The following is a 68,895-nucleotide window of genomic DNA, read 5'->3' on the forward strand; positions in this document are numbered from 1 at the left end:
GTTAGAAGTACTTACCCCAATTGTGTCAGTCAAAACAAGGAAAGGATGGAGTGTACATAGTCCTTACAGGAAGAAACTAAGGTGTCTAGTCTTGTCTTCACAAATGAAGGCTAGTGATAAATCAATCTTTTTGTTTTTGTTTTTCTTTTTTTTTTTTTTTGGCTAGGCAATGGGGTTAAGTGACTTGCCCAGGGTCACACAGCTAGTGTTATATGTCTGAGGTCAGATTTGAACTCAGGTCCTCCTGAATCCAGGGCTGGTATTCTAGCTGCCCCCTGTGATAAATCAATCTTAAGGAAGAATTTCAAAGGATAACCGAATACCCGCTCTGGTCTTCAGCCCCTGTGCTCCCTAGTGGATCTGCATTTGCTATTGCTGCTTCTGAATGACCTATTAAAATTTAAGCTTGCTCTGACCTCCTTCCCCTCACTTGTATGACCTTTTCTTTCTCTAACCTTTCACTATTAAATATCTCCTTGCAGCCCTCATCACCTCTCCCCTGGATTATTTGATCTCTCTGCCTCAAGTCTTTCCCTATACTAATTCATCATCCATACTGTCTCCAAAGTGATTTTCCTGCAGCACACAGCTGATTATGTCACCACACCTTTATAAACTCCAGTGACTTCCTGTTACCTTTAGGATCAAATATAAACTCCTGTTTGGCGTTTAACATCCTGCACAAGCTGGCCCCCTTCTCCCTCTCCAATTTCATTATACATCACTCCCCTCCAAAGTCTTGAAGATCCACTAGTGATTTCTTATTCTGCATTCTCCCACCTCTGTGCCTTTGCCCTGGCCAGCCATCATGCCTGCTCTCCCTCTTGGTCTCACGTTTTCTTCAGGACTCAGCGCCAAGCCCCACCTTCTGCAGAAGGCATTTTTCTTGTTGTTAGCCACCTGTGCTTTCCCATTGTCTGCCTCCTATGCATTGTGTATATATGTACATCTCTTCCCCATTCCACAGGAGCACTTTTGTCTTTGTGACCCCAGTGCTTGTCACAATGCCTTGGCATACAGTAAAATGTCACTTAGTAAAAACTTGTTGCTTGAAACTCACCTGTGCCGTTTGCTTCACTTACTTCTAATTCATGCATTTTCTACAGTTTTGGGGGGCACTGACTTCTTTTTCTAGGACAAATGCTTTGGGTGATATTTGTGTATCTCAATACTGAATAGTTTTGACCTTAGGATACAATATGGCAGCTGGGTGGTACAGTGGCTAGAGCACTGGACTTGGAATTAGGAAGACTCATCTTCCTGAGTTTAAATCCGGCCTCAGACACGTATTAAATGATTTTACTATCTTCTAGTTCTAAAGCCTGTGGTGAGTGGATAGAGGTTGAAAATGGGCAAATTTAGGTTTGATGTCAGGAAAAACTTTCTAACAATTTTGGACAGCTGGAATGGAATGGGCTACCTCAGGAGGTGGTGTGGGTTCTGAATTCTTGAAGGTCTTCAAGCAGAGATTAGATGAACCTGTACAACAAGGAAGGGGAAGCTCTCACTATCACCAGCTTAGAAGTACTTACTCTTTTTGTGTCAGTCCAATCAAGGAAAGCATGGAGTGCACTCAGTCCCTATGGGAGAAACTAAGATTTCCAGTTTTGTCTTCACAAGTATGCAAGTACAAGGGAGGCTAGTGATAAATCAATCTTTTTTTTTTTTAGGCAATTCGGGTTAAGTGACTTGCCCAGGGTCACACAGCTAGTAAGTGTCAAGTACTTGGTCTGAGGCCAGATTTGAACTGAGGTCCTCCTGACTTCAGGGTAGGTGCTCTATCCACTGTACCACCTAGCTGCACCAGTGATAAATCAATCTTAAGGAAGAATTTGAAAGATGTGTGATCCTGGGCAAGTCACTACATTGTATTTGCCTCAATTCCTTATCTGTAAATGGGGTGGAGAAGGAAGTAGCAAACCATCCCAGTATCTCTACCAAGAAAACCCCATATGGGGTTACTAAGAGTTAGACATGACTGAAAACGACTCAACAACAGGACACGATGGGTACCTACTAGCTCCTGAATACCTGTAATTAGAATATCCCCTGCCCCAGTCTAGCCATGAGAGAAAATAGGCTTTTTTTTTTTGGTCTATGAGAGACCATTAGAAAGAACCTCAGCGGTCAGCTAGTCCAACCCATATCTAAAAGGAATTCTCATTATAAGGAATTCTCATTAATCTTAGGAATTTTTCTTGACATCAAACCTAAATTTGCCCATTTTCAACCTCTGACCATTGACCATAGGTTCTAGAACTAGAGGATACTTAGATCATTTAGTCCAAACTCCCCCTTATTTTATAGATGATGAAACTGAGGCCCATAGAGGTTAATGGACTTGCCCAAGGTCACACAGACAGGAATTAGCAGAGCCATCATTTGAATCAAGTCTTCTGATACCCAAATCCAATGCTTTTCCCACTATATCATACTGCCTCCCCTCTCCCCCCACCTCCACACTTTTTTAAAAATGCACCACACAATTTATTCCAAAGGCTGAGAGGCAGGGGAGGGGGAAAGGCAGGAAGGGCAGAGGCCAGGGAGATGGAGGAAGAGGGTCTAGAATCCTCTTGTGCTCCCTTCAGATCTTCCCAAGATCTGCATACTTTTGCACAGGGAGCATAATACTGCAGTGATTGTTTCAGGGGCCTATGTCCTCGTGCCTTTTCCCGGTGCAAGACTTGTGAAAAAAAAAAGTCCTGGAATTTCTGTAAACAGTTATGGGTCTTGTTCTGGTTGATGAAGCACAAGGTCTAAGGGTTCTTTCTCACATCATTTTCTTCTCTTCACCAGGCCCCCATCTGTCTCACCTTGACAGCCAGCATGCCCAAGGGCAGAATCTCTTCCCTTTTCTTTCCCCAACCAGCATTAGAATATATCAGAAATGATGATTTCCAAGACAGGTTCTGCCTTCCCTCCTTGCTGTTGCCTACAGCAGTGTGTTTGTGTGTCTGTGTGTGTGAATGAATTCCCATCACCTGCATGTGAATTATTTAGAGCCTATATGCTGAGTCACTCTCCAGAGGACAAATATTGTCCAAATAAATAATTAATTTAGCTAGCTGCAGTCCATTCCCAAGGTTGGTGCTGAATCTGGAATACTAATCACATTTCCTGTCAACTGTTCCAGAATAATATTCTCCAAAGATAAAATAACATAGCCCTTTGTCCATGGTAGGTACACATATTTCATTTGTGTTTCAGGCAGTTTCATTCCTCTAAGCAAAGAGAAACAGAAATAGAAACATTTATCTAAGGGATTACTTGCTCCTAAAACCGGGAGATGGAGGTGAAAGGGAAAATGCACGGAATAAGCCAAACCTCCAACTGAAAACAGCAGGATTCTGCGGTTGTCTAATAGTTTTTCTTGATCCTTCTTCCCTCTGCTTCTCCTCTCCACCCACCCAGCTTTGTGTACTGCACAGAAGCCTGAAGGTACCAAGGTAACAGGAACCAGGCCAACAGGCTGCATAGTATACACACACATGAGAAAAGAAAGGCTTTCTGGCCACCATGAACAGCCCAGATAGGAATCCCAAAGACAGTAGTTCCAAGTCTAGACTGGAACTTTGGTGTGATTTGCAAGTAAGCTTCTCCATTTCCCTTCCTGCAAAACAGGCAAAATAATCCCCTCAAGCCTCACAGAGTACAGGGTTTTCCTCAGTCGGGGAGCAATGGAAATGATGAGTGTATTGATAAAGCAAAGACTGGAGCAATAATCCATCAGTAATGTAGACTCCTGGCTTCATCAGGCCAAGTTACAAATCCATTGCTATAAAGGATCAAGGGAGGGACAGCCTAATTTCTCTGTGACTCTGTGATTTGAATTTCCATCGTGTTGTTGTACTTCCCTTTGGTACTCATTCTATTTTGTGTAATGGTTGCTCATCTTCCCTACTACATACAAACTCCTCGAGGGTCTGTCTACCTTATTTAACTTTGAATTTCTCAGCCTCTAGCTGAGGGTCGTGCAGTTGAATTTTAAGGTTGCATCAGCGACTTTGGTTGCTCAAAAGGTGCTGAGGTCTGAACAAGAAAAGTTTCTTAAACTCAGTGACATTGGCGGGGTAGGGGGGAGTTGCAATTTGTAACTCTTATAGAGAGATAGTTAAAAATAGCTTTCTGCAGAGGCTAGGCAAGCATAGCATAGTCGGTTACAGCAGAGCATATTCCAAAGACCTGCATCATATGTGTGTTGGGGGTAGGGGGCGGGGTGGGGGGGTTTGGAGGAGCCATGCTCCCTGATCCACCCCTTCAGGAATTTTCTCCCCTAGCTAACTTTACCCTTTTCAAAAGATACTTCTGCTGCTGTCACCTCTATTTATCTCGTGTTGTAAAGGTATAAGGCGGGGGGGGGGGGTGTTAAGGGCGGGTTGGAGGGTGCAAGTCTGGAGTCTCCCTGCACCCAATCCTTTTGCCTCTGTGTCCGGGTGAAGGGGGACGTGTGTGTGTGTGTGTGTGTGTGTCCTATTTTATACCCTCTGTGTGTGTGTGAGTGTGTCCTATTTTATACCCTATGCTTGAGTCCCCCAACATTAGGTGTATCAGGGATGCTTAGGGCCCACCATCCCCACTGCCACCTGGACAGTGTCCCTGAGGAAGTTTTACGCCTCTTTCGGGGGGACAGAAAAGCTAAGGAGCCCTTCGGTCCTTGCCGGGCCTTCGTTGAACAGCCAGAGCTCGGCCGCTCCTCGGACCCCCTGAAATACCCCTAACACCTAAGACTAAGTCCAGGCGGAGAACACCCCGCCCCCCTCCAGGGCCCGGCCAGCCAACTCCTCAGAGGCAGTCTCCCCGCCCCCCCCCCCCCCCCGGTTGCCCAGAGCCACGCGACTCTACACAAACAGTCTCCAAGAGGGGCGCGGCCTCGGCCACTCTCCCTGGAGGACCCTCTGGTACCCTGAAGCAGAGCCCCCGCCCCCACATGAGCCCGCACCCGCCCACTCCACCCTCTGCGCGCCTCCTGCTGCACTGCGGCGGTTACTAAGACGCTAGCCTCTATCAACCAATCGCGTGAGTCCCTTGGCGCCCTCGACTTAGTCGGCCAATGAAAAGACAAATCAATCATTTGAACCAGCCAGTGGAGAATGCACTGCAGCGCGAGAGCGGGCGTTCTGATAGGTAGACGTAGGACCATCGTCTACCAATAAAGAAAGGAAATTGCCAGGAAGGCGGGAGTTGAGGCTTTAGATTGACAAGGTTGAAGCCAATAGTATACTAAAACATGTGGCCTCGTTCTGGTCATCCAATAAATGGTGAGAGGAGGCGGGTGCTCGTGGCTATATAAGAGTTCGGCAAACGTCTGTTGCAGCAGTCTGCGCGCCCGATCTTTTTCCGCTTCTGTGTGTGTTCGACTCCGTCGCCGCAGCCGTTACCATGAGGGAGATCGTGCACCTCCAAGCCGGGCAGTGCGGCAACCAGATCGGCGCAAAGGTGAGCGGTCGTGGCCCAGGTGGGAGGGTTCTCGGGACAGTGAAGCTGGCCCTGGGGATCTCTGAGGGCGGCGGCACCGGGAAAGATGGCGCCGGGAGTGTCTGGGCCACCTCCGCATTGCGGAGAAGGGAAGCTGCAGCGCTTCGGGTCCGCTTGAAGTGAATGCGAAGAGGAAAGGGCTGGGTGTGATGTGGGAGGCGGGGAGTGGGTCGCGATATTAGGGCCTCTCTGGCTTCTTGAGCTTCCGGGCCCAGCCCTGGGTGAGGCCCCTTGGGGAAAGCGGGGCGGGGGCGGAGGAGGGGAAGGAGGGAGGGTAGGGAAGAGCAGGACGAGGACTTGGCCTCGGCCTCCTAGCCCGCTCGGGGCGTGGCCGGCTCCGCCCTCCGCTGTGCCGCACCGGCTGCACCGCCAGCCCGCCCTCGGTGACTCAGGTTTAGCTCTTCTTGATCGACCCGCCAATGTCTTCCAGTTCTGGGAGGTGATCAGTGACGAACATGGTATCGACCCCACCGGAACCTACCATGGGGACAGCGACCTGCAGCTGGAGAGGATCAACGTCTACTACAATGAAGCCACCGGTATGTGGTTTAAACTCTAGTCCCTCTTCCTCTTCCTCTGCCTGATTGCTAAGGCCCGGGCCTTTCCCTTTTCCTTGGGCTGCCTTGCTCATCAGACCTGTCTGACTAATGCTTTCTCTATTTCCAGGTGGGAAATATGTGCCCAGAGCAGTCCTAGTCGATCTTGAGCCTGGAACAATGGACTCTGTCCGGTCTGGACCTTTCGGACAGATTTTCAGGCCAGACAACTTTGTCTTCGGTAAGCAGTTTTGATTACACTTTCTTAACAGACATTCTTTCTTCCCTATCTCCCTTAGTTAATTGAGCTATCAAAGCCCCTTTGGGGAGGAGCTGGGTGTAGCCCCTATCTTTTGATCTTGAGTTTAGGTTATATGGGGAGAAAGGAGGGAGAGGAGTTGGCACTGGTTTCCCTGGTACCTGGCAACAAGCAGCATGAGTCAAGTCTCTTCCTCTCCTCTCCCTCACACTCCCCCTCTTCTTTGCATTTGAAGAATTCATAGAATATTAAAACTAGAAGAGAACTTTAAAGAGAATCTGTACATTTTATATAGGAGAGAAATTTAAGAGTCAGTGAAATGACTTATTAGTTTGACCACTGGGTCTGTCACTTGTTTCTCTAACACTTTGAGTTGGGCACTTCTGGTTGGAAGAAGCACAGGGTCAAAGGGCTCTTTCTCCCATCAGTAGGCATCTTATTAAAATGCTTATTAAAGTACTGGTGAAGCTGTTTTCTTTGTGCCATAATGAACTTTGGGGAGGGGTCAGATTTAATATTTGACATCCTAATTTAATATCAGTGGTTGTTTCATCACCAAATTATGTGTGATATTTTATTTTGCTTTTGCTTTTATTCTTTAAAGTGAAGTTTGACCGTGACAAATGTAAAGTGGGGTTTTGCTTTGTTTTTTTAAGTTTTAAATTCTTAAGAATTGAGATCCTGATTTACTTGTGATATTTCTTGAGGTGGGGTGGGGGTGGGTGGGAATTAAGAGATAGAGATTCTAAAATGGTTTTAATAGTCATTGATCAGAAAAGGAATGATTACCATTGCTTTCTTTCAGGCCAGAGTGGTGCTGGAAACAACTGGGCCAAAGGCCATTACACAGAAGGTGCGGAACTGGTTGACTCAGTATTAGATGTTGTAAGAAAAGAAGCGGAAAGTTGTGACTGTCTTCAGGGCTTCCAGCTGACGCACTCTCTGGGTGGTGGGACTGGGTCTGGGATGGGTACTCTCTTAATCAGCAAGATCCGGGAAGAGTACCCAGACAGAATCATGAACACTTTCAGCGTTGTACCCTCCCCCAAGGTATCGGACACTGTAGTAGAGCCCTACAATGCAACCCTCTCAGTACACCAGCTTGTAGAAAACACAGATGAAACCTATTGTATTGATAATGAAGCCCTCTATGATATCTGTTTCAGAACCCTGAAACTGACCACTCCCACATATGGTGACCTGAACCACCTGGTGTCAGCAACCATGAGTGGTGTCACCACCTGCTTACGTTTCCCAGGGCAGCTTAATGCTGATTTGCGTAAGCTGGCAGTGAATATGGTCCCCTTTCCCCGTCTGCACTTCTTTATGCCTGGCTTTGCTCCACTGACTAGCCGTGGTAGCCAGCAGTACCGTGCTTTAACTGTGCCAGAGCTCACCCAGCAGATGTTTGATGCAAAGAACATGATGGCTGCTTGTGACCCGAGGCACGGGCGCTATCTTACAGTGGCAGCCGTGTTCAGAGGCCGTATGTCCATGAAGGAGGTAGATGAGCAAATGCTCAATGTTCAAAACAAGAACAGCAGTTACTTTGTTGAATGGATTCCCAACAATGTGAAAACGGCCGTTTGTGACATCCCACCCCGGGGCCTGAAAATGTCTGCCACCTTCATTGGTAACAGTACTGCTATCCAAGAGCTCTTTAAGCGCATTTCTGAGCAGTTTACAGCCATGTTTCGCAGAAAGGCTTTCTTACACTGGTATACTGGAGAGGGCATGGATGAAATGGAATTCACTGAAGCAGAAAGCAACATGAATGATTTGGTTTCTGAGTATCAGCAGTATCAGGATGCCACAGCTGAGGAGGAGGGAGAATTTGAGGAGGAGGCTGAAGAAGAGGTGGCGTAAAGCTGTGCATCACTTACTCTGTAAATTATGTTGAAAGCTGTATGAACTCTTTTTATTCACTCACAAACTTGTTTTTCTGATGTTCATGTCTCGCTGCATTCTGCACTTGCTGTTTTCCTGTTCTTTGACATCAAATGCTGTACAGATAACACCATTAAAGCATTTTTCATAGTGCATTGTGTCGTCTCTTCTGTTCGTTTTGGTAAGCTTTGCGAGTACTGCTGCCAAATGTTAAGCCGTAAGTCTCTCTCAAAGCTGTAAAAAAAGCAGAATATGGACTGAAGAGAGAATTGGTTGGTGAAATGTCAGGCTTCCTAGAACAAAATGAGTTTCTATGGCCCTGTGTTTTAACCGCCTGGAGTTGGCCTAATAAAATAGCTGCTTTCCCTTAAGGGGAGATACTGAAATGGTCATTAGTGGTGAGTAAATAAGCTTTTAGCTAATAGCACCTAAAAGACTTACCTAAGTTTCTTTGAAGATTTTAAAAGCCTTGTTTTAAAATTTACACAAGCTATATGGCTTTAAGGCTGCCATGGGCCTTAATTAGCTTACCAAGTTTTTCTCTTGGGCTTTCCCATACTTCAGCCAATGCCATAGTTTACCATCTAGAGTATAGATTTTTTTTGTGAGTGTGACCTACGTTTGTTAGCCACATGTAGATTTGTAGCCACCGATTATTTGGTGCAAAGTCCAGAGGTATTTTTGCCTGAAGGTTGTACCTACCTCTTAGCTCTGTTGCTGACAGTAAGAAACTTTCTTAGTGGTTCCCAAACTTGAGTTATAAGTAAGGATTACTTTCTAATAAGCCCAAATCTCTATGATAATTACATTAGTTGTGAGTGACAAAGCTACTTAAGTAATGCTAAATTTTTGGTAGTATCTATATTTTAAAAATAGTGATGTGTATGTATGCCAGTCTAATATTGTATACAGATTAGCAAAACTGCTTGTCCCTGCTAGGGAGCCTAGACCATGCTAGGTTTTTATGAGGATCAGTGTAAACTCCACACCAGTGTGTGTTAAGTTTTGTTCCCCTAAGAAAAGGGCTAGGGGCTGGACTGATACTGAGATAAAGAACTGAATGGTTTTAAAAGGAGGTAATGCCAGGAAGTTGCTGGATCAAGTTTTCCCTTTACCCTTGTAGGGTAACCTTTAATGTTTCAGAACTACTAATAGGCACAAGTCAGTTTCTTATTCCTATATTGCTTATTTTTCTCAAAACTTATTTTAGGTACAACTTACATACTTGGTATGAATCCTGTGTAGAAAGGTATCAGTCCTTGTCTGTGGTAAACTTTGGCGTCTGGCCAGTGTTGTTTTGGTAGTCTCTCTCCCAGAGCGTAAACAGGATTTCTTATTAAAAACTGGGAAAATATTCTTTGTTACTTGCGAATGCAGAGGTTTTTTCTGCGCATTAATAACTATTAAAGAAAGCCAACATTTAATTAAGCTTAACTTGCCTGCCTTTTGGTAAATTGTGTTTCCTGCCTTTGTGTAAATGATAACTTGACATTAACATTTCTTTTTACTCCAAGGCCCTGTTGGTGCCAGATTCCTATCAGTCTGAGGAAATTCAACTAAAGGCAGACTGTGGAATGCTCTCACCCATTCTGGCTGCAGTTCATTGATGTTTTATCAGGTTGGAATCTCACTGTCCTGCCAAATGGGAGGCCAATCAAGAGTGGTGCTTAGGCCCCATTGTTAGTGGGCACCAGGTGCCTGATGGTGTCATGCTGCGAGGCCTGTAAGAATTGAGTTTCTGTTCAGGTGCCATCTAGGAAGCACAATAATCCTTTAGCATCTAGAAAAGGATGGTGGGAATAGTACAGAAGACAATAGGGGCTGTCAGTCCTCCCCAGTCAGGTGAATGAATTGGCTGGGAAGGGAAAGGAAGGAAGATAGTGGGAGGCAGGGGGTGTCAGAATAGAACGCCATAGGGATTGAAATCTTGGGGAAAAGGAGCAATGATGTGAACTGTATGCAATCTTCTACCACTGTTATCCTGTACAGTTTCTGGGTGCCCTAGCCACCTATCCTGTCTACCTGGTATAGGCCATGCTCAACCAGTCAGCCTTGAAAGGGAAACAGTAAAGTTAGTGTATTTTTGCTAGGTTCTCCTAGAAATGCTCTCTTTCCTCAATTCCACTCCCTTTACTTCTCTGCTACACCTTAACAATTTCCTCCCCACCAGAATGGAGTCCTGGCTGGACTCTCACAATTAGAAAGTTTTTCCTCTCCCTGTTGTCTTTATGGGAACATGTAGAGGCCAAGCAACAACTTGGTGACTCCCTGACTGATGTTTTTGCAGCCTCTGCAGTACTAACACTTCAGAAGATGCTTTAACTTTAGATAAACCTATATTGCTCAAACTCACTGGGGAAAGGGAGGAGCTCGCAGCTTTTCTGTCTCAGAGAATTCTGAGAAATTAAGGCCTTTTAAATTTATTCCTTGCTTTTAGGGCCTTCCAAGGCAGCTTAAACCTGTTATGTTAGCTCCTGTCTTATCCATGAGTTAGCTTCACATTGACAGCGGGGAATATTAAGATGAATGGCAGAATTTTTAGTGTCATTCCATTTAAAAAGAGCTCCTAACTTTCTCAGAAAACCAGAGATTCCATGTGCTTCTTGAAGCCATTGCTTTAGAAAGTCTCTAAGGCACCCCACAATTGTGTCATTGAGTAGAACTGAAGAAAGGGGGAAGATTTTACTGAATTGATATGTTCTTCTCATGGGGAGGCCTACAGGGAGTTCAAGGGCCAGAGGGAAATGCACTTGCAGTCCCTTGTCACCCTTCAAGGCTGTTTGCTTTTGGCTTGAACACTTTTTCCCTTCCTTTGTTTTTTGGTTACCTTCAGTTCTCAGCTGAAGTCCTGCCTGGCTGCTCCCAGGACCCTAGCAGCCCCAGTAGGACACAGTGCAATGAGACTTATTACCTCATTTAACAGAGTAGCTCTACCTGAAGGAACTCAGTGACTCTCAAATTGATCTAATTTACCTGGCTTTTATCAAATTCATCCATGGCCTGCTGGACACCATCTCGATAATTCATTCCCATTACCCAAGTGAAGCGTGGTACAAATCCAGCATAGCCTATGCAGGGCAGATGAGAGAATGTCACTAATCCAGGAAATATTGAGCAAGAAACCCCAACTTCACTTTTGCAACTTACTGGGATGCCTTTTAACCTGCTTGCAGGATTTAAATTCTGTGTGTCATTTGCTTCCTGCTAGCTGTACTCTACCCTGTAGTTCTTGACCCATTGATCCTTCCCCTGTGTGGCAGGACAAAAGGACTTTTTTTTTTTTTAGCCCTTTGTATCTGTAAGCACTTAGCCCAGTGCCTGGCACATAGAAAATCCTTATTGCTTGTCAACTAAGAGTCAGTAGACTTGGGTTTGAGTGCTGGCTTTGCCATTTGCTAGCTGTGTGACCTTGGGCAAGTCATTTAGATTCTCTGAGCCTCCGTTTCCTCAACTATAAGATCAGAGTACTCCCACCTTGCTGTGAGGAGGAAATGTATGTGAAGATGTGTAAACTGCAAAGTACTACGGAGGTAGAGTATTATTGTTGATAAGCCTCAGTGCTACCTGATAGAATGCTAGGGACGTGTACAAGGGAAACCTGAGTGGAAGGTTTTGTTCAGATGTTGTTTTCCTTGTAGAACACAGTTGCCTCTTGGTGCAAGAAGACAAAGGTACATTTTGTTAGGGGTCTGAGCATCTCTCAACATAGCTATCAAAGTCTGATGAATAAACCGGGTTCAATGTTGTGACTCTCAGGAACCAGTCAGGCAGGCAGGTGTGAAAGGATGTCCACCACATCACCATCAGTCAGGATTTGACCTCCTGCAGCATCACTTTCATCTTCCTTTTTGAGTCATCTCTCCCCTTCATCTTCTGGCATAGTTTTGAACTCTGGATTTCCATGGAGCCAAGGTAATGTGTCACCAGCCTGACAGACTGGACTTTGTATCCTGCCTGTCTCTATAGTGGGAGAGGGAGGCTGGGACCTATGCATCTGGTCTGTTCCAGGGCCTCTGGTGTCCCTTGGATGCCTTCCTCTGATGGCAGAGGCTCGGAGGGCACGGGAGCACAGGGCTAAGTGTGGAGGCAAGGCTGAAGCCCTGAAGGAATGAATGCTAAGGGAAAGAAAAAAACCTAGCTTAGAATCAGTGTATCAGACTCTGAAAGGACCTTAAAGATCAGATAAATGAATACCTCATTTTACAGGTAAGACACTTGAGGCCCAGAGAGGTGAAGGGACTTGCCCAAAAAGTCTCAGCAAGGTCTTGGGAGAACCAGGACTGGAACCCAGTCATGACTTCTGGGCTCCGGCCACCCACCCGAGATGGCTTTGTGCTGGATCAGGTTGGGCTTGTCTAGCTTGGGAAGCCTCTCAAACCTGCCGACATCTAGTGTCTCCGTCTGGGGTGGCAGAGGGGAACACACATCTCCTCGGAAGTGGTACAACTAGAAGAAGGAGGGTGAAGCTAGAGTCACTTCCTTAGTCTGGCTGGAAAGCCATATTCTCCACCTCCTCCCCATTCCCCTCTTAGAGTTCCCTTGGGTATTGTTCCCATCCTCCTCCCCCCAACCTCCTGCATTTTGGATGTCTTGGGGGAGGATTCAACTGAGTACTGACAGGGAACCCTCTGTGTACCTGGGGATATACAGGAGTCTTGTCAAGAGAGGGTGAGGCTTTCCACCCTTCCTTTCCATATGCCAGTCGGAAACCTGGATGTCCAAATTCAGGTTCACTGACCTTCTTGCCCGGTGGACATGGTGGGTAAGGTGGGTTGGGCATAGTTTCAGTGCCTATGCCTGGTGAAAACATGTACCAATTGCTGTCTGGCGCAGGAGTGCCGTGTTGCTCCATCCTGAGGGGTGGGTAGCGTCCTCGGATCTCAAAGTCCTTAAAGGGCTGGAATCCTGGGTTAGACATAGAGGTGAAAAATGTGAATGGGTAAGAGTTCCAGAGTAGGACACAGAGAAGTGAAGGAGGTACATATCTTTGTTTCTCACCTGTGTAATGGGGGATGTAGGGCTGGTTCGCGTCCATATATTGTGCATGGGGTATTTTATTTTGGCTAAAATCCTTGATGAACTTGGGTTTGCTGAGCGGTGCCAACACAGAACATGGGCTCTTATTCACTGTGGGGTCTGTCAGCACCTGTGCAGTGCTCTGGCCATAAGTGCATCCCACCTGGTATCGTAGTTGGGGATAGAAGCCAGCATAGCTAGGGATAAAGGGATGTAGTCAAAGAAAAGAGGATAGGTACCTGTTGGATTAGGCAGTGGGAGATACTGTCACAGTGGCTAGCCAAGACAAGAAGATGATGATGGTAGATAGCCAACGTTTTCTTGAGTGAAACAAATTCAGATTTAAAAGCCCTTGGACATAAATGATTCCCCTCAATGGGGACAGGAAATGAGTTCCAGATTTGGGAGAACAGAATAGTAGTCAATACAAGAATCTCACTCATCCTTTCTAAGACATTGCAGAGGATTATGATTCAGAGAGAAGAAATGGAGGTGGACTAGAGAAGACAAGGTGAAGTCCACTGTGTGTGGTGTTCCTCACCAGAACCTTCCCCAGTACCTCTCAGCCAAACCATGATAGTGTAGTTTCCCTACCTATTAATTTGCTCATTACCCAGTCCCTGATCTGCCCCCACCCAACCATATCCCTTCCTCAGTCTTATGAACTTCCTAGAATTCCCCACCAGCCATTTCCCTGGCCCAGGGTGCCCCAATCCCCCAACCTCCAAATCCTGAGCCTCTGGCCCCTAACTCCAGTCCTTAAACATGAGCCATGATAGAGTTCTTACCCAGGTATATAGTGTGGCTCTGGTGTGAAAAGGCTGTGATTCTTAGTTGCTGTCATTGTAACCCCAGTAGATCCTGAACTGGGTGCTGTCTGGCCAGGACGTCAGACCCTTTGGCTCACAGGAGATTGTTACCTGGGTGACCATTGTGCAGAGATGGCACCAAGGCCAGAAATAACCTCTGAGCTGCTATCAATATTTCTATACATGTGGGGTCCTTTTCCCATTTGTGTGATCTCTTTGGGATACAGCCCTAGAAGTGCTATTACTGGGTCAAAGGGTATGTACATTTTTATAGCCCTTTGGGCACAGTTCCAAATTGCTCTCCAAAATGGTTGGATCATTTTTCAACTGCACCAACAATGTATTAGTGTTCCAATTTTCCCACATCTTCTCCAACATTTATCATTTTCCTGTTTTGTCATGTTGGCCAGTCTGATAGGCATGATGTGGTACCTCAGTTGTTTTGATTTGCATTTCTCTAATCAATAGTGATTTAGAGCATTTTCTCTCTCTCTCTCTCTCTCTCTCTCTCTCTCTCTCTCTCTCTCTCTTTTGGCTAGCAATGGGGTTAAGGGTCACACAGCTAGTAAGTACTATGTGTCTGAGGCCAGATTTGAACTCAGGTCCTCCTGACTCCAGGGCCAGTGCTCTATCCACTGCACCACCTAGCTTCCTCTAGAGCATTTTTTCATATGACTATAGATGGCTTTAATTTCTTCATCTGAAAACTGCCTTCTCATATCCTTTGACCATTTATCAATTGGTGAATGACTTGTATTCTTATAAATTTGACTTAATTCTCTGTATATTTTAGAAATGAGGCCATTATCAGAGACACTGGTTGTAAAAATTCTTTCCAATTTTCTACTTTCCTTCTAATCTTAGTTGCATTGGCTTTGTGCAAAAACTTTAAACTTTTCAATTTAATGTAATCAAAATTATCCATTTTGTATTTTGTAATGTTCTCTATCTCCTGTTTGCTCATGAATTCTTCTGTTCTCCATAAATCTGATAGGTAAACTGTTCCTTGCTCTCCTAGTTTGCTTATAGTATCAGACTTTATATCTAAATCATGAACTCATTCTGACTTTATTTTGGTATATGATGTGAGATTTTGGTCTATGCCTAGTTTCTGCCATACTCTTTTCTTATAGCAGCTCTTTTTGTGGTAGCAAAGAATTGGAAATTGAGAGGATGAACAGGTTGTGGTATGTGAATGTAATGGAATACTGTTGTGCTATAAGAAGTGATGAGCGGATGACTTCAGAAAAACCTGGAAAGACTTTCAAGGACTGATGCTGAGTGAAGTGAGCAAAACCAGGAGAATGTTGTACACAGTAACAGCCACGTTGTGCAATGACTAACTTTGATAGACTCAGCCCTTCTCAACAATGCAAGGATCTAAGACATCTCCAAAGGTCTCATGATGGAAAATGCTATCCACATCCAAAGAAAGAACTACGGAGTTTGAATGTAGATTGAAGCATACTATTTGCTTTTTTTTCCTTCTGTTTTGTTTTGTTTTCTCTTTCTTGTGGTTCCTCCTATTGGTTCTAATTCTTCCTTTACAACATCACTAATGTGAAAATATGTTTAATAGGAGTGTATATGTATAGACTATGTCAGATTGCAAGCCATCTAGGGAAGGGAGGGAGGGAGGGAGGGGGAGAAAAATTCAAAACTCAAAAGCTTATGGAAGTGATTGTTGATAAATCAAAATAAATTAATACAAAAATAAAAAAAATAAAGAGGCAAATAGAAGTTAAAAAAAAAAGAAGAAGAAATAACCTCTGAAAGCCTGATGTTCCCTTTCTCCTCCCCTAGATACTCAGGACCTGGACCTCCTGTGTGCTGGTTTAGCCTTCATGCCTCCTGAGGCCCCTCTGCCTTAATCTTAGTCCCTGGTTTTCCATGGCCACCTGAAAACTCAAAACTTGATTTTTTTCCCCCTCCATACCTTATTTTTCCTTGCACCAGAGCTAATCACAAATTTCATTGTAGCTTTGGTGGGGGGTGAATGGTAGAAGAACCCCTACCCCAACCTGATGTACCCCATCTTGCTTCGTCAGTTACCGCAGTTCCTATCTCAAACTCAAGGCCGTTAGACAAGTGGGAAATTTATATTACCTTGTTAGATGACATCTACTTCTATCCAGAAATCAATGATTTAGGTTGTGTGGTCAGGGATCTGCCATAACACAAGTCATTCATTCCTCTTCCAAAAAGCCTTCCTCTGACTGGTCTACTTCATTCTTAAACTCTCCCTTTTCGGAATTTCTGTGGAATTTCTCTACACCGCCACTTACTATGTATACCATAGTATCTTATATTGTTTTGCATTTCACATTGTGGTCTTGGTAAAAATTTTGCTATAATTGCAAGAGCACTAGATTTAAAGATATGGGCACAAACTCTGATACTTATATGACTTTGGGCAAGTCACTTCTCTAAACTTCAGTTTCCTCATCTGTTAAACAATGGAACTGGCTAACGTATCTGTAAATTCTATGATGCTGTACTTACACTTTGAGCCCCCAACAGGCAGAAGACCGTTTCTTAATTTCCTATTTTCCCCCATAGTATAACCATGTACATACAGCAGTAGATATTCAGTTCCTCAGTCTCTTTAAGCCACCTAAGTTCCCTGAGTTTCCCCTGCCCCTCCCCCACTTTATAGAACACTGAGTGAATTATTGCCTGTAGGAGATTCTTCAGGGCCTTGCTTGGTGAGGCCAATGAGGTATGCCTGGTGTGTATAGGCTAGGAAGAAGGGCAAAAGAGCAAGAGGAGTCATTCATTCAGGGAGTCTCTGAACCAGTGAAATAATATTGGTTGAGACAGTCTTCAGCTGATGAAAGTTCTATATGTCATAAAGGACAAAAGAGAATTAGAAACATATAATAGACCTTTAGACTGGACTAGATTGGGTTGTCACCAAGGGCACTAAAGGTGCTGCTTGGTGGGCTCCCCACCACGGACCTCTCTTCCTTTTTGCTTTTCTCTCTTCTCTTTTCCAATTACCTAGTCTACTGAGTCCTCAAGTCTTCCAGGGACCTTCTTGGACACACATTACTCTAGAGAGAGAGAGGGTGTTGACCCTGACCTAGAATTTTTTTTTTTTTGGTTAGGCAATGGGGTTAAGTGACTTGCCCAGGGTCACACAGCTAGTAAGTGTTATGTGTCTAAGGTCAGATTTGAACTCAGGTCCTCCTGAATCCAGGGCCAGTGCTCTATCCACTGTGCCACCTAGCTGCCTCTCCTGACCTGGAATTTCTACTGTGAGCCACGGAGTTTGGGGAGTTAGGAATCCAGGGTTGCAGAAAAAGGGAAGTGAATGAGCAAGGAAGAAACATAAAAGGAGAGAAAAAAAATTGATGAAGAATACTGGCACCAGGAAGAGGTGAGAACTCATTATAAGGACCTTCTTCACCCCCATCCATAGGATCGTGAGCCCAGGAAGTAGGCCATAGCCCTTTGGGCAGTTTTGGGATCCTATGAAGTATTGTACTACCGAGTTGGAAAAACCTTAGTGAGAAGGCTAGGTTGTGATTTGGATTGTTCAGCTCTGTCCCCATATCCAAACCCAAGTCCCTGAATATCAACCTTCCTCTCCATCTCATTCTTTCTAGAACCAGGAGAACACCCTTCCCCCCTTCTTCACCATGGTAACAAGAGGAGAGTCCTTGTGACGTGACCATGATGTCTGGCCTGGGGAAAATCTAGACTAGCCAACACAGAGGACAAAACATTTAGATTGGAAAAAGATGAATTTTGACCAGAAGGCTGTGAAATTTTTGGCAAATTTTTATATGAATGGAGGCCAACACTGGACCCATGGTGGCATACAGACAAGGCAGCCAGCACCTCCCAGCAGCCGGTAATTGGCCCCAGATTTGGGAGAAGACTGAGGGCCATTAGGAAGGGGGTGAGGAATCAACGACCAAAGGGGGATTGAGAAAAAGTGGTTTAAGAAAAGAAATGTGATGGAAATAAAATTGGGGGATTATATGGGATTCAGATGAGGATGGGGGGAAATGGGGATGAAATAAGGGACAATGGAGTATAGAAACTAGAATAAAATATGGTTGGAGTTGGAAAGAGGATAGAGGTAAAGATAGGATTAATATTAATACTGTACATTTATAGGCCATTTCAAGGGATGTATGGTTAAGGGTGGAATAGGGTCAGGAGTGATGGTCCCCAGGTGAGGGGTGGGCTAGGGGACTGCGACTCAGAAGGAAAGAGATTGGCATAGTTATGGATATTGAAGTTCTGTGCTGTGCGTTATCTATTCTGTCCCTTGGACAGGAAGAAGTTATCTGGGAACTCTCCAGTCCTACCCATGCACCCCCAATCTATAGAAAGGTGGGAATCTATGAAGCATTCAGCACCCCAGGATCTTCAAAAACTCCCTCTGGGGGGAACCAACCTGATGCAGGAACCACAACTTTTCCGGGTCAAGAATATAAAAGAATTCAGTACATCCAGAGCCATGTGGAATGGAGGTGAGATAGGAGGAATGAATGGTAGCCCTACCTCCAGGTCTGAAACTAGTTCAATTCTGACCATTTAGGAGGCCTAGGGTGTCTATTCTAAACAGTCCATCCATTAACTCAGAAGTGAAATTGGGAGGAAGGTAACCACAAGGAGAAAAATACAAACACACACACATATGCACATACACACACACTCTACACACATGTACCCGCCACATATTGGAAGGAGAGTGGGGAAGTGCTCCTGAGAAACTCCGTTCCATCTCCTGTGCCTAGGTTTAGAAAGACGACCCCCGATCCTGATAGACATGGATATTCCAGGGCCGACCCAGTACCCTGCACCTGATGTGAGCATCCGGGAGTCTTCACCACATCCCCACTACAGCATTAGCTGCAAGACACCCACTCGGGGTACGGCGCCCCCCTCACCCATTCCCAGAGAACATTGTCCTGAGCAATTCACCCATCTCAAGATTTGCTCTCACCCCTGAACCTTTTACACCTGTAGGAAAGAGGCAAAGAAGCTGTGCCTTCAGTTGGAGAAGAGTAGGGTAGACAAGTGACAGTGGGTATAGGAGGAGGAAAGGAACTCATCCCCTGTGCACATCTGGTAACTTCCAATCCAACCCAATAAGTAGCTCTTGAGTTCCTGTTTGTACAAGGGCGCTTTACGGGCCACTGTAAAGATAAAATGAACAAGTCCCTGACCTCAAGAAAGGTGTGCCATAGGGTGATACATAAGTGAGCCTCTAAGGCAGCGAGGGGTCCTTAGAAGAGGTGGTGAGAAGCAACTGCATCCCAGGCCCAGGGAATAACCTGGGCATGGGCCCAGAGGTGGGAGATGGAAACCACATAGAGGAGGCAGTGCGGTATGGCTGGGACAGTGAGATTATAACATGCAATAAACTTAGCAAAATAAGCTGGAGCCACATTGTGTGAAGGGCTTTAAAATGACAAACTCGTAATGAGTTTGTATTTTAGAGGCTCCTATTGGAACCACCGAAGGTTGGTTGTTCAGCTGTAGAATGACACAGCAAGATGGGTGCTTCGGGAAGGTTATTTGGCAGCCGGTAGGAGAGGGGAAAGACTAGAAGCCAGGAGTTCAATGAAGAAACTGCTACAATCCAAAGAAGAGTGGATGAGAACCTACACTAGTCTAGTGACCATGGGAGCAGAGACAAGGGGAATGATTCAGGGGATGTTACCAATGTAGAATCAACAGGACTTGGCAACTGATTGGATTGGTAATGTGAAAGAGATTGAGGAATAGAAGGAAGATGGCACCAAGGTTATGAAAGTAGGTAACCAGAAGCATGGTATGCTTAACTTGTATGGAGGAGTAGGTTCAAGTGGTAGATGCTAAGTTCTACTTTTGAATACGTGGAATTTGTTACACCTATGGAACACTGTGGAATTATGGGACTAGAATAGCTCAGGAGAGAGATTAGGATCAAATATATTCATCTGAGAATAATCTGCAAAGATTGATAATTGAACTACGGGAGCAGATACGTAAGGAGAAGGGCAGAACCTTGGGCTTATATCCATGCTTAGGAAGTAGATGAGACTGTGAAAGAGTGGTCAGCTAGGTTAGAGGAGAAGCAGGAAAGAGCAGTGGGGAACATCTGGAGGTGAGTTGGAGTGAGAATGGTGGTCAACACCATCAAAAATTGCAGAGACGTCAAGAAGGATGAGGACTGAGAAAAATGCTAACTCTTGTTCATTGGTAGCCTTGGAAAGAATAGTTTCATTTGGAGTGGTGGGTGAGGTTGGAGACCAGATTGCAAGGAGTGAGTAGGAGGAAAAAAGATGGAAGCAACAAGGGGAGATAACTTTTTTTAGATATTTGACTGTGAACTCCAGGAAAGAAACTACAGAAATTTCCCATTTCAACCAATTTTGCTTGAACTAGATACTAGCTAATATTTGCTCTATCCAAGGGCCCCAGAACAGTGGGAGTAGGAAGAGGAGGTGTTCTTATCCCCTCCATCACCACCATCTCTGCCCATGACAGAATCCTGGGCACATCCTGATGGTGAGTGAGGTCTCTAGCCCTGTGCAGGAAGGTGGTAAAAGAACAGAATCTTCTGAGATGTGAAAGTTGGTGGGAAGTGGGAGTGGGAAGAAGCAGGAACTTACCCCAACACAACTCAGACCAAGGAGATGTGAGGGGGAGTCGTGCCAATCCCCACACTTACATATGTTTCCCTTCAAACCCATGTTATATGTATGTATGTGTGTATTTGTGTGTGTGTATGAAGGGAAATGTGAGGGGGGTGGTGATAGAAAAGCATTGTTCTAGCCCATTTGTGGTTCTCTCCCTCTCCCAACCTATAGGTACAGCCCTCCCCTCTTGCTCTTTGGGGAAACCTACTGGGTAGGAGATTATGGTGATCACCCACTAATACCAATAGGATGCCACCTCACCTCCTCCCCCTCTCAAAGGTCTCCAGTCCTGGCTTCTCCCCTGAGTTGGACCTCCCTTGAGGAGGTCATGGGCCAACTGGGCCAAGGCCCCACAGTTAAGGTCCCATGGAGTCCTCAGCTTGGTGGGGGCAACTCCCCACACCCTCTCCCATCCCTATCTGTTCACAGGTATCCATATCTTTCCCTTTTCAGAGGTTTAGATTGTCCCTTTTCCTGCCCCTGTGACCTTTCCTGGTCTCAGCTTGGTTGAGCACCCAGGGTAGTAGCCCTAAGAGAAAGGGAGATAAATCTCAAATACTACAGGACCAGCATTCACATCTGCCAGAGGAGCCAGGAATGTTGGAAGTCTTACCCTAGGCCCTCCAGCTTTTACCTTTCACAACTTTCCAGCCCTCAGAGGGCCTCCATTTGGTACACTCTAAATTCAGGCTTGCCCCCCCACACTGGTTACCAGCCTCCTCCCTGCACCCCCCCCAGCTCTTCTGCCCACACTCTCATCCTCTTTTCCTTCATTGAGATCTTCTTGACTCCCAACATGCCCTGCAGATGGTGATGGTCACAGGGCATGGCAAACCACCTGGTTCCAGAGTGAAAGCCCTTTCACACAGAAGGCAGATTTCCTCAGGGAGAAGCAGGTACACATTGCTTTTTTGCCTCCTCACGCCTGGCCCCCAAGACCCCTGGCTGTACCTACTCTGACCCTGTCTCCAGACCTTTGCTTTGTCCCATGGCTCTGTACTAAGATTGGACTTACTCCCCCAGGTCTTGGCCTAGTTCTCAAACAGGAGACTAGAGGGATTCTTGGCAGTATGTGTGGGCCCAACAGTGTAGGATGTTCCCTGGGGCCTCAGGGTTCCCTTGAGCAGGTATAAGGCAAGTAGACGGAAGAGTGGCAGTGCAGGGGCTCAGACTTGTATGTGCACAGCTCCAGCACCAGCACCCATTCTGCTGACCCTTTGTATGCTGTCTGATCACCCCTGCAGTGGCCATCTCCATTCCACTACACACAGCCCTGCAATCTGGGACCCCAGCAGCCCTGTCGGCCCAGCTTTCCTGCATTCACCTTCGGCCATAGGAGGGTGGTTAACAAGACCAGTAAGTGTAGCCTCATGCTGTCCCTGGGCCCCATACAATACCCATAGTCATTTTGGTCTGGGGTGGTGGTGGTATGGGGAAATGGGATCTACATGTAACTTAATGCTGTTGCCTCCAGGCCACTCATTAGACTTCCAATACCGCAGGGGAGCCTGGGCCCAGCCCAAACACCTACAATGTTATCCCAGGCTTTCAGCTTAAGGGACCTCGATCTCCTGCCTTCTCGATTAGCCGGGCCCAGACTCTCAACAGTTGGATCAGTCCTGGTAAGGAGAAGGGCATGTAATATATAGTCCCCAGGGTGAGAAGGCGGGTCTTCAAGGAACCAGTGGTCTGGGGAGGGTCTTAAGGGTCAAGTGAGTGATGAAGTATTTGGGAATGAGAAGGGGAGGAGAGCTTTAGAAGCTAAGAAAAGAAACTGAGAATTGGAATCTCTGGGGGCCAATGGAGAGGGATGGGAAGATCTCTGAAGACCAAATGGAAGAGGGTTTCTGGGGCAGAAACAGGAGATTGGGAATGGGACTTTAGGGTTCTAGTGGGAAGACTGGGGTCTCTGAGCCAAGAAAAGAGTCTCTGAGACTCACAAGGAAGATGGAGACTTGGAAAGAATTAGGATTTCTGGAGACCAAAGGAGAGGAATGGAGATCTCTGGGACCTGAGAATGTGGAAGGAAGGTCTCCAGGACTAATCAGAGGGTGGCCAGATTCCAGTTGGGAAGTTGGGATTCTGGCATCATCTCTCCTCCACCTTATATATAGCTCATACCCCAGGGCCAGCTGCATATTATGTCGAAGATTCCTACAACTCCCGATTCCTGTCAGCCCCCGGAGTCCTCATCCAGGGCGAGCGCAGGCCTAAGCGGCATGAGACCGGGCCCTTCTGCACCCTCTAGAGCCTGGAACCCTAGGGCAGTCAAGTCACTCTTTTGAACCTGGATCCCCCAGTGGCCTGTGCTATATACATTAGAACCTGGGACTCCCAAGGCCCTGGGCCACTTGATGGAACCCAGAGGTCACAAATCTCCCCTGGGTTCCTTCCTGTCCTCTGGCACCAGAGGCCTCTGTCTCCAAGCCCCAGTTTTTCTTGCCTCTCTTGTTATATAGTTATAGTTTGTTTTTTCCTAGACTCTCTCTATTCCATTCATGGCTCCCACTCCACACACAGACTGACACATAATATTCAGAATAAGGAAAGAGTACACAATAACACACTGAGTATTATGAGCAAGACCCACACATTTACAAATGCAGGATAACACACGACAGCACAAAGTACTGAGTGCTGCTTTGGCCTTCTCGCTCTTCCTCTCTCTTTTTGCTCTCTTGCTATTATCATTCTGTGTCTGTTTCTCTGTCTGTCTTACTCTAGCCATGATCTGTTTCTAAAGTTGAGGTCAGCAGGCTTTCAGGGCACCAGACCCTCACTGAAAAGCAAAGCTGGGCAAGCTTGGGGCAAAGCTGCCCCAAGACATCCTCCTTCGAGCCAAGGGGAGATGACATGAAAGGGGAGTAGGCAGGCTGCAGCTGAAGCTGGCAGTCACGCTCCGCACTGGAAGCTGCTTTCTTCATGTGAGCTCAATGTAGCCCGAGGCTAAGGCCTGCACATTCCCCAGTTGGAGATACTAGATCATGTGTCCTTAAGAAACCATTCCTTCTCCCCCCTCATGTGATAGAAGGCCCTTCCAGTTCCAGAGACAGGTGTCAGGGGGGAGGTCAGTCAGTTTGGTCCCTGCTTCTGGGCATCCTTGGGTATTGCATTTGGGTTGGATTGGCTTAGAGTAATCTCAAAATCCGTGGGGATGCTGGGGTGGATGACTGGGGCTTGGGTTTGCTCAAAGTAAGGGGGGGCCTCAGGATGAGGAAGTTTGTTGGTAGAAGTTCTGAACTGTGTGTATATGCATGTGTAAAGTTAATGTGTATAAATTGTTGGCATACTGTTTGTGTTTGGCACTGAGTAAAGCACACACCCATCACTCCCAAACTCCCCCTCAGGAATTATGAGATCCTGCTCTATCTATAGTCCCATTTAACACTGGCCTAGCCCAGAAAGGCTCTGAAATAGACCCAAAAGGCAGCAGGCCTGCCTGGCATAGGACAGCGCCAGGGCTTTGCTCTTTGCCAATACAGTCCAGATTTCTTATAGGGACTTGTTGGGGTTGGTCCGAGCCCATAGGGCTCTTTAGGGGCTTGTTCTGTGTGTCCAAGGGGATCCATAGTCCCTACAAATCCTGGTTCTGCTGTCTTGTTGGGTTCCCTTGTCCCTGGCATCCTGTCTGACCCTGCCTGCCCTTGGCTGGGTGTGCTTCTGTGTGCTGGGGAGCAGGAGTGCTCTGACTTCTGCTCATGTTGGGTAAGTGAGAGAAGCATAGTTGGCCAGTTATGAAAAGGTTCAGGAGAACCAGACAGCAGTCCTGTGACAGCTTGCCTCATCTATGGATATGTTCCATCCCAGAGTGGGCTGCATCAGCCCCTTCTCAATTCCCAGGATAATAAGGAATATGCTCTGGAACCACTTTGATTCCCTGCATGGTGCCCGCAGGGACTGTGACCATCACCTTCGTGTTCCAAGGAAAAAAAAGTCAAAGTGGAAATCTTTGGAAGAAATTACATCAAATGAAAGTTTATGGAGGAAGCTGATAAACTTTAAACATAAAATAATCTTTTCCATTTTGTTTTGAACAAGTCATCCTCAGTGAAATTGTGACAATGTATTCATTCTATACGTATTAGCTGAAAGGGTGAATGGGAACCAGTTGCATCATCCATAGAAAAGACAAGGAACCTGTCAGGGGTTCTAAGTTCTGGATTTGGGGTAATGTGCATCCCCTGTTATATCAGTGGCAATCATAGTGACAGTTGCATCATAGATTTTGAGCTGGAAGGAACCACAGAGAGACCATGTAGTCCAATCATTTTACCAAAGAGGAAGCTGAAGCTCAGAGAGGTTGTGATTTCAGTTACATAAAAGTGAAAGAATTGGGATTTGAACTCAGGTCATCAGACTCTAAATCCAATATTCTTTCCATCAGGCATATGCCTGGGGCTCAAGGGGTCCTCCTAGAGTTATTATAAAAGAGTGGTCCCATCTCCCTACAACACTGTTTTAAGAGGAGCTCTTTTAAGATCATCCAATCTTACTGTGGGAAAGGTCATCTAGTCCATCAAAGGTCACCTAGTTAAATCCCCATGCATGAAGTAGGACTCCCCTCTACAGTATCCCAAATGAGTGGTCATCCAACGTTTCCCTGAAGACCTTTAGTAATGGGAAATCTGGAAGTAGTCCATTCCACTTTTGCCAACTAAGTTGTTTTTCTTCGTATTGAGCTGAAATCTGCTTTGATTTTCTCGTTTAAGTTCTGCCCTCTGAAGACTAAGCAGATCCAAGTGAATCCCAATTCTACATGACAATCTTTCAGAGACTTGAATGCATGAACTCCCTAACTATCCCCAGTCTTTATGGCTTCAGGTTTCCTCCCATTAGGGTTCCCTTCCTCTGGATTTACCTAGTTTGTGACTTTCCTTTTGGCCTGGGCAGATTCTGGATTCCATCGCTCCATGTCCAGGCTCTGTGTCTGCCCTTATTTCTCTCAGAGGGCTGCCTTAAGGCATCATTCCAGGGCATCTTTGAGGAGTTCACCAAAACCTTCTTCTCCAAGGCCAAGCCAGAATACCCTATGCCTTACCTCAGCCTGAGATGCTTAACTGTTTCCAGATGTCATAGCTCTACTGTCCTATTTCAACTCTCCCAGGGCCTCAAGATGGGTCCTGAGGTCCCAAGGGTAACTCTAATCCTTTAAGGGACCAACAACCTAGCTTGACTCAGAAGTAGCCTCGATTTCCACAGCTCTTTGGTATGGCTGGGCCAACTGGCAGAAAGTGAGTCCTCCGGAGGCAGTGTGTGGTTCCTAGATTGGGTATCTTGCAGGGCTGTGCTCCCAGACTAACTGTAGGCTGTGGTATGACACAGGTCCTCATATGTGGAGTCCTTTGCCAAGATCTGCGGAGCCACTTGTGGGCAATAGCAGTTGAGGGGTAGCATGAGTTGGGGCCAGATGAGATCCCAGGTGGATACAGAACTCTCTGGACTTTCCCGACTCTGGAAGCTGGGAGCCTGGCTAGAGCCTGGCCAGATCTGCGCCCAGGAAATCTTCTAGGGCCCCTTTCCAGGCCTAAGCCTCCTGGACAGTGGCTTTCCTAGTTTTAAGGGCTAGATTCCCATTCTTTTCCTAGTTCCAACCTTGTTCCTCCTTTGTGTTCTGAGGTCAGCTCAAACTTAGCATGAATCCATGTGATCCACTTGGAGAAGTGCTTTTATCTGATTCTCCTTGGGCTATAAATACCTTAGTGTAGGAATGAAGTCATCTTGGGAGTGGCTGGCATGGCAGTGGGAGGGGCATTGCCTTGGCTGTCCTTCCTATCCAAGGGCCCCAAGTGAAGAAGCTGGAAAAGGACTGGTGGGTAGAGGAGAGACAGAGGCTGGACCTAAGCAGTTGAGAACTCCATGTACACAAGTACACTTAGAGCCCATCTCTCAGCACAGATGTGCAGATAATGCCACCCTGTGCCTGCCCATTCTGTTCCACAGTCAGTCCTTTCAGCCTAACTTCCAACCAGTCTGCCCCTGTTCGGGGGAGGAGGGGATGCCTGGAACAGGTACCTGGAAACAGAAGGGTTCTGGTAGCAGGTGGGTGGGAGGAGCATGGTTGGTGAATCTTGAAAAGGTTTAAGGAAGCAAGACAGAAATCCTGTATAATCTCATCTGATCTCAGTACAGGCCTCATCAGTGGGCATGTTCCACCCCCTCTCAATTTCCCCACTACCAGGTCTGAACATCCAATTGCTCTGGCTGCCTCGGATCTGGGCTGGCTCTCCCTTTGATGACTTCTGCCTTGGCCAGAGCTGGCCACGTGGAAAACAGTGTGTGTATGTCCCACATATACATGCTTATATAGTGTGTGTACCTCATGCACCTGTACAAACACACATCTTTATTTAAGGTGCGCTGGTGCTCCGATGGCTGGCCAAGGACAAGTTCCCTCCTTACTTGTCTGTGGAAAAAGAGGATATTGAACTCCCTCCAGCCTGGCCCTGCAGCTCTAGCATAAATAGAAGAGAAGGAGAGACACAGAGACAGAGACAAAGAGAAAGATGGGGGAGGGGGGAGAGAGAGGAAGAGAGAGATGGGGAGAGAGAACAAGGGAGAGAGAAGAGAGACTATCAAGGACGGGGCAGTAAGGGAAGCTGTGTGAATCCTCTCAGTGAAGGAGCCAGTAACTAGTCCCAGTAGATTAGTGGAGATAATTGCCTGCCAGTTTGGATGTAGGTAGAGAAGGAGAAAGTCTCCTTAGTGTCTCTTGAGATAATAGATTCCTTAGAGAGAACTTGGGAAAAGCTGCCGGGGGGTGGATTGGAGTTAGACATCTCTGTAGTTTCCCTCTCATTCTCCAGGATCTTTCCCTTCCTGAGGCAGAAGGAACTCATCTCCTATGGGGAGCCATGGTCTGGGCCAGGGGTGGAGAACCTGTATACCCTCAAGGCCACATGTGGCCCTCTAGGTCCTCAAGTGTAGCCCTTTCAAATTTGGATTTAGTCAAAGGACCACACTTGAGGACCTAGAGAGCCACATATGGCCTCGAGGCTGCAGGTTCCCCCACCTCGGGCAGTTCAGATTTGCCTTGTGGGGCCAGGTCAGTGCTTGTGGTTGCCTCCTGAACTGTCAGCAGGTGGAAGACACTAATAATAATAATATGATAACACCTAACATTTACATAGCTTCTACTATGTGCCAGGCACTACAGTAAGCACTTTATGTTATTGCATTTAATTCTCACAACAATCCTGGGAGGTAAGTGCTATTACCTCCATTTTAAGTGAGCACCCCAGCCCTCAAGAGGCACAAGGACAAGGGGGGAAATTGCACTGACATTTGTGAGGCCCTTGGGAAATGTGAGAACCTTGCTTATACTAGCAGCCCTCATGGTTCAAGACATTTTAACTTGGGAACACTGGCAAGGCCTTGTGGTCCCAGTGGTGGGGAGATGAAGATGAACAAGCCATGTCTGTGCCCTTAGGTAGCTTATAGTCTAGTGGAAGAGAAAAGAATATAAAAATCAAGTTTAATTACAATGCAAAGGTATCCTATGTTATGTTAAATACCAAGTGAATAAGGTGATAAATCTATAGGAGTTCAGAGGTGAGATTTTGGCAGGTCGAGTGGTATTGTGGAAGTAGGTCTAGAATGGGAACCATTACAGATTCCCCAGGCCTGCTTGCATCACCCAAGCTTGGAATATGCCTGGTACTTGAATATAGGGTGGAGAAAATACTCTGCTGAGTAAACACCACCTGGATCAGGCTGAGCTCTCCCCAAGTCCCTTTGCATATGAACCTTGGTCTAGGTTATCTATTTAGCCATTCTCTACCCCACCCTCCCCCTACAAAAAAAAAGAAGAAAAAAGAAAGAGAAATAAATTGAAAAAGAAGAAAGAAAAATTTTAAGTTTCCTCAGCTCTTTGAGAGATCCAAATCTAGGTGGAACAAACTTCCAGCACTGGCCATCACACACACCTCCCCTCTTCCTTCCCTAAGGGTCTTATGGCCAGTGAAGCCACATAGATCATCTGGCTGCCTGCTTAGAGTTGTCTAGAGACTGCTAACTTCTCTGTATAACTTTCAATAAAGCTTATGCAAATAAACCAATGAATCTATTTGTCAGACCTTTGAATCCAGTACTCAGATTAACAGAAGTAGCCAGCAATACTTCCTAGAAAAGGCAGGACTTAAACTGGCATGAGTAGGATTCAGGTAGGGAGTAGAATTTATACATATGTATGGATGTGTGTATTTGTGTGTGTGTATACACACACACACACATACATTATATATATAATACATACATATTATATATATATATTGGCTATAAGATACACACATCCATATATATATATGTGTGTCTATATATATGGATGTGTGTATCTTACAGCCAATCACATATATATTATAGATAATATGTGCATATATAATAGGTAACATATATACATATACATATATACATATATACATATATACACATTGGGTTGGTCATGTAATATATGCCTCATCTCAAAGTGGCATGGATATCTGATCTCGGAATCTAGTCAGGAATGTGCTAGAGCCACCTCCTGATTGTTAACTTTTCATTGTGAGCATTTATATTTCAGAGTCAGCAAAGGCTACAAATTAGGGCTTGATTTATTGTTTTGTTGATTATTCTTATGTAACAGAAATGTTAATAATGCAGATTAAACTTAAAGGTGTGTCTTGTGGATTTTTTTTTTCTGGAGAGCTGGTTGTTAAACTTTTACCAGTATACTGCTGGATCAGGTCTACCTGTCTCCAAGGGAAACTACAATTTTCACCTTTGTGGGGAACAAGAGAAGGGCCATAGGTGGGTACTTGTTTCTTTCTGTATCTAACTCCGTAAAGTGTATATACATACACACACACACACATACATGTATGTATGTACGTATCTCCCTGGCCAGCCATTAGAGCCACAATAAACCTTAAAGAACATGTGTATTTTTGCAGGTGTATGAGGTTTATACACTATGTACATGGAAGTATTGGATATACAGAAATTATGTATATATGTATGTATAACTTGGAATTAACAAAAATGTTTTCCTCTCACATCCCTCTCACTGTAGAAAAAAGAACAAGAAAAAGAAAACTCATATAACAAATATGCATAGTCAAACAAAGCGAATCTCCATATTGGCCATGTCCAAAAAATGTCTCATTCTGTACTCTGAATCCATCACCTTTCTGTCAGGAGGTGGGTAGCATATTTCAGACCTCTAGAATCACAGTAGGTCATTGTGTTGATCAAAGTTCTTAGAGTCTTTCAAAGTTGTTTATCTTTACAATGTTGTTATCATATAAATTGTTCTCCTGGTTCTCCAGGAGCCTTAAGGATATGTGTTGGGGTGGTAGGGAGGGAAACAATCTTAACAGTTTCTGGGATTGGAAGCTCTTAAGTCAAGGGATAGAGGACTTGCTCCTCATGTGCCTGCATCTCCAGGTAGACCCTTCTGCCGTTCAAAAGTCTGAGCTTGTCCACATGGGCGAATAACTTGGACATAAAAGGTGATATCATAAACAAATTAGAGAAACAAAGATGATAACAAAGGAGATAAAGAAGGTCACAGAAGTTAAAATGAGCAATTTTGATTACATAAAATTTAAAAAGTTTTTATACAAGCAAAACCCAGGCAACCAAAATTAGAAAAGAAGCAAGTAAATGTTGTTGGGGAATTTTGCAGCAAGTTTATCTGATAAAAATCTTGTTTCTAAGATATATAGGGAACTGATTCAAATTATAAGAATAAAAGCCATTCCTCAAATGATAAATGGTCAAAGTCAAGCTATCAATAACCATATAAAAATGCTCTAAATCATTAACAATTAGAGAAATGCAAATTAAAACAACTCTGAGGTTCCATTTCACACTCTTCATATTGATAAAGCTGACAAAAAAGGAAAATGACATAATGGAGGGGTTGTGGAAATATTGGTACACTAATATACTCTTGGTGGGGCTGGTCCAGCCATTCTGAAAAGCAATCTGAAACTTTTACCAAAAAGCTATTAAACTATGCATAACCTTTGACCTAGTGATACCAGTACTAGATTTATGCCCCAAAGACATCAAGAGGGAAAAAAACCCATACATACAAAAACATTTATAGTAGCTCTTTTTGCAGTGACAAAGAATTGGATATTAGGAGAGTGACCATCAATTGGGGGATTGCTGAAGTTACAGTATAAGAAAATGATGGGATATTATTGTGTTGTAAGAAATGATGAAAGGAATGATTTCAGATAAACCTGGGAAGACTTGTATGGACTACTACAGAGTGAAGTGAGCAGAACCAGGAGAACAGCAATATAAACAACTTTGAAAGACTTAGAAACTCTGATCGATTCCAGAGGCCTCAAAAGTAAAACATACTACCCACTTCCTAACAGAGAGGTGATGGACTTAAAGTACAAACTGAAACATATTTTATGGGAGAATATGGCTAATGGGGGAATTTATTTTGCTTGACTATGCTTGTAATGGAGGTTTTCTTTTTCTTGCTTTTTTTTTTAGCCATCAAGGTATTTTTTTGTTTTTTTTTATTTTTTGAAATTTTTTGAAATTTTGATTTATCAACAATCACTTCCATTTGCTTTTGAGTTCAACATTTTTCTCCCCCTTCCTCCCCACCACCCTCCCCAAGACGGTGTTTCTTGCTTTTCAGTGAGGGAAGAGATGGGAGGGAAAGAGTCTGGATCTGAAAATAAAATAAAATAATTTTTAAGAAGTCTGAGCTTCCCTTTCTTGAGTGCCTCTCTCAAAATTCTCCAACCATCTTTTCATGTTGAGATCCAGTATTCTCTCACCAATCAGAAGTCACATTTCCCCACATATACAAAGTTCAGCATAGTTGTTGACAAGGGCTGTCCTTAAGGGCACAGCTAAAAGCTTGGGAAAAAATGATAATAGGGAAGGAAGGAGAACACACCAGAACAAATTCAACATTAGCAGAGGCACAAAAGTAAAAATGAATTAGGTTCATATAGGGAAACACTGGAAGCTAAAGTTGGAAAGGCACAGTGTAACCTAAGCTACATGAACAAAACGATAATGTCAGAAATGCGGTAAGTCATAATTTTGTTGTAGGGCCTTGGATTTAGGACAATTTTCATTTTAGGCTTGAGAGCAAGTCTTGACTGGAAAGGTGGGGGAGACCTATAAAGGAGGAGAGACAATTGTTGGGAAAAAGGCAGCTAGGCTTCCTATTGGCATGCCCAGGGGTGCAGAGATGGAGGTTGAGTCAGGCTACTTCTTTGCCAGTAAGTGAGGGCTGAAAATTATAGTCCAACACTAAAAACAGGTGAGCCATATAATTAAGGAAAATTCACTAGTCTAGGATATTCCAGATTTGCCAAAGTATTTCCTCAGGTAACAACAAACTACAATTTAGATTGAGGATTTAGTTCTAAAATTATCCCTAAAAGTTGATGAACCACGTATATACTATAAAAGAAAAGTGGGATTGCAAGCATTCTTCACTTTATGGGACAGACACTGTAAAGTAATTTCTATAAAGAAAACCCCAACTTCATAATGGAAGGGAAACTCTATTCCCAGAAACAATTAATTTCCCCATTATACTCTAGTTGAACATTTTTGGTGTGATGCACAAAAAGTTCAAGAGATATAGTTTCTAGGTAATTAATCATTTTATTAATCATGCTAGCAATAATTAATACAAGCAGTCAGCCTCTGGAATGCCAAAGACCCCACATGGAACCCACTCACCATTTATATGCCCTTGGAAGAGTGGGTATTCCTGAGGGTGACAATCAATTCTGATTGGTTAGCAAGTATTGAGAAAATGAATACTATAAGAAGGAGCTGGGGCATGTGACAGATTATGTCACTGATGGACAAAGAAAGACTATCTCAAACTAGACTACCCTCAGCCTAGCAATCTAGCCTTCCTGAGTGGAACACAAAGGGCCAGAATTCATCTTAGATTAAATTCTTTGTAAGGTTCTCTAGTTGGGTAGGACAACAACTCATTATCCACCCAGCCCTTCAGAGAACTAAGCTTTGACCTAATTTCCAAATGAGAAAGGGAAAAAAAATCCGAGGTCTCCCCAATATTAACAATTAGTTATTTAATAATCATTTCTCTCATTGGTGCACAGTAGGGGGTAAAAAGTCACATAATATATTGGATATTATGGTCACATAACTATTCCAACCACTGTGGAAAACAATTTGGAGAATTATGCCCAAAGGGCTATAAAACTGTACATATCTTTTGTTTGTTTGTTTGTTTGTTTTTTTGTTTTTAGGCAATTGGGGTTAAGTGACTCTCCATACCCTCTGACTCAGCAATACCACTACTAGGTCTGTATCCCAAAGAGATCAAAGACAAGGGAAAAGGACCCACATGTACAAAAATATTTATAGCAGCTCTTTTTATCGTGGCAAAGAATTGGAAATTGATTGGATGCATATCAGTTAGGGAATGGCTGAGGAAGCTGTGGTACATGATTGTGATGGAATACTATTTGTGCTACAAGAAATTATGAGAGGGATGGTTTTAGAAAAAAATCCTGGGAAGACTTATATGAACTAATACAAACTGAAGTGAGCAGAATCAGAACACTGTGCACAGTAACGCCAATATTGTAAGGATGATGAGTTGTGAAAGACTTAGCTACTCTGATCAAGATAATGATCCAAGACAATTCCAAAGGACTCATGATGAAAAATGCTATCCATCCCCAGAGAGAGAAGTGATGAACTCTGAATGCAGATTGAGACATATTTTTTTAAACTTTATTTTTCTTGTTTGTGTGCACATGTGCTTTCTTTTACAACACAGCTAATATGGGAAAAGGTCACAAGTGTAATTGATATCATATTGCCTACCTTCTCAAGGGACGGGGGTGGGAGGGAGAGAATTTGGAATTCAAAATTTTAAAAAATGAATGTTAAAAAATTGTTTACATGTAATTGGGAAATATTAAATGAAATAAACAAAAAGACATATTTTTAAAAATACATTATAGTCATATACAAATAATCCACTTTTCATTTGCTTCATTCCCCTACTATTCTCTCCAGGATCCTCCTGGAATCACAGAGATATCTCCATTCATTAGGGATCATCTGACAATACAATCACAACTCTCAAAATTTTCTTCCCCTTCTTCTTTAACCTGAGTACTTGTGTTAATGGGAATTAGGAGTTTGGGGTATGTCTTTGAATTTTAGAGGTCAACATGATGCAGAGTAGCCAAACTGCTCCTTGATATCTCTGTCAGAGACAGACTGAGACTGAAGAGACTACATGTCTGATTCAGGGTCCATACAGCTGACAAAATATTTTTCTAATGCATTCACTCCTCTGCTTAAGAATCTTCAATAGCTAGAGCAGCTAGGTGGTGCAGTGGATAGAGCACTGGCCCTGGATTCAGGAGGACCTGAGTTTAAATCTGGTCTCAGACACATGACACTTACTAGCTGTGTGATCCTGGGCAAGTCACTTAACCCCATTGCCTAACCAAATTAAAAAAAAAAAGTTCTGTTACTGAAGTCAGGACGACCTGAGCTCAAATCTGGCCTCAGAACAAACACTTGACACTAGCTGTGTGACCCTGGGCAAGCCACTTAACCCCCACTGCAAAAAAAAAAAAATCTTCAATGGCTCCCTATTTCCTGTAGGATATAGTATCATTTCCCTTAGCTTGGCATTTAAAGCCCTTCACAAACTGGCTCCAGCCTACCTTACCAAAGTAACTGAACCTTGCTATTATTCCTTGTTATGCACCTGATGTTTCAGTCAGATTGCTTTATGTGCTTTTACTCAAACTCGGTCTTCCGCCTCTCAACTCTGTCCCCCACGCACAGGTTGAACGCCCTTCTCATCTCTTAGGATTTTAGCCTCCTTCATGGTCAGGTCATCCTTTCCCGATCTCCCCAGTTGTCAACCCCTTCCACCTCAAACTATCATGTACATGCCTATTTGTTTGCATGTTGTATCCTTCAATCGAATGTAAGTTCCTCGAGGGCACAGATTATGTTTCGTTTTACATTTGTATCCTTAGCATCCGCCGTGATGCCTCACATACAACAAATATAGCGCCCCTTCTGGGCTCATTCCGCCAAGGTGCATTGGAGCTCCCCACAGGACAGTTACTACTCACTCTCAAAGTTCGGAGGGAAACCTTGAAGGGCTGGGTTGGTTGTGTTTTTTTTTTACTACTGTTGATCTTGAGCCTCCGCTGATATGCTCTCCATTAAGAATCTGCCAGTAATCTCAATTAGCTTTCAGAAAAGGTATTTGCTAAAATGTTGTGAAAACAGTTGGGACAAAGCACTTCCCCCTCCACCCCACCCCCGCTCCAGCAACAAAGACCTGAATACACTCTCCCCAAAATACATACGGTGTCCATGGGGAGAGTGGACATAACCTAATGGTAATGAAGCACACACGGAGAGAACATGTTTGTCAAAGGGGAAATTCATAACTCCTACACTGAAAGCCCTATTCTCCTTTCGTAGAATCTTCATAAGGTTCTCTTTAGGTGTAGCTCTCCACTAACGGTCAGGGCCTTTTAAGAGCCCATAGCTGAAATTACTTTCTGCTATAAGGAGTCACAATGCCTGGATTGCTACTATTTTCAAATGACTGTGTTATCTATACTCACTTTCCCTCCTGGTAGCCACCATTGCTTGAATGGATATCACAGCTAATACTATCAGTCACTTTCAACTGCTGGTGGGTCTTCTAAACTCATAAGATCATCACTTCCATCTTGATATATTCATCTAAGAACAGGAAAGGACAGACAATGAGAAAGAGGCAGCTGTGAATTCCCAGCCACCAAGGCTGAATGGGAAACAGCAAAATCACTCTGCCCTCCCTTCACCTGTCTCTCAGGGAGGCAACTCAAAGTAGCCCTCCTACTTCAAAGCCAAAAGGCAGAGAGAGATGGGCAGATTGCCCCTTTTATAATCACACTAGGCTCCATATCTATAGCCCTTGAGTTGTCAGTTCTCCTAGCCTGGAAGCCAATTAGAAGACTCCTTATCATCACACAGAACAAGTCACATATAGCAGGAAACTGATTACCCCAAGTTTCCACATAGTTCTGGGACTGGAATAAAGTAAGGAACATCTGCCTATGCTCCAAAGACTGGCCCCACAGGCCAGTCCATCCACGTTGTATAGGTGCTCAATAAATGCTTAATAGATTAGACTGGATTTCTCATGTTTTTATGTGTAATAGTTTGACTGCAAACTCATATTTTACCCAGAGGTCTCCCTAATATTTGGCCTCCCCCAGCTTAAATATATCTTCAGCATAATGGTTTTATATGTGTTATATAAAAGTCATTTGAGAGTCAGCCTCAATCAAAAAGTTTTCTCTTCAAGTCTGGCCTCTGACACATACTTTCTTCACATGCTTGGGCAAGTGACAATGTCTCAGAGCCTCTAAATAACGATCAAAGACTGCAGCTTTCAAAGCAGGTGATGGACTACTTTGGTAAAGTTTCCTGCAGCTTCTCACACGGATGACATCATAGGTCTGGGCAAAAATAAATGAATAAGTAAATAAATATATATGTATATTATTCCATCCTCAACTAATTTTGTAAATTTTAAATTCTGTAAAATGTTTTCTTTGATAAAGGGATGCTTGTGTAACCCCTATTGAACTTGGATTAGGCTTATTTGGACTGAATTGGCAGATTCACCGTGTAGCTCATTGTCTAGGGTCAAGAGACAATGAATAAGGTTTCCTCAGATGCTACCGGTCTTTAAGCTCTCAATCTCTGAGACCTCATGGGAGTTCCTTCATTGTCTCTGTTACTGATCCCTGAAGGTAATGGGGTCTTAGCAGCTGCTGTCGTTTGAAAGAGAAAGGAAAAGTTCTCCGGAGGACAAATTGGCCACATACCCTGAGAAGGAGATCCTGGAGGTATGGTCTGGGAAGGGAAGGGAGGCCAGGCCTTTCTCCTGGAACATCTAGTCACTAGTGCCCTCCTGCAGAGCTGGCTGCAGGCAAAATGACCTGCCCTTTCTGTCTCCTCTCCTCTCCTTAGATTCTCAGTGCCTTAGCAATGCTGAAACTTCTGTTCACAAAGGAAATAAGTGACAAAATTGGCTCACTGGGAGGGTTTAGGAGATAAATATCTTAAAAGTCTCTTGGATGTTACTTATTAAACAGAACCTGATGAAGGCAAGTCTTCTCCCCTCAAAACAGAGGTCTAAGGAGAGTTTCATGTACTGGCAAGGTAATTAAAGAGAATAATTCTGGGAGGAGGTCAGGAAACTACCTTCCTTACACCCAGAAGTGTGCTGGTAAATATTTAACAACCAGCTCTTTTTTGGGGGGGATAGAGGGGGGAATGTAGATACGACACACTTTTAAGCTTAATTTGCATTTCCCCCATCACTTAAGTCTAGAAAATCAACAAAACAATAAATCAAGGCTTGGTTTGTAGCCCTGTTTCTAAGGTGAAAATGTTCACACTGAAGATTTAACAATCAGCCTCCCACCCCACCCACTCTGAGCTGGCTCCAACACATTCCTGCTTAAAGCCCCCAGATGAGAACCACTTCCCTGGCTAGTACTGCCCTTCTAGACTCAAACATGAGCATGGGTTGGAGCTTTTGGCCTATAACTCTGATATTCAATGTTGTCAGGGGAGGCTTTGGGATGGTGAGGCTCTGTGGTGTAATGGATAAAGGCACTTGGAGTCAAGAAAACCTGGGTATAAATCTTGCTGAGATACTTACTAGCTGTGGGACCCTAGACAAGTCCTTCAACCTCAGTTTCTGCATCTATCAATAAGGGAACTTGACCTGATGGCTTGTAAGCTTCCTTCCAGCTTTAAATCTATGATGCCACATGCTACTAGGCCTCAAATGATAGGGAGATAGTGAAGACAAAGCTGGTACTCAGAGTAAGCAAGGCACTCTGCCACACATAAGAGAGGGGCATAACAAGGAACATTTCTGGAAGTAAAATCCAGCCATCTCATTTTATATATGAGGAAACTGAGGCCCAGAGAGGCCAACTTGCTCAAGGTCACACAGGTCTGAGGTCTTCTTTGATTTCTTTGAATTCAGGTCTTCTCAAACTCAAAGTGCAATGCTTTATCTACTATACCACACTGCTTCTAATGTTACTAATTATACTTGAATACATCTAAAGGTCTGAGGTTTGTGGGTTTTTTTAATTGTAGGTGCTGTCCCCATTGATGTAGATGGCAGCCCCTTTATCTTAAAACAAACTATTTCAAGAGCTGCTATGGCTGAAAAAAATGCATTATCTGGTGGCTGACCCTCTGGTTATAAGCCTCTCTATATTTAGCTAGCCTGATCTTCAGGCAGCAGACATAATCTATCACTGTACTGGGCTCCCATTTGAAGCCTTTCCAGCTTGAGAGAACCTGACACGGGTTTGGACTCCACTGACCTAAATTTCAAGAACCCAAGGTCACCCATAACCTGGTATTTGAAGAGGACTTCAGTGGAACATTGGTCTGTTATTTTACTAGTATAAGGAACCTCCAGAGAGGAAACTGTCTCTACCTTGGGGCTTGTGAGCACCGAAGTTAGATAACTTGCCCAGAACTTGAATTCAGGTCTTCCTGACTCTGAGGCCAGCCTTCTATCCAATAGGCCAAATTACCTCAGTTCTGTTTTTTGAGACTGGATCTCCCAATCTCACTTAAACTGGCCAGACACTCCTAGGCCCAATCCTAATAATTATCAAATGAGATAATATTTGTAAAGCACTTTGCACAGTACCTGGTACATGGTAGGTGCTTGATAAATACTTGGTCCTTTCTGATATTTATCAGCATGGAAGCTTTAACCAGCTGTTTTTCCACCCTGGGTCACTTCACCCCTCTGGGCAGCCCGGTGGCCTCGTGCTCTCCAGGCTCACCATATTAGTGATGGGTTTAATACAGACACTCAATCCCATTGGTCCTCGTTGTTGTTGTTGTTGTTGTTTGCCCTTCATTCTCGAGGACGACTACGACGTCAGGGAGCTGATGCCATGACATGCAAGTGAATCGGATTTAAGTGAGGGAGGGATGTGCAGACACCAGCCTCACTTTCTCTTCCAGACTGATACATCTGGGTCCAGTGGTGAAATATAGATCAGGATGACTGGAGATGGCACTGGAAGCAGTGGCAGGCCTTGGCCTTTTTAAGCTAAGGTTTTTCCCAGGTCTCAGTTTTTCTGAGGCAATGCCCATTCAGTGATTAAGGCTAGGTAAGAAATGAGGCAGAGAATGGCCTCTTTACCTACTCAAAAAAGAAAAAAAAAGTCAATCTGGGAGGGGAAGATCTTCAGGGTTTCTGGCCAAAACAGAAACAATTGCTTTTTACTAGCCCTTGTGATGATAAGAAATGATCTGAGCTCTAACAAGAATGCATACACTCCTGGGAAAAGCAAAAGTTCTGTCTAAGCCCTATGGGTCAGGGTCTTAGGAGTCCGAGCTGTGAGACAAAGCATCTACCACAGAAGTTATATCTTCTGGAAGACAAATTATTTTCAAGGAAAACCTAACATTAGTTTTGTTAAGATCTGAAGATCTGAGTCTCCTAGGTCCTGATCATTCTGTCTTGGTCATGTGTAATGATTCTTAAAGCTTCTTTGGTCCTTACTGTAGGGCAGAACTCCTGAACTCAAGCAGGGATTACAGTAGATGCCTTGACTTTAAACTAATTGTGTCTATTGACTATTAATGATGGAGGCACTTGAGCTATCTTTTAGAAGTCCCAACCCATAGGGTATTCGACCATCCCCCTGCAAAATCAACCCACAAGTGAAAAGGAGGGGAGTGGGTGGAGGGAAAGGCAACTCCAAGCCACAACAGCTTATTTCATAACTTGATCAAAGGGCTCTGCTACCATCCCAACAAGATTCTTATCTCCTCAAATTCACATGACCCCATATATTACACAATTGAATTACAGATATTTGCTGAATGGAAAAGAAAACAAAAGCTACATCTCTAAAGCTACCAAATATGTGCAAATTAACCTGCTACCAGGGTTGCCAAAAGTGGGTCAGAACTGGTGAAAACCTTCTTTTCAGGCTCTCCAGCAAAGAGAGAAAAGAGAGGGGAAGAAAGGAAAGCAAAACGGAAATGATCAGATGTGAAGACAGTGTAGGAAAGGAGAGGAAGGCAGAAGCAGAAGGAAGGGAAAGTAGAGGATCCTCAAGAATGCTGAAAATCTGTACATAGGATGTGTATTGATGTGTAAAAAACTCCAAATATTCCCTGCTAAATAGAAAAAGAAAACATTTGTTCTTAGAAACATTTTAAAAATTTAAATATTAAAATTTAAAGATTTAAAAATAAAAACCACATATATCCCATTAAATTATATTGCATAAATACACAAAATGCAACCTTGCAAGCTTCAACTTTTTTCAAAATGCAACCCTCATATAATAAAACACTTAAATTCATCAAAAATGCAATTGCTTTTTGTTTTTCACTAGAATTTCATTTTTTATAATTTTATTGTGAGATCTTGTTTAGCGGAAAATTGAGAAAAGTTTTTTAAAAATTTAAATACATTTTTTGGTAAAATATATAGGTAGAAATTTAATCTTTGTAATTGTAGATAATTAAGATATTTAAAATACATTTTTATTATATAATGTGTACAAAGTATATACTTTATAATAATAAAGGAAACTTGTACTCCCACATACCAGGTTGCTGAATGGAAAATTTTAATATTTAAATTTTTTAAATGTTTCTAAGAACAAATTGTTTTCTTTTTTGTATTTAGCAGGGAATACTTGGAGTTTTTTACACATCAATACACATCCTATGTACAATTTTATTCATAAAAAGCTACATTTTAAACACAAGCAATTCAGGAAAGTTGCAACTGCACATAATAAATGAGTCGGCACTCATAATATCAATGAGAAACAAATGGTCATTTGCAGTTGGAGATACTCAGAAATGTGCTTTTCAGAGCATAAATTCACAAACTTTATTTAAATTTGTTATTTAGAATAGCTTGCAATGAACATATTCTATGAGTGCACAGATAAGAATCATACATGTTGAAAAGGCACAGATTGGCTGGGTTTTAAGGGGGTGTTGGAAGTAAGAATATTAATAAGACTGTTGCTATACAAGCAATAATACTTCACATTTCAAAAAAAAAGGTATATAGCATAAAGCTTCCAAAGCACTTTCATCACAATTCAGGAAGGGAGGTAGTGAAAATAACATTATCTCTGTTCTATAGATGAAGATACTGAGACGAAAAGTGACTCAGCCGGGGTCCTACAGTGTGGACTGCTGTGGGCACTTAGTGAAGAAGGGAAAGAACGGAACCAAGAAGAGAGGCTATAAAGGTCACCAGATGGTGCAGTGGATAGAGCACTGGGCCTGGAGTCAAGACACTTACTAGCTGTGTGACTTTTGAGCAAGTCACTTAACCTGTTTGCCTTAGTTTCTTCATGTGTAAAATGGGGATAATAGCATCTACTTCCCAGGATTGCTGTCAGGACCAAATGAGGTAATAATTGTAAAGCACTTGTCACATAGTAAGCACTATATAAATATTAGCTATTATTATTGTTGTTGTTGTTGTTAGAGTTTGTTTCCATCATTTCCAAAAGACCGTTCTTTCTCTCCTCCACCCCCCAACAAGCCGCTAGTGCCACCTCTTTCGTATTACCTTCCATCCACTCTGTACTTATCTTGTATGTTCTGACTCATTCTTGTTGTCCCCCTGCATTAGAATGTAAGCTCCTTGAGGCCAGGAGTTTTTTTCTTTGGTGCCTGGCACATAGCAAGGGCTTATGAAATGTTTGTCAGACCCACAGAATCACAAGAGTTGAAGGGCCTTGGAAGTAATTTAGCCCAACTTGCCCCTTAACAGATGCCATGGGAGGCAGAAAGGGGAAGAAGGAGACGATAGCCCCTGTGAGCCGGCGCAGAAGCGAGGACCTTGCCTGGCCGGAGCCGAGGGGAGACCCAGGGCGAGAATAGCGGACACGGTGCAACGCCCTCATTTTGCAAATGAGGAAACTGAGGTACAAAGTAAGGGAAGCAACTCGCCCAGGGTCTCACGGGGAAGTCGAACACCAGAGGTAGAAGCTACCGATTATCAACTAAAAAGGTTTGCCGTAGATGCACGGAAGCGCTTGAAAAACACTTAAAGCACGAGGGAGATGTGGGAGGAGAGTCAGTGACGTCAGCGGAAACGCCTGTGGGCGGAACATCCGGGTCCTTGTGCGAAGGCCGGCAGGCCTCTCCCAGGAACCTTGGTGTTGGGGCGGTGTTTCAAGGCGGACGGCCGGAGGACGGACCGGAAACTCCGGGAGGCGGGACGGAAGGGTCGGGCTTTCTTCGAGCGGGTACTGGTCGAACTGGAGGGAGCCGGGGAAAAACCTGGGCCCGGGCCCGGGGCCGGGGCCGGATCTGCAGGTCCCCGAGGGCCGGGAGAGCGGGGCTCTGGGGTAACGGCGGCGGCAGCCGGAGGCGAGCGAGCAGATGGGACGCAGGAGGCCAAGGCCCGCTCGGGGCCAGGCTCGGGGGTTGCGGGGGGAGCTGGAGCCGGGGCCACCGCAGCCTCAGGGGCTGGGGCCGGGGCTTCCTCCATGTTCGCGGGGTTGCAGGACCTGGGGGTGGCCAACGGCGAGGACCTGAAGGAGACACTGACCAACTGCACCGAGCCCCTCAAAGCCATCGAGCAGTTCCAGGTGCGGGATCCCCAGGCCCCCAGTACCGGCCTCTACGAGTCGGTTCTTCCTTTCCAGACCCAGAGCCCAGAGTGACAGGATCTGCGAGGTGTAAGAGACCTCAGGGCTCGGTCATCCAGGCCAACCAGACCTGAATTCTCAGTACAACATAACCTGACATGACTATCCAGCCATTGTGCCTGAAGACCTTTAAATGAGGAAGAAACCACTGCCTCCCAAAGCTGCCCAATCCACGTTTAGTCAGCTTTAGTTGTTATGAACTTTTCCCCTTACATTAAGCCCAAATCTACTTCACTTCCATCCATCGATTTTAGATTTGTGTTGTGGGTCCAAGAAGAACATACCTCATCTCTCTGGTAGATGACAATTCTTAAAACACTTGAAGATGGTTATCATGTCCCTGCTAAATCTTTTCTCCATTCTGAACATCCCCAGGCACTTCAGCCATTTATTGTATGACATCGTTTCCAGGCCTCTATCATTCTGGTTACTCTTGGATGCTTTCTAGTTAATTAATCCCCTTCTATGGTGCTCAGAACTGGATGCATTATTTCAGATGTCATCTGACCAGTGCAGAGAGCGTAATGATATTGTCAGTTCCCTCCTTCTGAACACTATACCTCTTTTAAAGTAGCCTAGATTAAATTTCTTCACATTACCTTTTTTCTGCTATGTCACAATATTGAGCTTACAAATCCACTAAAACCTTTTCTTCTACTATGTCATGATGTTGAGCCTACAAATCCACTAAAACTCATGTGCCAAAGGCAGGTAATGGAGGATGAGTTTAAAAAAAGAAAAGCTTGGCACAGTAAAGTGAGAATAGTTTCAGGACTGAGAAATTCTACAGATATCAAAATGGCTTTGTTGTTTTAGTTATATTGGACAAAAAAGAAAGATCAGAGAAGGGTTAAGACTTGTTTAGGATAGCTGGGATGTTGAGAATAGAGTAAAGAAAAGGCAGATCTATTCAATTCTTTTTTTTTCTTCTACCAAGGACTTTTGGTTTGGAAAGGACAAAACAAAAATTTTACCAAGTTGTTAAAACCTGAGATGTGTAGGGAGATAGTAAGGAGGGACCAAGTTCCCCTTCTTCAGATCACTGGGCCTAAATGAAATGCAATTTTAGGGTACTTAAAGAACCAGTAAATATGATTTAGTCACTGTCAGTGATCAATGGAGTGATGTCCCAGTTTTTTGGGTTTTTTTTTTAATGACATTTAATTTCCAGTTACACTCTTCAGGAGAGCCATGGGAAGCTTTATTTAACTTTGTTTCCGCAGAGCACAGGGAGCATGGGGCCCAGAGATGCAGCACAGAGCATAGAACTATTAGATATAGGGAATATGTGAACAGCTAGGTTAAGCAGTAGATAGAATGGTGGGCTTGGAATCAGGGAGATCTAGATTTAAATCCTGACCTCTTGCAATCAGTTTCCTTATCTGTAAGATGAGGAGGTTGAACTAGTTGGCCTCTAATGCCCAGTCTAGCTCTTAATCTCTGATCATATGCCCTAAAACTAGAGGATTGATTTTCAAATCACTCGAGCCTTTATAGGTGAAGGAAGAGGGAATAGGCCTTTTCCTTTGTGAGTAGTACAACAGAGTGGCCTTGGGTGCTGGGTTTAGGTTCTAGTCACTTCACAAGTGTTTGAATCCTTTTACTGCCAGTCAACCTTCTTTCCCCCCCTCCCAATTCGAGCCCTTAAATACCATGTAGTCTGATACCTTCGTTCAGCTAATGGGGAGATTGAATCCCACAGAAGGGAAGTAATTTCAGAGTCACACAATGAATGCTAGTGTCAGCCAAGGGTGGAACCAAAGTTTCCTGACTCACAAGTTGGTGCTTATTCCACCACGGTATTTGTGCCATGTACAAATGAACTGCACAGGGTCAGGATTTAAACTGAGATCTTGATTCCATGCCCAGCACTCTATATACTGCACCACCTAACAAGCATTCATTAAGGGTCTGTCTACATCTAGAGGGCCATCTGCAGTTGTCCTCATCTATATCTAACCTTGTACTCAAGATTAGAGACCTGGCCTAGACCTTAGGGGATCTGGATTCAAATCCACCTCTATTACTGTTACTGTGTGATATGTAGGCAAGTCACTTCCCCTCTCTGGGCCTTGTTTTCCTCAGTAAAATTAGGAAGTTGGACTGGATCTATGAGGAATTTGGAATTTTCTGTGTGGGTTTGATTTTGTTCCCCACCTGGACGGAATAGTGTTTAATGATAATTGGAGGGGCACTATGGAGTCACCGTCTTGGGGCTGTATTGTGAGGGATGGGTGTACCATTGCTTGTTGTTGAGTCATTTTTCAGTCGTGTCCAACTCTTCATGACAAGTTGAGATTTTCTTGGCAAAGATACTAGAGTGGCTCCAGCTCATTTTTACAGATGAAAAACTGGGGCAAATAGGGTTAAGTGACTTGCCCAGGGACACACAGCAAGTAAGTGTCTGAGATGAGATTTGAACTAATGAAGATGTCTTCCTGATTCCAAACCCAGTGCTTTCTCCTTCGACACCTACTTAATACATATTATGTATAGTACTTTAAATCTTTTAAAGCATTTAACATCCATTATTTTCTGATTTAATCCTCACAACAATGAGATAGATACTATGAGCCTTATTTTACAATGAAGAAACAGACTCAAGAGATGATGGCTTGCTCAATCACACAGTTGTAATTCAGAAGGCAAGATTTAAACCCAGATCCCTGACTCCAAGTCTAGTACTCTTTGATTTGAATTATTCGATAACTGTTTGAAAAGGTTTGGGTAATACCTATTTTCAAAAAACCTTGTTCGTGGTTTATATTGTCCAGAGTTAAATGTGTTTGTTTCTCCTTTTTTGGGTACCTCCTCTATAAGATGAATTTTATTTAACATCAACCTTTGCTTTATTAGACAGAGAATGGTGTCCTACTGCCATCATTACAGTCTGCTCTGCCTTTCTTGGACCTGCATGGGACACCTCGGCTAGAATTCCACCAGTCAGTTTTTGATGAGCTGAGAGACAAGTTATTGGAGAGAGTGTCTGCCATTGCTGCTGAAGGAAAGGTTGAAGAAAGGTAAAAATCCTGAGAAAGAGCCAGGCAGGGGCTATCTCTCTTTAGAGGCACTACTATTGCACTGGCTATAAACACAAAAGCTTTTCTGGCTATCTCAGTCGGTGGACAATTATCCTTATTGCTTTCAGACTATTGTTCTAGTTAATGGCAGTCTGAGTGCAGACACAGGGAACAACACCCATTTTCTTGATCTTATTCTGTGGTTTCACTTCTTAGCCCTTTCTGGTGCATGATAAACTAGCAACCAGAAACTAGGGTGAATCAGTTTTTTTAAAGTTTTTTGCAGGATTTCATATTTCTTAAATTTTGTTAATTATTTCCTATTTACATGCAAAAATATTTTTAACAATAATTTTCTAAAAATTTAAGTTACAAATTCCCACCTTCTTCCCTTGAGAAGGTAAGCAGTTTAATATGGATTATACATGTGAAGTCATGCAAAAAATAATTCCCTATTAGCCATGTTGCAGAAGAAAACAGACAAAAAAAAAGGAAAAAAAATAAAGAAAATTTTAAAAAGTATGTTTCAATCTGCATTTAGAGTGGATGAGTCCATTATAATTATCACCTATGTATTTCTAGGTACAAGAAGCTAGAAGATCTCTTGGAGAAAAGTTTTTCCCTGGTTAAAATGCCTTCCCTCCAGCCAGTGGTGATGTGTGTAATGAAACACTTGCCAAAGGTAAAATCAAGTGCTATACTTGTGGCACATGGTAGTGACTTAATTGGTGGTACCTGACTGATAGGTCTTTTTACTGCTTCAGGACATAGGGTCTCAACATGTTGGTGTCTCTTAGCTGTTATAGTGCAGATCCAATTTCTCACTTTCTTTGTCTTTACTTCCTCTGTGAGAACATTTATTATTGTCTAGCTCAAATAATGCCTTGTTTTTTCCACCTCTTAAGGTAACGTGTATGCTTATGTTCACTTTGAAAGAAAAGTTACAGCTTTTCCCCCTTATTCTGTATTTCTCTTCAACAGTTAATACAAAATCCAAAGGATTTTGAATTTTGGAAATAAGAAATTTGGTCTTCAGTCCTTCTGAAAAAGAAAAGATATTTTAAGAAGTTAATTGATTTTTAGTTAAGACATGTTAAAATTAGTGCTATTGCTACAGTTACCATTATTTTACACTTTGGGCACTCCACCCAAGTTTTAGGAGGGAGATTGGCAACCTTCTTTGGAGATGGGTTGTTGTGTCAACTGGATCCACATTATATAACATAAAAGCTAATCAAGAAAAAACGTTGATACTCAAGTGTTCTTGCAGGTTCCTGAAAAAAAATTGAAACTGGTGATGGCTGACAAGGAGCTATATCGGGCATGTGCTGTGGAGGTAAAGCGACAGATTTGGCAGGATAACCAAGCTCTGTTTGGTGATGAAGTTTCTCCACTGCTCAAACAGTACATCTTGGAGAAGGAGAACATCCTCTTCAGCAATGAAGTGTCTGTCTTGCATAATTTCTTCAGTCCGTCTCCTAAAACAAGACGTCAGGGGGAGGTGAGGGCCAAAGGAAAATGTGTATTTACACTGTAATTCCTTACCCTGCTTCTCTGCCTGTGCCATACTTCCTATGTGGTGTTCTGTCCTCTGCTGTTGTCCATCAGCTTGGCCTTAAATGCCCACAGGGTGGCTTTCCTGGACTTCATTCTGAGCTAATCTGCTGCACTGATTGGTGGTAATGTAACAGTGGCTAATCATAAAGCTGCTTAACGTACTCCTCCTTTAGAGAACAGATGTGATTTTTAACTAGGAATTTGACTTGATTCAAAAGAGTGAGTCTAACTGTGAGAACTTTAGGCTCCATGATGAACGTTGGGAGGGTTGGAGGGGGATGGCAGCCTGGCTGGACATACTCCTGAGAAAATCCTGAGTCACGTGAACAGATCACTAAGCCTGGAGATTCACAGCATCTAGAACGTGGGAGGCAGTAGTGCTGCCTGCTGTTCTCAGACACAGATAGGCCATCTTTGGAAGAGAAAGACCAGTGATAAGCGTAAGAAGATCACTGAAAGGAACTAGGAATATTTATTCTGGCAAAAAAAGGTATAAAGGGAGCTATGGTAGCTATTTTCTTGGCAAGGCAGTTAGGGTTAAGTGACCTGACCAGGGTTACACTAGTAAGTGTCAAGTGTCTGAGGCCAAATTTGAACTCAGGCCCTCCTGATTACAGGGCCAGTGCTCTATTCACTGTGCCACCTAGCTGCCCCTAGGGTAGCTATTTTTAAGTATTTGAAGACCTGTCATAAGGCTGAGGGATTAGACTTGTTTTATTGTGCCTCATAGAGTGGAACTAGAAACAACTACAGATTTTGGCTCTTTGTTTTTTGTTTTTCAAATTAAGCTTTTTTAAAAAATTAACAAGCAGTTATTTTCTGTCTCTTCTACCACACTGAGGAAAAAAAAAGAAAAATATCTAGCCTCACTTTTTAACTGTGTGGCCCTGGGCCCGTCACTTAAGCACTGCCTGCCTCAGTTTTCCCATCAGTAAAGTGGGGATAATAACAGTACCTACTTCCCAGGGTTGTTGTGAGGATCAAGTGAGATAATAATTGTAACACATCTGGCATTCATTAGGCACCATATAAATGCTAGCTATGTTTGCTGTTATTATCAGAACCAGGATTAGATCAGAAGATGTCAGAGTTGGGAGGGACAGGCTGGAGAGTTCCGCTATCTCTCTGAGCTTCAGGCATCCCCTGTCTCTGATGCTGATTCACAGGCTGAGGAATAAATCATTTCTTTTTCTTTCCTTTTGGTTGGACTTTGAACTTAGGTAGTACAGAAACTGACACAAATGATTGGGAAGAATGTGAAACTCTACGACATGGTGTTGCAGTTCCTTCGAACCTTATTCCTGCGGACAAGGAATGTCCATTACTGTACCTTGAGGGCTGAGCTGCTAATGTCATTACATGACCTGGACATCAGTGATATTTGCATGGTGGATCCGTGCCATAAGGTACCAGATATAAATACTGTGGGACCTCCATCAGGTTTATGTTAATATGTCAGCACATGCCACATGCAGGCTGTTAAGCAGCTGGTGGATCTGTCATGTGACCCCAAACCGGGAAAATGCTGATGTCATCACAGACAAGATCATAATGACGTCTGCCTTTTCTGTTTCTGAGTTGTCAGGTCAGTGAGGATTTCCCTAGAATGATTGGACTTTCATATCGTCTTTCTTACCTCTTGGCACTTCTGCTACTAGTCTTAAGCTTACTGATTATGATGAGCTAATTAACATTGATGAGAAACAAAATCCAATTGTAAACCACTATTTTAGCCTTTGAATTGCCCTAAAGTATTGTTTGAAAAACACTTATGTGGGGCTCATTGCTAAGATTACAGTAGTCCAAACAAATGTGAATGATAGTTACTGGGAAGTATTAGACCAGACCTGAATGCTTCCTGATCTAACCCCTACACTAGAGCTTAAGCAGGGGTTATAGGGAAGGAGAGCCTACTGCTCATGAAATTCCGTTTATTTTAAAGGAAACAAGGTGTCTGAGAGGTGTTCTTAACGTTTGGGACTCTAGAACTTAATTGCTCCTATTTTAGAAATGAGAAAAACTAAAATGTGTCCGTGGTTTTTGCCTCTTAAAAGATTTCTCAGAAGGGTAAGAAGGGTGTGAGACAGCATCCTTATTTTGAACTGATCCATCCTTCTGATTACTTCAGACCTCTCTGTGTGTATAAAGTGATACTGTCTGAAGCATGATAAAGAGAAAGGGTTATCCCTGCTCTGGGGGAAAGGAGCCACCTGTAGACCCTCCAGATTTTTTGTTTTGGTTTTTTAATATATTATTTATTTTAACAAGCATGTATTATCTTTCCTACTGTTCTCTTCTCACCCCTTTATCAATTGAATAATAAAATAAAAATGAAAAATAAAATCCTCATAACAAATTATGCATAATCCAGCAAAACAAATCCCCACATTGACCTCTCTGTATTTTAATAGACCCTCAGAGCTAACCTAGCTTTCTGTTTCTCTAATCAAAATTCTACCACTTGGCCAAAGATGACCAGTTAAAACTTTTTGTTGTTATTTTACTGACATCCTTTGTTTTTTATACAGTTATTTCTCCCTTAATTCCTGTCTACTAATTGTTTGTCAGTTTAAAAAACAACATTTAAGCATAACCAACTGGCATGTCTACTGAGTTTGACAGTGTATGTCTGTCAGTCATATTCTATATCTGGAGCCCCCATCCTCTTTACTGATAGGAGAGAGCTGTGTTTTACCATCAGTTTTCTGGACTTACATAAGCTCTTTGCAGGAAGGGATTATTTCATCCTTCATACATGAACACCCAATACCTAGTGCAGGGCTTAGCATATAGTAGTTGCTTAATAATTGCTTTTTAATTCATTGGACTGAGATTGGTCATTAATGCTTAATTGTTTTGACCTAGGCTTTTAACCTTACAGGGCTCTAATACTTCAGTTTCACCCATAGGAGAGTAGTGCCCTTTTCCTTGTCCCAATTTTCTCTTAAAATTTCAAAGCTAGTTCTACAAAATAGTATACTAACCTTTTCATGTTTACTGAATAACTACAACAAACAGGGCAGAAAAGTATTTGCTTTTCCTTGTGTCTTAATCATAATTAGAGAAATATGTAAACATTCTAGTATCAGCTAATTAATCTTTGAAAAATACCTTTTTTTTTTTTAACACCTAGAGTATTTATGTTACAAGGTTTGGTTTAGCCAGTTGGAAAAGGGTGAATTGTGAAACCTGGTTACATTTAGAAAAAAGGCTTGTATATAACCCTACCATTAGAAGACATATCCTTTGAGTTTGTCCCTGTGGTTTATTCACCATACAGTTCACCTGGTGTCTTGATGCTTGCATCCGAGAAAAGTTTGTTGATAATAAGAGAGCTCGGGAGCTGCAGGGATTCCTGGATGGAGTGAAGAAAGGTCAAGAGCAAGTGTTGGGGTGAGTGGAATTATCTCAGGCACATATAATACAAATAGCATTAATAGCATGATGCAGTGGAAAGAACGATGAATTTGAAGCCAGAAGACCTCGGTGTGATCTTGGCTCTACCTCTTCCTACTGTGGTGCTTTTGGCAAGTCACTTAACCTCTCTAGGCCTCAGTTTCCTCATTTGTAAATTAAAATGTTGAAATAGATGACCTCTGAGGTTCCTTCCAGATCTGAACAATGATTCTTTCAAGCTTCGCTGTCCTTATAATAGCCTATTAAGTAAATTACTCCTTTCCTCCCACACCTTTCCCTAGCATATTGTCACTCTTAATTAATAAATTTATTTATGGGGTTTTATCTTAGGCATCACTTCCTTTCAAGCAGGGACTGACAAGCAAGACCTTGCTTCTATTTTAGAGCGTTTATGTACCTGGTTCTAGTTGTAAGGAGTGGATTTTGAACTTTACTGTGATAATTAGGGGGTTTGGGTCCAATCATGTTGTAATTCTTTGCCTTTCGAACATTTTCACAATCTCACAAGGAGAATTTTTTATGAGGCGTTTTTCTTGGCATTAAATATTCTATTAAATGGGGCGTCCTATGTGCGACAATGCTTGATAAATGTTCACTTAACTTTTATGTATTCTTCTTGTGACCACTGGAAGGATTCAGAATTTGAGGTACCTGTTTTTTACCCAACTTCAAGCCTGGATAAGGCTTTTAGAACCAAAGTTCGACTTAGTAGGTGGTCAAATTAAGGAGGTAAAGTAGTTTTATTTTCATCTCTTAAAGATCGTTTATATCGATTATAGACGATACTAAGATTTTTTTTTAAATAAGTTTCAGAAACATAGTGGGGGTTTTTTGGTTTCCTTTTTGTTTTAGGATAACCTGATTGTTCTGTCCAGAAATAACACTTCTAGCTGATGTGAACAGATTTGTTTACTTGAAGCCCAGTCTGTAAATTGTAGATTAATGGTTCTGGAAGAACAGTGTGATGTGGTAGAAATATCAGTTAACTAGAAGTCAGGAGATTGTATGTTCTGGTCTCAGTTCTGCCAGTAACTGGCTGTGTAACCTTGGGCAGGTTACTTTCCCTTTTGGGGTTTCTCATTGTCCTCTTAAACTGAGGGAGTTCTTTTAGAGACTCTCTGACATCCTTTAGAGCAGAGGTATCAAACAGGCCACCCAGATAAGATTAGGATATGTTTAGGAAATATTTAACAAAATAACTGAAAACACAATTTATGATTAACATGTGATTTTTTTAAAGTTAATGTGCAGTACAGGGATCCTTATTTTCGGTTTTGTGGCCCTTCGGTTTGTTACCACTGCTTTAAATGGCACTAACTTTCTGTGTCTTAGTTTAAGTTCTTTCCTCTCCTGGGGCTGTGCTATGACCATTGATTAAAAATGAAGTAATGTTTCTTTAAGAATATGAACCGATTGGTTGTTAGCTCTGTGTGGGATGTCTTTAATCTGGGAATATAAACTTATCACTTGTTCCTTTCAGTGATTTGTCTATGATTCTATGTGATCCCTTTGCGATTAATACGCTGTCCTTGAGCACCATAAGACATCTGCAAGAACTGGTGGGTCAGGAAACCTTACCCAGGGTGAGTGGCAGAAACTGAAGAGGACATAACCTGAGTTAGCCTTGCCTTTGTTATGAAAAGAAAGCTAGCTGATAGAATCAGCTATAAGTTCTTGTTCAGCTAGTGGCAAATGCCTAAAGACTATTTGGGAGTGGATGTTTTAGGCTTATGCTTCCCGTTTCTACTATAGTGGCTTAAAATAAAAGCCCATGTATAAAGAGAAAAAAATCTTTGCATCAAGTTTCTCTGATTAAGGTCTCATTTCTAAGATATATAGGGAACTGATTCAAACTTAAAAGAATAAGAGCCATACCCCAGTTGATAAATGGTCAAAGGATATGAACAAGCAGTATTTAGAAGTTGAAATCCAAGCAATCAAAAGCCATATGAAAAAATTCTCTAATCACTAATAATTAGAGAAATGAAAATTAAAACAATGTTGAGGTTCTGCCTCACCCCCATTAGATTGGCAAAGATAACCAAAAAAGGAAAATGGCAGATACTCCTGGGGGTATGGGAAAACAAATACATTAATGTACTGTTGGTGTATCTGTGAAGTGATCCAACCATTCTAGAAAGCAATTCATAACTCTACCCCAAAAGCTATTAAACTGTGCATACTCTTTGACCTAACAATACAATTAACTGGGTCTATACCTTAAAGATAACAAAAAAAGAGGAAAATCAAAATGCTTATATCAGCTGTTTTTGTGGTGGCAAAAAACTGGAAACTGAGGGTGTGTCTATCTATTGAGGAATGGTTGAACAAATTATGGTATATAAATGTGATGTAATATTGTCCTTTAAGAAATGATGATAGGAACAGTTTCAGAGAAACCGTGAGAAGATATATATGAACTGATGCAGAGGGAAGTGAGCAGAACCAGGAGAACAATTCATACCATAACAATAATATAAAAGCAAATGACTTTGGAAGACTCAAGAACTCTGATCCATCCAATGACCAACCACAATTGTAGAGGATTCATGATGAGATATGCTCCCCACCTCCTGATGGGATTTAGTATAGATCGAGTCAGATAGATTTTTTTGGATATGGCCAATGTGGAAATTTTGCTTGACCATACATATATATATATATTATAAAGGCCTTATTTTTCTGTCCCTTTCAATTAGAGGCAGGTAGGAGGAAGAGAAAGAGGATTTTGGTTAATTGAAAAAGAAAATGTAATTAAATAAAAGTCCATGTAGAAGGAATAATTCACCTCACTTGATTGAAAGGTTGACTTTTTTTTTTGGTTGAAATAACTTGTGCATGTGAATAGAGGGTGAAGCTGACACTTTTTAAATGTAACTGAAACTTTTTCTTCTTAATATTGTTACCATATCCCAATGACATCTCCTGCTTCTAGAAGAATGCTTCTTTATAGCAAAGAATTGTAGTTAAGCAAAATGAAGGAACATATTGATCATGTGTGACAGTACCTGCATTAGTCTGCATCATCACCTCTTTGCCAAAAAGTGAGAAATATATTTCCCTGTTGGTCTTCTGAAGTCACTGTATTGATTAGCATTTGGATGTCTTTCATTGTTCATATTGTGTGGACATATAGGCTGTTTTCTTGGTTCTGTGAAACTGATACTTTTAGCAATAAGTGAAAATAAACCAGTTTCTGATAAAAGTGCACTTGTTAAAGATTGTAAACAAATAGAATGAGAGCAGTTAAACAATTTTTTTTTCTATATTTACAGGAAAGTCCTGATCTGCTTTTACTGCTAAGAATGCTCTCCCTGGGACAGGGGGCTTGGGACATGATTGACAGTCAGGTCTTCAAGGAGCCAAAGATGGTAATTTGTTTTAATTTATCTGAATCTTCTCTTTAGTTAGGCATAAGGCTGTGATAGAGTACTGCTAGGATTTGAGAGACTTGGGTTCAAATCCCAGCTCTAGTTATATGAGTTTAGACAAGTCACTTCCCTTTTTGGAGACTCATTTTTTTTTTCATGTTTCTGATGTGGGCAGGAAGTTAGAGCAGAATCATGTTATCTCTAAGGTTTCTTCTAGCTATAACGTTTAGAGTGTAATTCTGTGACGAGGCTCATGACTGGGCCCATGGTGGGGTATGGGGAGAACTCTGCCTTTGGAAGTTGATTCCTCTGTCTCGGAGGACAGAACTTAGGGTAATGGATTGAAGAAACAGACTTTGGCCGAATGTAAGAAGCAAATTCCTAACTATTAGAACTGTCCAAAACTGGAATAGACTACTTCCAGAAAGAAGTAAATTTCCCATCACTGGCTGCTTCTATATGGAGGCTTGTTGACCACTTGTCAGGAATGGTATAAAGGAGATTCCCATTTAGGTGTGGGTTGGACTAGATGGCTGCAGTGGTCCTTTCCATCACTCTGCGACTTTGTACTATGATTACCAAATGTCTAGGCCTTTATTTATAGTAAACTGTCTCTATAAGTAACACAAGACATATTGTTAAGTGGTTAATCTTTTGAACTTCTTGGTCAGGCAGAATCATTCTTTAATGAATACACTTTCTAGTGCTACCAGTGAGCATTTGTGCTGAGGCCGGTTTGATGTGAACACCTTTTGGAATTTTTGGATTGCCTTGTATTAGAACACAACATTCCATCAAAAGAAAAAGCTATAAGCCCTGACTTATTCATTCTAAAATGAAACTTACACTTGAACCCACTGTCTTCTTGGCTTTTCTGTCAGCATAAAGTAAATAAATACCTTGAGATTGTGCAGTCATAGTAATAAGTAATGGTAACAATTGAATTACATAAGGAATATTTTATAACATAAATTTTGATATTTTAAAATTATTTTAAATATTTTTGTGATTTTTCTTGTGAGCCCTTTAAACAGAAGCTGGTTCAGTCCTCCTCATTTATGAGATTGAGAAAGCTGAAGCCCTGAGAAATTAATTACCCAAGGTCACAAAGTATGTTGCTAGCCAAGACAGAATTTGTACTTCTAATTGTTTGGTTTCTGTTTTGCTCCTGGGCTGCTTACCTGTGACTTCATAGCAGTGTTTGTTCCTTTGAATGTGTTTGTCATACATAAAACTCGCAGTATCAGGGGAGCCTGCGTTAAAAGCTTAGACAAGCATCATTTGGATCTTTATAGTCAGTTTTGTTTTGTAAAATTACCATTTAAGTTAACTTTAATCTTAATTGTGCATTGAATAAGTCTTTATTAATCATTTACTGTAGGCCATGCTTTGTGCTGTGGTGTGGTGGATTCAAAGAAGTGTGGGTCTCTGCCCAGCTCTCACAGTTCACAGTCTCACTGGGGTTTACTATTGCCACAAAACAATTAGAGGATAATGTAGAAAGAAACTCTGTAGTGCCTAAGTATGTGGTCCTGGAATAAGGACTTTAGGAGTGTAAAAATGGGAGAGATGGAATAGGCTGGAGTATTCTGGGAAGGCTTCTTAGAGGGGATGCAGCTTGTGTCTGAAGGATAAGTAGAATTTGGGTGGGATTGGCATAAAGGGAAAGACATCTAGACAGGTAACAGGGGATAAGCAAGGTACCTGCTGCTGGGAAACCAGCCTGGGTGGGAGATATGTGTTAGGGAAAAATAGGCAATAAAATTGGGGGAAAAGGACTGAATAAAATTATGGAAGACCTTCAATACCTGGGTGGGGAGTTTGGACTTGAACAGGATTTTGTTTTATTTCCACTTGGGCTGAAAAGGACTTTTAATCTAAACTTTTTTCTTTCTTCTCCAGGAAGTGGAGCTGATCACTAGGTTTTTGCCAATGCTTATGTCTTTTGTGGTGGATGACTATACTTTCAATGTAGATCAGAAACTACCAACAGAAGAGAAGGCATCAGTCACATACCCTAACACCCTTCCTGAAAGCTTTACCAAGTATGTCAATCAAATGATCAATAATGTTGAAAAGAACATCTGAACAAAATAATGCAAAGCTTTTAGGCAGTGAGCTTTATAATGGTTCATTGTTTAAGGCATCTTAAAAACCTTTTGAAAATATACTTAAAGAAAAGGAGCAGATGGAGCTATACTTTTAGTGGATTCTAGATGGAAACATTGTGTTATAGTGTTTAAATTATCTAGTCCTAAAGATTTGCCAATGCTGTTATTTCAGATAACTTGTCAGAAACCACAGAAATATAACCTCTATAACCAATAATAATATACTATATCATTGGGTTTAATATGATATGTAAGGTATCAGTATGGACAGATGAGCAAAGATATTGATGTATTGTTGATATGATCTTTTGCAGGTTCTTGCAGGAGCATAGGATGGCCTGTGAAATGGGGCTTTATTATGTCCTTCACATAACAAAGCAAAGGAATAAAAATGCTTTTCTCCGACTTTTGCCTGGATTAGGTGAGTCTTAGCTTGTTCACTTTTTCTCATCAAAGTGTTATGGGTGAGGACAAAAGGGAATCTAGATCAGAGATTGATGTCAAAGGGCCCTAATGTAAGGTGCATACTGGGACAGGGAATAGCACGTTGTGAAGAACAACTGGCATTTGTAGTGGTGTAGTGGAAAGAGTACTGTGGACTTGGAATCAGGAAACCTTGAATCCTGCCTCTAATAATTGTTAATCATATTGAGTCTCAGTTTCCAAATCTGAAAAATGATGATGATAATACCTGTAGCACTTACCTTATGGGTTTGTTGTGAGGATCAAATGAAATAATGTACGTAAAGTGCTTTGTAAACTTGCCCAAGGTCACACAATAGTAAGTAGCAAAACTAGGATTTGAAACCTTACCTTTGATTCTCAAGCTCAGTGCTCTTTCCCCTCTACTCTGTTGTAGAAAGAAGAGTACAAAGCCTTGACTCTTGGAAGCAGGTGCAGAAGTTATGTCTTTGGGGTCATGCTTAATTTTGGTTTTGTGGGGTCATGAGGAATGGGGGAAAGAGGGAACCTATTCTACAGACTTGGCCCTGGTGTCAGAAATGTAGGTATTTTTGGCTATCTGGTGCCAGCTTTTCAACCCCAAGGTAAGGCAGCCAGTCTTTTGTTAACATCCACTATGTGCCAGGCACTTTGGCAAGCACTCTTGATACTAATACAAGCAAAAAGAAAGACAATCCCTGCCCCCAAGAAGCTTATGTTCTACCAAAGGTAGCTGAAAGAGAGGTAGGTAGAGTAGGAAGAAAGATATCGAGTAGGGGAAAGGGTGTAGAAGTCTAGCTAGGCAGAAGCAGGATCAGAAGGGACATGAACGTTGGCCAGTCAGGGTCCCTCAGGGCAGACTAAACTTCCAGGGTTGAGAAGTCCACAGGAGTGTTTGGGTGAGGGAAGTTTCAGAGTAAGGCTGCAGCTGACATTGCAAAGTTCAGAAAGTCAGAAGCAGAGCCAGGAGGGCCAGATAACTCACCCTAACTTTAAAGACTTTTTCTAGGGTGGGAATGGTGGAAGGACGGTGTATGAATGGATGCTGTGCAACCTAGTTAACTTTCTGCTAATTATAGAGTAATTATTAAGAATTAGACTTATATATTTTTGGACCTGGCCAGTATGAGAATTTGTTTTGCCTGACTATGAATACTTATTATAAAGGTTTTCTTTGTTCACTGGGGAGGAGTGTTATGGAAATGGGAAGGATTAGCAATAGGAAGAGTTGTCAGAAAAAAAGAAACAGAAAAGAGGGCCATTGAAACAGTTTTTCTAATGCACGGAAGAGTAGAAGGAAGTCTAGAAAGAAACAAACAAGAAAGACAACTTTGAAAGTTAACTTGTTGAATTTATTATGTACTTAAAAGGAAAAGTAAGCTGTACATAATAGATTGTCAGTTTTGTGGATAATCATATTTTTCTACTTTACATGCAGAAATGTTAATTTTTATGTGGTGTTAAGTTCAGAATTTAAAAATTTATTTTTTATACAAAGAAATTATTTCTTGAAGACTCTGTGGTTAGTTAACCCCCCATTACTGTTGCAGTGGAGACATTCGGAGACCTGGCCTTCAGTGATATATTCCTTCACCTGCTCACTGGGAACCTTACTCTGCTGGCAGATGAATTTGCTGTGGAAGAATTCTGTACCAGTTTATTTGATGGATTTTTCCTCACCTGCCTCTCAAGGTAACTTAGTTGTAGAGATGTTAATATAAAGTGCTTCCAGAACAAGCTTATGTTGTATTGCATCCTTTTCAAGATCATTTGGCTCAATTCTGACTGGTTTTTACTCAGTCTCTTGAATATTGTTCATCTAAAATGATCCATGTGGGAATCTTTTCTGGAATAGCACTTTCTTTAGGTTTTTGAGGACTAGAAAGAATTAAGACTAGCCAGTCTTGTTGAAACATGTCCTTCATGAGAGACTCTAATTCTAATGTTTGCCAGAGTGTGAGGATCAAGATGTTTCTGAATAGAGGAAGGTGCTACAGACACGAAGGGGCCCCCATATTAGGTAGCACAAGTTTTATCTCCATTCTTCATTTTCCTGAAACGCCAGCCAATCTACCTTTACTTTCTTGGATGCCTGCCTAGTTCAGCCACCTATTCTATCCTGTGGGGAGGGGAAATGATACTTGGTTCTTTTTTCTCTAGAAAGGAGAATGTACACCGCCATGTTCTCAGGCTCCTGATTCACCTGCATCACAAAGTGGCCCCTACTAAATTGGAATCCCTCCAAAAGACTTTGGAACCTACCAGTCAGGTGAGCTTGTTGGTTAGCTCTTTGTTGATTATATTTTTAAAAGCTTGAAGAAGAGCGCTTTTAGACTTGAAATCCAGATCCTGTCCCCAGCCTCCTGCTAAATGGAGAAAGTCTGCTCTATTTAGATAGCAGCTTCTGAAGTGTAATTACTTTCAAGTTTTAATTATATCTTAAACACATCTCAGTTGTCTGTGTTAAAACACTTGGGTAATAATACGATTTACTGTTTTTAGTAGTAACAACCTAAAACCAAAAGTATGACTTTCATCTTCTTTTCCTTCTTTTTCTGCAGAGTGGGGAGGCTGTGAAGGATCTTTACAACCAGCTTGGAGAGAAACTGGAACACCTGGAACATTGCAAACCCAGTCCAGCCCAGGCGGTGGAAGCTCCTGCTTTAGAGCTACCTCTTCCTGCTGTCCCAACTCCAGCAGCGCTTTGAGGTGCTCTGACCCTGGCCTCGGTCGTGGTTATGGTACCTGAGGACATGTAGTTTTCCATAGCCCTTGAAGGTTGGGGAATTGTTTGTCATCACTACACTGTGAAGAATTTCCTGAGGACTTTATATTGAATGCTGAAGTTTTGTTAGTGTTACAAAGTCTGTGCAGTTAGCAGATCCTAGCTTCGTCAAGGCCAGTGGGAAGGGTCTGAAGATAGTGTGTATGTGTCTACACAGAAATCCAAGAGGTTTCTTCCTTATTAGGGAACGAATTGGTGGAAGATAAGAATCGTTCACCTCTCTTAACCTGAGTTATTCAAAGTGGTCATGGTGGTTTCAGTGCAGTGTTGGGTGAATGTGCGTGATAAAAAGCAAAATGTCATAGAGTCTTCATGAGCCTCTTTGATAGATAAGTACAGAATTGAATAATTCTATAATCTAGGCTTCCAGTTAGATTGGAATTATTTGTTTAGAATTTTATTCATTGTTCCATTTCTGGCCTACTATGTAACCTTTATATAGGCAACCTCTGTGCCTTAGTTTCTTTGTCTGTGAGATGAAGATGATAATATGTGCCCCTTTAGAACTAGATCATTCTTTAGTGGCTGATGGATTTAGAGAGTTTTTAAAAAAAACCTTTTTTTTTTTTTAAACTCTGGGATGGCCTCTCAGGTCAGGAGGAAAAGTATTTTAGGAGTTCTTTCCCCCTCCTCCCCCTACTGTTGCTGCTGGATTCCTGGAATTGGGTCATAGGACCAAAAGATACTTGCGTTTTTTACTCTCTGGCAGACCTCTTTAGACCTCAGCCTTGATGTTGTGTTTTATACTTGCAGCCTTAGAAGGCTGTGTGGATTTTTTTTTTTAAGACTTGGTCTCTCTGTCTCACCCAAGCTGTAAGAATAGCAGCCACTCACAGACCTCACCTTGCTGCTGATGAGAATGGAAGTTTTGACCTGCTCTGTTTCCAGCCTGGGCTGGTTCGCCACTTCTTAGGCAGCCTTGTGGCTCTCTGCTTCCAGGGACTCACCATATCGGTGCCAGACTTAGTGCAGACACCCGTCAGCTTTAGCCCTTCCTACGGCAGCTCAGAACTCTGGAACCCAAGTGACCCACCAGACTTAGCCTCCAGCAGCAGGGACTACGGGGGTTTGCCATGGCGCTCAGCCTCTCAGAAGTCTTATGTGTTTTCTTACGTTTTTAAATGCCTTGGAGAACTTCTTGGCTCTTATTTTGTTTTGTTGGTTTTTAATTACTATAATAAAGGTGGAAGGACAGTAGTTACATAGGTTAAAAAGGCAGCTTCTGTTTTATGCAAGAATAGAACCAACCATGTGTTCACATAGTCATCTCCATCTTGGAGGTGTCAGAGCTGAACCTTGGACACTTCCTTTAATGAAAGAGGAATTAGATACTTAGGCCTCACTAGAAGGGCTTCACTTTGAACTGTTAAGCTGCCTCCTAAAACCCCACGTTGGCAGCTGTGAGACCTGATAAAAGAAAGGGACTATTTCAGTCTGATTCCTCAAGTGGACGATAGGGCTTCTGAATTCACAGAACAGTCAAACCACATTAGTTTGGGGGAGTATGCCTTGAACTGGTGAACATTCAAATTATATATACTGTCAAAGAAATAGTCTAGTACTTTCCAGTAAATGCTGGAATCAGTGCTAAATTTTCAGGCATTATTATGTAGAATCACTTAGATGATCATTAGGAAATGATGTATATGAAAACAAGTGCTTCTTTAACAATTGAAAACAATTTGTTCTCAGGTTGGTCACCTCTCTATCCCTACAAAACAAATCTTTTTTTTGTTTTAACTTCAAGAATTTGCTTAGCAGGTCCTTGACAGGTTGCACAAATTTATGTAATACATTACATACTTACATAAATTACATACTTTATTTTGGGCCCAGCCATCCCAAACCGAAAGTGACTAAGGCCTGAGTAATTGAAATACTGTACTTGACAGCCTCCGCAGTCACGACGGCAGTTCTGCTGCCAGTTGTATAGCTACAAACAACATCAGCCAAATAGTCTAGAAGCTGCTTTCCTGGCCTGTGTGTGAAGAGAAGCTGAGAGCCTAAATGACAGTACCAGGGGCTCTGGATGTGTCCGAGCTTGCATTGCTCTTGTGTAGCTGCGAGGCCACCTGTGCCCAACAGGTGTGTGGGAGGGGCGTAGCAGAGAGGGAGTGGGGGGAATTGTCCCCATAGAAGGTATTAAGACAGTGACTATGCTGGGCTGGGGCTCCTGCAGGAGCTGGGGGTGGGGTGGGGTGGCAGAGTTTGATCAGCTTCAGAATGTCAGGTATCCCCAGAAACAGCCACTCTGCCACATGTGGCCAGATTTCCTCTTACCTTTCAGATTCAGAAGCCTCCAAACTTCCGTCAGTTTGACGCTTTATTATCTTGGCTCCTGCCCAGAATAACTCTCCTTAGCAGTGTGTTCTCTGCAGCCACTGTTTGCTTTGATCCTAGGTCTGAATTCCTAGTAAAGGGAAGGACTAGACCTTTGATGTCATGATATAGGGAACCGCAGGTGAGGAAACTTCTACCGGGGCAGGGCTGCCCCTTCCCTGCAACTTCTAGTCCTACAGAATCACCTTCAGCACTGAGAGGTTCAGTGCCTTGTCCAGGGTCATACAGCTAGTACGTGTCAGAAATGGAACTTGAATCCAGGGCTTCCTGGCTTTGAGGCCAGCATTATCACCACCATGCCATGTTGCCCCTAGAGTTGCGAATACACATGATAAAATTCTCTCACAGTCGTGTAAATGGATGTTGATATGGTTTTATCTTAAAACCATAATCAGTAAGGCCATAGGAGAAAATATGCCAAGTATATTCTTTACTTTGTAGATTGTTTTGCATAGGTGCCTGCTATGAATAAATAAGGGCTTCTCCTAATGTTTTTGGGACATCTTGTATAGATGAGACAGTTTTCTGAGGGGAAAGTTGCTAAATAATTTTTTTTTTCATTTATGGAGATAAAAAGTGGTTTTAGTAAGTAACCTACAGAAAATGTTTTTCTTAGGCATGATAATCACATCAGAAAGGAAAGCTGGATGTTTTGGAGGAGAGAGGACTGGATTGGTTTCTGAGTGACTTTCAAGTTCTAGACCTGCCACTGCTTCTCTGTGATCTTTGGTCCTGTCCCCCTAGTGCTCTGGGCCTCAGTTTCCTTTGCTAAAAAATGAAGTTGGACTGGGTGATTTTGAAGAGCCCTGCCAGCTTAGACATTTTATGACTCCATGAGTTAGAGAGTTTGACTACAGAGCAGAAATTTTAAAAAAATCCAAAAACGTAGGACAACCCTCTAGCTTGCATCTTGTGGTTAAATACTGTCATGTAAACTATTTAAAGTGTGCCTGTGTTTATAAGTGTGCATGTGCTGGCATGTACATGTGTAATTAGCACTGATTATTAATAGTACCTTCCAGACTGCCAGGGTCTGCATGATACATACTTTATTTTCCTCGAGGGCTGCATGATACATACTTTATTTTCCTCGAGGGCCAAAGATTCTAGTTCTAAGAAGGCAGACTTCAGGGGAGAGTCTCAGTTCTTCCCTTAATGATTGTAGAAAAAAGAATTTTGTGAGCATGAAGATAATTTACTTTTTATATTAAAATTGCTTTTAATTTTTTAAAAAATGCTGTCGATGAAAAGAGATAACACATAGAAATGTACATTCAAAGTCTTAGCACTAGCTTGGTTTGAACAAATAGTACATTGTCATTACCCATTACAATCAGGCTTCCTCCTAAGTTAGTGAGAATCTACCATTAGAAGTGTTCAGTCACGGCCTGGATTCCTACTTCACTAGATGTTAAAGCTAGAAGGCACCTCTGAAGTCCCTCTCCTTCATGGTGACGTGCTTTGCCGAAGGTCACACTTCTAGTAAGTGGCACAATGGGGATTCGAACCCAGATTTGCAAACTAACTCTGAAGTCAGATGTCTTCTTTGATGAAGTCAAAAGATGTCAAAAATAAATTTAGAAGATACCACACACACACACACACACACAGAGCTTTACCTCCAGTCATCTGGAGAATGGGTTTCCTTTCCTTGTGAAGATAGCATGATGTAGTCATAGTGGAAAGAACTCTGAACTTAGAATCAGAACCTGACTTGGACTAGTGAAACAGTTCCTTTAACTTGCAACATGACCTTAATCACTTACTTCTTTGAACCTTAGTTTACTAAAGTTAATTTTATTTGTACTCACTACGTCACAGGGTTGTAGAGAAAGCACTTTAAATCTTTTTTTTTTTTGGTGAGGCAGTGGAGTGAAGTGACTTGCCCAGGGTCACACAGCTAGCAAGTGTCAAGTATCTAAGGCCAGATTTGAACTCAGATCTTCCTGAGTCCAGCGCTGGTGCTCTATCCACTGTGCCATCCAGCTTCCCCACACACTGTAACTCTTAAAGCACTGTGTAAATGTGGGTTGCTGTTATTTTCTTACTCTTCATTGTTGAAATGATTACTAGAATGTATATAGCAGTAGATGCGTTTGGGGGGAGGGCAAGGCATTATTGCTTTAAATACCTGGGTTGGCTATAGGCTGTTATACTTAGCTGAAGATCCAGCCTTATCTTTAGTCCCTCAACCTTTAGTAGTGCTTTAGAGTTTACAAAGCACTTGCATCTAACATGGTCTCCTCAGACCCAAATAACAACCCAATGAGGTGGTAAGTAGGTGGTATTATCCTCATTTTACAGATGAAGAAACTGGCAAGGAGTTTATAGCTTGTTCAAGATCATATAGTAAGTAACCGTGCTGTGACCTGAACCCAGGTGTCCTAACTCCATGTCCAGTTCTCTTTTGAAATGCTGTAGTAATTGAAACTGATGACCAGAATAGTCGCCTCTCTGGACTGAAATTTGTATGCAATTGCTAGGCTCATCTCCAGGCTCCTTTCCCTTTTGCTTCAGTCCTCTGGTGCTTGGAAGGTTTTATCAAGTCCTGGTTGTAAAAGTTTCCACTTCCCAAAGAGTTGCTGAAAGCTACTTCCTAAAGCTTGAGTCTTGTTTCCTAGGGCCCAAGTCCCTAACCCAGCCACTATCCTGGAATCCAGACATGGCTGTACTTGACGGAAGTACAAAGCTGGGGCATTTCAGGGAGCAGAACTCGATGTTTACCCAGAGCTCTGTCCTCAGAGAATATTGGTTCTGGTCCTGTTTGACCAAAGGATTGAGAGGACCAGGGCCCTTAACTGACCATTGACCCTTAACTGGGTCCAAGTTGACTGGAGAGGAGATTGTCACTGAATCAAAAGGACAAAACAGAAGAACTCACTGCCTAAGCATTAATTAGGACAGTGATAACTGTCTTCTGTTTCTGTATGCCTTTTGCAAAAATGTAACGTGATTACAATGCTAAGTCCTTAGTAATGAACATCTCGAAAGGAACAGAACTAGGATAACTGACTCACAGCTGTTATTGTCTGCATTAACTCATCCCACCTGCAGCCCTAATGAGGACTTGTGGCACAAATAAATCAACCAGGCCCTGGGCCATCGGTGCTGTTGCAGTCTTGGTTATTGTGTTTGCACCTCTTGAGTTACTTTTACTTGTTCATTCATTCAGCAAACATCTACTGACCCTTCTATGTGTAGGGACCTCTGAAAGACCCCAAGAGGGGTTCAGAAATAAAAGAGAGTATATTTTAAGAATCCCACAGTGCATACTAAGAAAGGTAAGACACATCTGTCAAACTTATTGAGAGGCATAAAGGGCTAGGGGCATCTAGTAAGACCACTTTTAAAAAAAATTTTCCCACTTAATAAAATTTTATTTTTTCCAATTATATGTAAAGATAATTTTCAACATTTGCTTTTATAAGATTTTGAGTTCCAAATTTTTTTCTCCCTCCCCTCCCCCCTCCCTAAGATAGCAAGCAATCTGATATAGGCTATGCATGTACAATCATACTAAACATATTTCCACATTAGTCATGTCACGATAGAAGAATCGGAACAAAATGGGAAAACTATGAGAAAGAAAAAACAAAAGAAGATAAAATAGTATTCTTTGATCTGCATTCAGACTCCATAGTTCTTTCTTGGGATGTGGATAGCATTTTCCATTATGACTCTTTTGGAATTGAGTAAGACCACTTTTAACCCAGGACATTGGCAGAGGTTTTGAAGAAGATGTATTTTAGTGCTGGAGTTGGTAGAATAGGCATGGATGCAGGTAGAAAGCTGGATTCTACATTCAAGGAAGATCATGAGCAGAGTCGGAAAGGAAAAGGGCATGATCAGAGAATGTGAAGAAGTGGAGGGTTCATGTAGGAGAATAGCCTATAAGTCTTAGGAGGTGGGGGCCAGATCAAAAGCCAATGGAAAATATTCTCCATCTTATGCCCTTTTGGACATAAACTAATAATCTAGATAATCAAGTTGCCACCTCTCTGTTTTATAAATCAGGAAACGGAACCAGAGAGGCCAAGTGATTTGGCCACAGTCACACAGGTAAGGCAAGTCATGTCATCTCTATGTCTGTTTTTTCATGTGTAAGAGAAGTTATTTGGATTATCTGGCTTTCTGTATATGAGAAGCAACATTATGCAGTAAATACCAAATTTGGATTCAGGAGACCTTAGGCAAATCACTTCCACTTTAGGGGTTATTTCCTCATTTGTAAGATGGAAGCAATGCACAAGTCTGATGGGCACCATCAGTAGCTTTCCATTCCCTGTGTTTGTAAGCACCACCCTTCCATTCTCCTGGGCTCACAACATACATGTCATCTTCAACTCCTCACTTTCTCACACCCCACCCCACCCTGCCCCCATATTCAAACTGTTGCCAAGGCCTGTTGATTTCACCTTTGCAACATCTGAATATGCATCCTTCTCTCCTTCAACACAGCTCCCACTCTAGTGCAGACCCTCCTAACCTCCTGCTTGGACTATTGCAGTAGCCTGCTGGTGGGTTTGCCTGCTTCAAGTTTCTCTCCACTGTCCATTTTCATTCTGCCACCAAAGTGATTTTCCTAAATTGAAGATCTGACTTTGTCACACCTCTAAACTCCAGTGGTTCCCTACAATTTCCAAAATACAAAATCCTCTGGCATTCAAAGCCCTTCATAACTGGTCATCCCTTCCCACCCCACCCCCTTTCCAGTCTTTACACACTCCTGCCTTCTGGCTATTGTACAAACGAGGTACTCCATCTCTCAGCTCTGAACATTTTCACTGGCTCTTCCTCATGTCCTCATCTCTCTCTCTTGGCTTCCTTCAAGCTCCAGATGAAATCCTCTCTTCCACAGGAAGCGCTTTCTAATCTCCCAATTCTAGTGCTTTACCTCTTATTTCCTATTTAATCCTGTGTTAGCTTATTTGCACATATCTGTTTTCTCTCCCATTAGACTGAGAGCTCCCTGAGGTTAGAGGCTCTTTTGCTTTTCATATCCTTAGCAACTAGCACAGTGCCAGGCAGATAGAACTTTGATACATATTTTTTGTCCCTCCCAGTCCCTGGACCCCCAGCCTCATTCAGGCATAGTATTTTTTGGAACTGCAGAACAAACCGTTGATCTCTCCACTGACCCATCATGCTTCAGAGAAGTCTTTATGGAAATCCACACTTACTCAGGAAATGCTCCCTGATCTCTCTTCAAATCAGAGCACTGAGAAAGAGATGTCCCCTAAGCAGCTGCCCTTTATGGTATGGCTATTGGGAAGTGAGGAATCAAGGAAGAGTTGACTCCTGGGTATATGGCTTTTGGCCTGGGTCTCACTGATCAAGTGGCCAGCTGGCATCATGTGCCCTTTGATGCCTCCCTCTGCCAAGGTGATATACTCCCAGAAAGGGTTTGTGTATCAGGTGCTAGACACTGAGAGCTGGAACAGCTTTCTATGGCAATAAATGGGGACTGGAAACATCTATTTTTCAGATACAAGGTTCTGAGCACCAAGGTTCTGGCTTTATTAAATGCAGGATCAGATGAGGGCCATGCATGACCGACGGACTTATGCTGGGTATTTAAAAGAAATCCTTGTATTCACTTTGGTAGTATATATACTAAAGGAAATCCTTATGTCATGGGCCAGGGAGTGGGGCTGAGAGACTTCCCTTTCTGGGTATAGTTATTGCCAGAGATATGCCACCATTCCCCTGTGCCCTCTTGCTTTGAAGAAAACATGGAGTGAGGTTGAGTAATGTGTAGAGAAAAATCTGTCTTTTCTTCTCAACTTCATGGTTCCCTGCCAAGAAAACTACTGGTTCTTTTTCCCTTGCTTATGTTTTCATTCCACATGTATATTCTCTGTCAGAAAGACACACCTCAGACGCTGGGATCTGTGGATATAATGTATTTTTTTTTTCCTTGCTAAGGTCTTGCTCTTGGGCAGAAATCTCAGCCCTGGTTTCTTTTATGGGATGTAGCTCCCATTCCTCTAATGCAGTTCAAGGCCAAGGACCAAGATCTGAGCTTAATTTGAGTTGCTCTGGGGCCCATTTGCTGGAACCAGTGCTATCCTGCATCCAAAATCCAAGTAACAGCCTGTGTTGTAACAGCTCCTTGTCTGTTCCTCCACTACTGCCAGCACGCTGGAGGGCTGTCACAGTTTCACAGGTGTATCAGGTTAAGCTTAGCTGCACAATTCGGAATTCTTGGTCCCTGAAGGTTGAGTTTCATGGGATAGTCAGGACGCCTGGCTTCCAGTCTCTTCTGTGCTTCTCTCCACGTCCTCCTCATCTGTAAAATGGTGGGTAGGGGAATCGGACCTGATTTTCTCCAAGGCCCTTCCAATTCTAATATTCCGTATTCTAGGGTGCTATAAAAATTCATCAAGAAATGCTGGCTCTGCAACCAAAAAAACGCTTGGGCAAAGATGCCCTTTATCTCGTCAGTTTGCAGGCTTAGTGGACCTGGGGTCGAGAGTCAGGAATCCATGGAGCTTGAAATTGGACACGAACCAATTCTGTTCTTTGGGAATTGGACTAGTAGCTCAATACCGAACCGAGTCGTGGCAGGGGGTACTCCCTGCAGGTTCTCCAGGGCGTTCGTTACGCATGGAGAGAGCACGCACCGAGGAGGGTGGTGTGGGATGCTGGTGGCGCGTGCGCGCGCGGACCTCTGCGAGTCCCTGCGCAAGCATCCTCTGCGGTAGCTGTGGCGCCCTTTCCCTTCCCCTCCCCCAGTTGCCCCCCTTTCCCCAGTACCCCCTTCCCCTTTCAGTGGGCATCTCCCAGCCCCAGAGGCCATGGAGACCGAGGTGCCCCGCATGGACCCCCGCCTCCTCCTTGTCCTCCTCTACGCGGTGATTCTCCAGGAATTACTCTGTGGCTGGATGGAGCTGCAGCGGCAGCGGGCCAAGCCCAAGAAGCAGGCGGGGCCGCTGTGGTCAGCCAGGTAGGGGAACGGCATTGCGGTGGGAGGGGGGAAGGGCGCTTCCCGGAGAGCAGGACCCCACTGTCATCCCTCAATTTCAAACTTCCTATATGGGGGTGGATGGCCCCAGGTCACCCGGACATAATTTGAGACCTTTATGATGTGAGATTTCTCCAAAGGTGCTCTGAAAGAGAAAAGCCTAAGAGGAGCTTATTCTGATAGAAGATGAAGGGAGGAGGAGGAAAATAGAGACCAAACCTCTTCTCAGGGTCAGGGTAGGGGGAATGCTTCTTGAGCTCGAGAGAAAGACCAGATGCGTCCCCTCTCTGGGTGTGCCATTGCCCTCCACGTTAGGGAGTAGACAGTGAACAGGTGCATTTAGAGCGCTACCTCATTGATTATTTTGTTTTTTTAATCAGGGACTTGGATAAGCTCTGATGGCTTATCAGATTTGCAAACGCCTTCAACCTGGGGGCAGATGGGCAGATACTGGATAACAAAATCCTTAGGCTGGCAATCAAATCCATTGATTGAATCTAAGGAAATTTAACTGGAATTAATGTTAAATCCTGAGTTTTTAAAA

General features: G+C 42.9%; 5 protein-coding genes across 12 annotated transcripts in view; 4 read left to right on the forward strand and 1 right to left on the reverse strand.

The window, feature by feature from the left end:
* Positions 1–5,297: 5,297 nt before the first annotated feature.
* On the forward strand, positions 5,298–8,312 carry TUBB4B (tubulin beta 4B class IVb). Its single transcript, XM_020981751.2, has 4 exons — positions 5,298–5,436; positions 5,906–6,014; positions 6,142–6,252; positions 7,076–8,312. The coding sequence occupies exons 1-4, from the start codon at positions 5,380–5,382 to the stop codon at positions 8,134–8,136; spliced, it is 1,338 nt and encodes a 445-aa protein (XP_020837410.1). The 5' UTR covers positions 5,298–5,379; the 3' UTR covers positions 8,137–8,312.
* On the reverse strand, positions 8,183–16,800 carry CIMIP2A (ciliary microtubule inner protein 2A). Of its 3 annotated transcripts, none has more exons than XM_020981752.2 (8): positions 16,485–16,797; positions 13,962–14,093; positions 13,156–13,370; positions 12,794–13,062; positions 12,477–12,603; positions 11,131–11,225; positions 9,379–9,500; positions 8,183–8,391 (listed from the first exon to the last, which is right to left on the reverse strand). In XM_020981752.2, the coding sequence occupies exons 2-8, from the start codon at positions 14,015–14,017 to the stop codon at positions 8,220–8,222; spliced, it is 1,056 nt and encodes a 351-aa protein (XP_020837411.1). In that variant the 5' UTR covers positions 14,018–14,093; positions 16,485–16,797; the 3' UTR covers positions 8,183–8,219. The 3 variants fall into 3 exon arrangements, with proteins under 3 accessions (XP_020837411.1, XP_020837412.1, XP_020837414.1); XM_020981753.2 differs by having other exon boundaries at positions 9,383–9,500; positions 16,485–16,791; XM_020981755.2 differs by lacking the exon at positions 8,183–8,391 and having other exon boundaries at positions 9,480–9,557; positions 16,485–16,800.
* Positions 16,801–17,571: 771 nt separating this feature from the next.
* STPG3 (sperm-tail PG-rich repeat containing 3) lies at positions 17,572–28,677 on the forward strand. Of its 5 annotated transcripts, none has more exons than XR_002323544.2 (7): positions 17,572–17,838; positions 18,270–18,466; positions 18,734–18,868; positions 21,431–21,519; positions 21,868–21,979; positions 22,098–22,245; positions 22,750–22,839. XR_002323544.2 is itself a non-coding variant. In XM_020981757.2 (7 exons), the coding sequence occupies exons 1-7, from the start codon at positions 17,726–17,728 to the stop codon at positions 22,869–22,871; spliced, it is 900 nt and encodes a 299-aa protein (XP_020837416.1). In that variant the 5' UTR covers positions 17,572–17,725; the 3' UTR covers positions 22,872–28,677. The 5 variants fall into 5 exon arrangements, 3 of the variants coding, with proteins under 3 accessions (XP_020837416.1, XP_020837417.1, XP_020837424.1); XR_002323543.2 differs by having other exon boundaries at positions 22,738–22,808; XM_020981757.2 differs by having other exon boundaries at positions 22,126–22,245; positions 22,738–28,677.
* Positions 28,678–41,852: 13,175 nt separating this feature from the next.
* On the forward strand, positions 41,853–59,349 carry NELFB (negative elongation factor complex member B). 2 transcript variants are annotated; one of them, XM_020981768.2, is made up of 13 exons: positions 41,853–42,285; positions 45,202–45,365; positions 45,948–46,047; positions 46,636–46,866; positions 48,143–48,328; positions 50,203–50,315; positions 51,820–51,922; positions 53,615–53,710; positions 55,613–55,755; positions 56,136–56,242; positions 57,813–57,954; positions 58,423–58,531; positions 58,824–59,349. In XM_020981768.2, exons 1-13 carry the CDS (start codon positions 42,184–42,186, stop codon positions 58,968–58,970), a joined length of 1,743 nt encoding a protein of 580 aa, XP_020837427.1. In that variant the 5' UTR covers positions 41,853–42,183; the 3' UTR covers positions 58,971–59,349. The 2 variants fall into 2 exon arrangements, with proteins under 2 accessions (XP_020837427.1, XP_020837428.1); XM_020981769.2 differs by having other exon boundaries at positions 41,853–41,940.
* Positions 59,350–64,601: 5,252 nt separating this feature from the next.
* TOR4A (torsin family 4 member A) overlaps positions 64,602–68,895 on the forward strand; it is a 17,518-nt gene continuing 13,224 nt past the window's right edge. Inside the window, exon 1 of the mRNA XM_078149942.1 lies at positions 64,602–68,333. The gene's annotated coding sequence lies outside the window, so the exon portion shown is untranslated. The remainder of the gene's footprint in view (positions 68,334–68,895) is intronic.

The sequence above is a fragment of the Phascolarctos cinereus genome, unplaced genomic scaffold (assembly GCF_003287225.1).
Source record: "Phascolarctos cinereus isolate Bilbo 61053 unplaced genomic scaffold, phaCin_HiC Scaffold_2;HRSCAF=192, whole genome shotgun sequence".
NCBI classification, from domain to species: Eukaryota; Metazoa; Chordata; class Mammalia; order Diprotodontia; family Phascolarctidae; genus Phascolarctos; species Phascolarctos cinereus.

Bases quoted from the DNA above. Each gene is read 5' to 3' on its own strand.
- TUBB4B (XM_020981751.2), top strand. From the start codon at position 5,380: ATGAGGGAGATCGTGCACCTCCAAGCCGGGCAGTGCGGCAACCAGATC. The intron at 5,437-5,905 runs GTGAGCGGTCGT...AATGTCTTCCAG, and splicing joins GCAACCAGATCGGCGCAAAG to TTCTGGGAGGTGATCAGTGA. The intron at 6,253-7,075 runs GTAAGCAGTTTT...GCTTTCTTTCAG, and splicing joins GCCAGACAACTTTGTCTTCG to GCCAGAGTGGTGCTGGAAAC.
- CIMIP2A (XM_020981752.2), bottom strand. From the start codon at position 14,017: ATGACAGCAACTAAGAATCACAGCCTTTTCACACCAGAGCCACACTAT. The intron at 13,063-13,155 runs GTGAGAAACAAA...TGTCTAACCCAG, and splicing joins CTACATCCCCCATTACACAG to GATTCCAGCCCTTTAAGGAC. The intron at 11,226-12,476 runs GTGGGTGGCCGG...TGCCCTGCATAG, and splicing joins CCAGCACAAAGCCATCTCGG to GCTATGCTGGATTTGTACCA.
- STPG3 (XM_020981757.2), top strand. From the start codon at position 17,726: ATGAATTTTGACCAGAAGGCTGTGAAATTTTTGGCAAATTTTTATATG. The intron at 17,839-18,269 runs GTAATTGGCCCC...TCCCTTGGACAG, and splicing joins CCAGCACCTCCCAGCAGCCG to GAAGAAGTTATCTGGGAACT. The intron at 22,246-22,737 runs GTAAGGAGAAGG...CCTTATATATAG, and splicing joins CAACAGTTGGATCAGTCCTG to CTCATACCCCAGGGCCAGCT.
- NELFB (XM_020981768.2), top strand. From the start codon at position 42,184: ATGTTCGCGGGGTTGCAGGACCTGGGGGTGGCCAACGGCGAGGACCTG. The intron at 46,867-48,142 runs GTGAGGGCCAAA...CTTTGAACTTAG, and splicing joins AAACAAGACGTCAGGGGGAG to GTAGTACAGAAACTGACACA. The intron at 50,316-51,819 runs GTGAGTGGAATT...TGTTCCTTTCAG, and splicing joins GGTCAAGAGCAAGTGTTGGG to TGATTTGTCTATGATTCTAT.